The sequence below is a fragment of the Bos indicus x Bos taurus genome, chromosome 7 (genome assembly GCF_003369695.1).
Source record: "Bos indicus x Bos taurus breed Angus x Brahman F1 hybrid chromosome 7, Bos_hybrid_MaternalHap_v2.0, whole genome shotgun sequence".
Taxonomy (NCBI): Eukaryota; Metazoa; Chordata; class Mammalia; order Artiodactyla; family Bovidae; genus Bos; species Bos indicus x Bos taurus.
The window spans coordinates 6159725-6231813 of record NC_040082.1 but is presented as its reverse complement, the minus strand read 5'-3'; positions in this window follow the sequence as shown (position 1 = coordinate 6231813).

Here is a 72089-nt window from a genome sequence, read left to right as displayed (position 1 = left end):
CTGAACTGAATTGATGTTTTTGCACAAAGAAGTAATTTTTATACTGTTTATATCAACGTTTCAATAGCATATTTAATCATGAGATCATATTTTGATTGGGCACCTTACAAATAGAGTTCATGTGATAATAAATTGGTTAGATCTGCCTCAGAGATATGCTTTTTAGGGATACATTTGCTTGTATTTAGGATATTTTGCAGTAATATAAAGTATTCATTTTCTCTTAAAAAATGAAATTGGAGATACTGAGTCCACAGTCAGCATTGAAACAATTAGATGGGGCCGAATACTAGCCACTAACAGAAAGATATAAAAAAAATAAAAATAAACTTTCATGTTCATTAGAGTTCTTAACACTCTTAATTATACAGTATTTGTCCAGACTCATTCGCTTATGGTACTGTTTGGTAACTGTTTTTATGACCCCTATATTTCAATGGCATCAGATTTTAAAGTTTTTTCACACCACTAGATTTGTGAAACAATGCAATAGGTAATCGCTGACTTCTTAAAGCACTAAAGACATGGTAACTAAATAAAGCTTGAGTTTTCTTTAATTAGAAATTATGAGACACTCTCTAAGTCTCATATATACTTATTTTGCCTGGACTGTAAAACCAGGTTGATCTTCTCTTTGCAAATACAGGGAAATAATTTTTCATCAGAGAAACCAAAAAGGATGGAATTCTGTAGGGAGGCCAAGATAGAAATATGCTATACAATGACTGAGGATCCCAGAGGAGCTGCCCAAGACAATTGCTCAGACTTCTCTTGTCAAGGAGGTTTGGTATCAGGTAAGTATCAGAGAAGTACTTTGCTTTTGGCTTCAGAGGATAGAGGCAAATTACTAAGATGATCTTGGGCACATATTCCTCTGTGTTACTTAAGGTTAAGATCAGAGGTCTCAAGCACGGAGGTTGGATACTTAGTTATCAGCTTTATGTTTGGTTATGATCCAATCATGTGGGACTTTGAGACTCAGCACTGTTGATTAAAATCCATGTCATATCCAACAGCATAAGGGAATGTGAAGGAAATGAATGTAAGCATGCAAGAGAACCGAATAGTCACTGTGCTATGTAAATCAAAATATATTGTACAGAGTGAAGTAAGCCAGAAGGAAAAACATAAATACAGTATACTAACGCATATATATGGAATTTAGAAAGATGGTAACAATAACCTGGTGTACGAGACAGCTAAAGAGACACTGATGTATAGAACAGTCTTATGGACTCTGTGGGAGAGGGAGAGGGTGGGAAGATTTGGGAGAATGGCAATGAAACATATAAAATATCATGTAGGAAACGAGTTGCCAGTCCAGGTTCGATGCATGATGCTGGATGCTTGGGGCTGGTGCACTGGGACGGCCCAGAGGGATGGTATGGGGAGGGAGGAGGGAGGAGGGTTCGGGATGGGGAGCGCATGTATACCTGTGGCGGATTCATTTTGATATTTGGCAAAACTAATACAATTATGTAAAGTTTAAAAATAAAATAAAATTGGAAGAAAAAAAAAAAAATATATTGTGAGGTAAGTGGAATTGATTTGGTTATTATCCTTTTCTCTTACCTCCAGATAAATTTTGTTAAAAATCAGATAAGTGTTGCAGGATTAATTTGTTTCCTGTGAGAAAATGTGCTATTCTAATTATGGAAATATTTTTCATAGTTCAGCAGCTGAGGTACGAGAGAAGACAGACTACAGGATGAGAAAAGAACAGTCAGGTATTTGGGGGATAAATTAAATAGACTGGCCTTACATTTTTCATCCTTCCTGCTTATTTCCTTTTTGTCCTCTTCCTCCTTCCTTTCTTTCCTGTTCCCTCCTTTTTTGTCTCCTTTTCATCACTATTTCTTTGCTTCTTTTGTGGCCTGTATTTTGTTACACATATAAGACTAGATGTTTTCTGTATGCCAGAACTGACCAGGGGACTGTCAGTGAGACTGTGCTTTGCAAGCATTTAAGGAAGTATTAGAAATGGCATATTCAAGGCAGACCAACTGCTGTATACCTCATCTGTGACTTAGCACATGCAGAAATGCCTCTGGTTAGAATCTAGGGACTGTTTCTTTCCATTTTATCTTTGGCTGTTGTGAGTGACCCAGAATTGTTTTTGAAGACTGAAATTTCCCCTGGGAATGCCCTGTGCCCATCAAAAATGCAGGAAACTAATGTTTTCTGTAATATTAATCTCTGTTAATTATATACCTTCTCATAACTTTGACTTACTAATTTGAGTAAAGAAAGGAGTAAAAACGTGCACACTTTCAATATTTCCAGGAATGTAACAATAAGTTAATTTAAGCTGTGCTGTCGGTCAATTCAATGACTTAGTTGGAATTGTCACTTCTAGAAATAGTTCATTACTTTCAACACAATTGAACTGTAAAGTTAGAAAAGAAATATATACATATATGTATTCATTAAAGCAGAAGGGATATTAGCCCTATATGACCTTTGAGTTACATAAATAAGTACTCAAGAACAACAGATTTTTACCAGACGTAGTTATATGTGATAAAAGTTTATGGGTTATAGGGCGAGGTAAAGGAAACATTCTTGAATGATAGAGATGGTTACATACCTGCCATAATCTCAGTTAAATCTGTCACTCCTTCCTTAATGATAGCTAAATTTGAATACATAATTATTGCTATTTAAAATTGAACTCATTTTTTAATACTGACCTTTAAACTTGACCCAAAATTAAGAGATAATCATCTACCTGGATTGTATGAGATTTTATAACTGGCCCTATTTTGACATAAACAATTGATAGATAATTAAGCGTAAGCAATTAATGAAAGGTAATAAGGGAGGCTTGCCACATAAATAATTATGACATCAGATCAGATCAGATCAGATCAGTCGCTCAGTCGTGTCCGACTCTTTGCGACCCCGTGAATCACAGCACGCCAGGCCTCCCTGTCCATCACCAACTCCCAGAGTTCACTCAGACTCACGTCCATCGAGTCAGTGATGCCATCCAGCCATCTCATCCTCTGTCGTCTCCTTCTCTTCCTGCCCCCAATCCCTCCCAGCATCAGAGTCTTTTCCAATGAGTCAACACTTTGCATGAGGTGGCCAAAGTACTGGAGTTTCAGCTTTAGCATCATTCCTTCCAAAGAAATCCCAGGGCTGATCTCCTTCAGAATGGACTGGTTGGATCTCCTTGCAGTCCAAGGGACTCTCAAGAGTCTTCTCCAACACCACAGTTCAAAAGTATCAATTCTTTGGCATTCAGCTTTCTTCACAGTCCAACTCTCACATCCATACATGACCACAGGAAAAACCATAGCCTTCACTAGACAAACCTTTGTTGGCAAAGTAATGTCTCTGCTTTTGAATATGCTATCTAGGTTGGTCATAACTTTCCTTCCAAGGAGTAAGTGTCTTTTAATTTCATGGCTGCAGTCACCATCTGTAGTGATTTCGGAGCCCAGAAAAATAAAGTCTGACACTGTTTCCACTGTTTCCCCATCTATTTCCCATGAAGTGGTGGGACCGGATTATTTTCAAATAGTAGTTTCTGATACTGAAGAACATATTAAATTTAACATTCACTGATCAGTATTTCAATTTGAGGTTAGACTATCTTCAATCTCTTAAATGAAATCCCATATGATATATTAAATTTAATATATGCTATTATTAAATATTTAAAAACATAAAGTTTATTATATCTACTTTAATAAAGCTGAAAACATACAAGCAAGTCTTTGATGCATTTGAACATCAATTACCTATGAATACAGCTATATATATTGCATGGAAGAAGTTATGATTTAAATAAATATACTTTTAAAATTTTTTATTGAGGCAAAATTCGCATAACAATATTAACCATTTTAAAGTAAATAAAGTGATATTTAGTGTATTCAGTATGTTGTGAAACCACCATTCTATCTAGTTCTACTATAGACTGAATAGTTTCACCAAAATCACATGTTGGAACCATAACCCTCGATGTGACTGGCCTTTTAAGAAGTAGTAAAGGTTAAATGAGGTCATAGGGTGTGACTCTAATCCAATAGGACTGGTGTTCTTATGAGAAAAGGTAAGTATGCCAGGAGTGTGTCTGCACAGCAAAAAGGGCCATATGAAGAAAGAGGGAGAAGGTGGCCAACTGCAAGTCAAGGAGAAAAGTCTCACGAGAAACTAGCACTGCCTGCACCCTGATCTAGGCCCTCCAGCTTCTAGAACGGTGAGCAATGCCTTTTCATTGTTAAGCTACCCAGTCTTTGGTATTTTGTTATGGCAGCTTCAGTGGACAAATACAAGTTTGAAAATATATGCATCACTCTGAAATGAAACCCTGTACCCACTAAACTGTTATCCCCTATTCCCTAGCCCCCAGTTGGTGGCAAGCACCTATATGCTTTCTATCTCTGTGGAGATACCTATTTTGGATATTTAATATGATATGAATATTGTATGTAAACGTTTTTGTTTGGCTTCCTTCATTAACATAACTTTATAAAATTCATCATTGTCGTCACATGCTTCAGTAGTTTTTATGGGTTTAACTGTGTCCCTAAATGAGGTATCTTGAGGTCCTAATCTCAAATACAAAAGAATGTGGACTTATTTAAAGACAGAGCCATTGAGCATGTAATTCGTTAATGTAATTCGCCAAGAGCAGAGTAGACCCTTAAACCACTTATAAGACTGCTGTTCTTATAAGACAATATGAAGATATGGGGAAAGAATACCATGTAATAACAGCGTTGCTTCCCTGGTGTCTCAGCTGGTAAAGAATCCTCCTGCAATATGGGAGACCTGGGTTCGATCCCTGGGTTGGGAAGATTCCCTGGAGACAGGAATGGCTACCCACTACAGTATTCTGACCTGGAGAATTCCATGGAATGGGGTAGCAAAGAGTTGGACACGACCAAGCGACTTTTATTTTCACTTTCAAAAAGAGTCAGAGACTGAAGTTATGCACAAAAAGTCAAGGAATGTGAAGGATTTCTTGCATTATCAGAAGCTAAACAACCGGCAAAGAAATGTTTGTCTTCTACAGATTTTGGGAGTGTGGCCTTGCCAACTTCTTGATCATTTCTAGCCTCTAAAATAGTCTGAAAATAAATTACTTTTTGTATTAGGTCACCTAGTTTATGGTACTTTGTTATGGCAGCCTTAAGAAATTAATACAGGCTTTGGCACTGGGAAGCAATTTGCAGCTGTAACAAATACCTGAAAACGTGAAAGTGGTTTTGGATTTGAGTAACAGTGATGAATTCTTTTACTTCATTGACTACACTAAAGCATTTGACTACATGGATCAAATAAACTGTGGGAAATTCTTCAGGAGATGGGAATACCAGACCATTTTATCTACCTCCTGTGAAACATGTATGCAGATCAAGAAGCAACAGTTAGAACCGGACATGGAACAACAGACTGGTACCAAATTGGGAAAAGAGTCTGTCAAAGCTGTATATTGTCACCCTGCTTATTTAACTTATATGCAGAGTACACCATGTGAAATGCTAGGCTGGATGAAGCACAAACTGGAATCAAGATTGCCAGGAGAATATCAATTACCTCAGATATGCAAATTACACCACGCTTATGGCAGAAAGTGAAGAGAAACATGATGAAGGTGAAAGGGCCTCTTGAGGAAGATGAAAGATGAGAGTGAAAAAGTTGGCTTAAAACTAAACATTCAAAAAACGAAGATCATGGCATCTGGTCCCATCACTTCATGGCCAATAGATGGGGAAACAATGGAACAGTGACAGGCTTTATTTTTTTTGGCTCCAAAATCACTGCAGAGGGTGACTGCAGCTGTGAAATTAAAAGACACTTGCTCCTTGGAATAAAAACTGTGAGAAACCTAGACAGGATATTGAAAACCAGAGACATTACTTTGCCTACAAAGTCCATCTAGTCAAAGCTATGTTTTTGTCAGTAGTCATGTGTGGATTTTAGAGTTGGACCACAAAGAAAGCTAAGTGACAAAGAATTGGTGCTTTTGAACTGTGGTGTTGGAGAAGTCTCTTGAGAGTCCCTTGGACAACAAGGAGATCCCACCAGTCAATCCTAAAGAAATCAATCATGAATATTCACTGGAAGGACTGGTGCTAAAACAGAAGCTCCAGTGCTTTGGCCATCTGATACTAAGAGTCAACTCACTAGAAAAAACCCTGATGTTGGGAAAAATTGTAGGCAGCAAGAGAAGGGGATGACCGAGGATGTGACAGTTGGATACAATCACAGATTCAATGGACATGAGTTTGAGCAAGCTTCGGGATTTGGTGAAGAACAGGGAAGCCTGGCGTGCTGCAGTCCATGGGGTTGCACAGAGTCAAACAGAACTGAGTGACTGAACAATAACAATGGTGACAAAAGGAAGAGTTTTGAGGTGCATTACAAGAAAATAGATTTATTTGAAAGCACTGTTCATAGAAATGTGGATGTTTATTTTACTAGGAAAGTCTAAGGAGAAAAAAAAAGAATGCTGTAAAGGAAGCTTCTATTATCTTAGAAAATATATACATTACAGTGATTAGAAATATATATTAGAAATATAATGTTCTTAGAAATATAATGTTCTTAGAAATATAATGTTCTTAGAAATATGAATCTTAAAAGTACTTCTGATGAGGCATCAGATTGAAATGAAGAATATGAGATTTGAGATTGGAGGGAAGATTATCCTTGTTATAAGTGACAGAAAACTAGGATGGATCATGTTCAACAGTTCTGTAAAAAGTAGAATTTCAGCTTGATGAAATTGGATATTTTCCTGAGGGGATTTTCAAGCAAAGTGCAAAAAGCGTGATCTGGTTTCTCCTTGCTGCTTGTAGAAGAATGTGAGAGGGAAAAACATAAATTGAAGACGTATTGCTAAGCAAAAAAGAATCTTCACGTGATGACTTCTAACACTATCAACCTGTTTAGAATACCTTGATCTGGAGGTAGGGGTAAGTCTGTGACTGGACAAACATTAGAAAAAGAGATTGTGTGTGACGTATGGATTCAGCTGGCCATCTCAGCAGAAGGCAGGAATAGATATACATTTACCCAGGAAGAATCTGCGGAGAGTCCTTGTAGCTAATGGTGTGGATTCCCACAATATCCACAGAATATAAACAAGGGGTGACCAAAATTTCTGAGGATTTTGTATCAGCAGAAACACTGCCAACTCATGGAAAGGAACAGAAGTGGATGAAATAAAGGAAGAATAATACAGAGGGCATGGATTCCCAGAGCTGGGTGGACCTTCTGGAATCCAAAGAGTGGAGCCACCACTCAGGACGAGGTCATTTGGCTGCATCTTCATACTGCTTGCTCCTGTGTGTGTGTGTGTGTGTGTGTGTATGTGTGTGTGTGTGTATGTGTTTGTGTGTGTATGTGTGTGTTCTCCCTTTGCATCTTTCTTGCAATAATGACATTTACTCTCACCCAGATAATCCAAATTTTTCTTCTTAATTCAAGATCTTTAATCATATTTGCACAGAACAGACTTTTCCCCCCAAGTGAGGTGATATTCATAGTCTCCAGGAGTTAGGAAATAGACAAGTCTTTGGGAGCCTTTATCAGCCTACTGCAGCTGAATTTCATCATTAAATACATTTTCAAGAAGGACAAATAAATATATACTACATGGGTCCTAATTTGAGTATAAATAGCTCCTAATGTTCAAACTGCTTTTATCACTATTAAGTAATTTGTTTTACATTTATTGGATTGAATAACAGCTTCATTGGCTGTGACTCTGAAGACCCATGAAAGTTAAACCCTGGCATGTACTCTGACACTGACTGTGGCAATAAAGAAATTAAGAAGACCTCAAATTTTGTCCTTTCAAGTTTTTTGACTCATATGTATAAATATTATATAAAATACACATTATGTTTATGATAAACTATTATTCAATGCTTTTCTCTCTTGCTGGAATCTTTTATAATATGTATCTACATATCTAACAGCTATCTCTACATAGAAATAGACTACATTTACTTTTATTAAACAAAAGTTCTTGCATTCTCTAGATTTAGGTATTCACTTATAAAAGTTTTTATCTATTCTCTTTAAATACTTCATTATATCTTTTATTGCCTTTTAGAAAAATTATTATTTGCTTCACCTATTTTATTTTCTTCTCAGTGATGCCAATTATTTCTTTATAGTTTACATTCTTAATGACCATTGCTCCTTTACACTTCATTTGTTTTTTTTTCCCCCCTTATGCTACCTTTCCTGACACTAATTTCATTTCAATGAGATCTATTTTACATTCCACTTATTTACAAAAGTATTTATTATAATGCTCATTGTAACCACTAGGCTTTTTACTTCATTATTTTTCAGTTGTTGATTTCTTGTAAGTTTTTAGTCAATTTGTAGAGTCCATATTGTGTTTTATGTGTCTAGAATATAGAAATATTTTGAAATCTCTTTGTTTATGGGTGTGTCTTGCATATACCCTTCAACTGTCCTCTTCACACTCTGTTCCTTTTAGTTTGTGGAAGGGAATGTATGATCTCTGGGCATTCTATCTGGATCATTTTATTAGTTATTTTTAAATGTAGATCATTCCATTTGGATCTTTTACCTTCATCTTTTGAGTTAATATAAAAAGGGTATTCTAAGAGCATACTAAGTGGCAGGCATGGCAGCTGGGATATGCAACCTTAGGACACTTACTCATAGATTCTATCCCCCTTTTTTTTTTTTCCCTCAGCTTTCTTCAGATAGCAGCTTTTTTTTCACCTCAGTTAAGACTGTGTCTTGGATAGAAAGACACTTAAATAACTTTCCCACTCTCATCATTATATCAGTAAGAACTGTTGATACAGGAAAGAGACTTCTGAGTACTTCAGCCTCATATAAATCATGTGTAACGATTTACTTTTTAAGTAGCATAAATACAGACTTACTTTTTAAAATAGGTGCCTAATGAAACAAGTCTTACTACTTCCAATTCTTGTCACACATTTGGAATAATATATGAAATAAAATCCAACAGTGAAAGAAATCTGTCTAGGAAGAATGTTTTTTTTTTAATATAAATTTATTTATTTTAATTGGAGGTTAATTACTTTACAACATTGTATTGGTTTTGCCATACATCAACATGAATCCACCATGAGTGTACACATGTTCCCCATCCTGAACCACCCCCCCGCCTCCCTCCCCATACCATCCCTCTGGGTCATCTCAGTGCACCAGCCCCAAGCATCCAGTATCGTGCATTGAACCTGGACTGCCGATTTGTTTCATATATGATATTATTCATGTTTCAATGCCATTCTCTCAAATCATCCCATCCTCTCCCTCTCCCACAGAGTCCAAAAGACTGTTCTATACATCTGTGTCTCTTTTGCTGTCTCGCATACAGGGTTATCATTACCATCTTTCTAAATTCCATGTATATGTGTCAGTATACTGTATTGGTGTTTTTGTTTATGGCTTACTTCACTCTGTATAATAGGCTCCAGTTTCATCCACCTCATTAGAACTGATACAAATGTATTATTTTTAATGGCTGAATAATACTCCATTGTGTATATGTACCACAGCTTTCTTATCCATTCGTCTGCTGATGGACATCTAGGTTGCTTCCATGTCCTGGCTATTATAAACAGTGCTGCGATGAACATTGGGGTACACGTGTCTCTTTCCCTTCTGGTTTCCTCGGTGTGTATGCCCAGCAGTAGGATTGCTGGGTCATAAGGCGGTTCTATTTCCAGTTTTTTAGGGAATCTCCACACTGTTCTCCATAGTGGCTGTACTAGTTTGCATTCCCACCAACAGTGTAAGAGGGTTCCCTTTTCTCCACACCCTCTCTAGCATTTATTGCTTGTAGACTTTTGGATAGCAGCCATTCTGACTGGCATGAAATGGTACCTCACTGTGGTCTTGATTTGCATTTCTCTGGTAATGAGTGATGTTGAGCACCTTTTCATGTGTTTGTTAGCCATCTGTATGTCTTCTTTGGAGAAATGTCTCTTTAGTTCTTTGGCCCATTTTTGATTGGGTTGTGGAAGTATGTTTTTAAAATTGTGAAAATACTTAGCATGACTTTTATAGTCCCTTATGTGTGTTGGTTAAGCAGCCCCCAAATAGCCTTTCCCTTACCTGGAACTAAAACAAAGATTCGCTGTATCTCCAGTAACTGAAAAATCTTATGTCAGCCAAGGTCTGAGAGAAAAACTGATAATGCATGCAAAAGGAGGATCAAGGAGAACTTAAAAGGAGAGGCTATTTAAAGTTGCAGGCAAGGTTAAGAGGAACCAAAAAGGTGTGAAGCTAGCATTAGCAGGGCTTGGCCCAGTCTGAGGTCTGAGGGGCTTGGGGAGGAAGCAGTTGTCTGAACAGAGAGAGAGCTAGAGTGGGGAAAAGGACACAAAAGACATTCTCTCCAACATCCATTATCCTGAAAAACTCAGTGGCCAACACACACATACACAGAGTTAATGCATATGATAGTCTCCTGGGAGAAGAACATTGCCAAGAATGTGGATTGAAGATTTGAAGAGACAAACAGAGAATATATTACATAATCCATAGTACTAAAATGCCTGATGTATTTAGTGAGCCAATGCTAGGGAGAAGTGTGAAGGCTCCCAAACCTGAAGTCACGATGGTTGAGGTCAAACAGATAATCTTGGTGTTTGTTTTCTGGCAGGACTAGACTTGGGCCTCCCAGGGAGCGCTAGTGGAATCCATATGTCAGTGCAGGAGACATGAGAGATGTGGGTTCGACCCGTGGGTCAGGAAGGTCCCCTGGAGAAGGGAATAGCTACCCACTCCAGTACTCTTGCCTGGAGAATCCCACAGACAGACGGAACCTGGCAGGCTACAGTCCATAGAGTCACAATGAGTCGGACACGACTGAAGTGACTTAGCACTCTTTCAGACTTGAATGAAGTTCTGGATTCAAACATGTTAGCTTCTCTATTTGGACAGTTTCTACATTTAAGTTCTTAGAAAATGTGACCAGCGTGTTCGATGATCTGGCCTACGTGTGCATATCACATAAAAAGGAAAATACCATTTAAGCAAACATTTATTTTCTGATCAAAAATATGAACAGGATGATAGGACTTAGTGGAAAGAAGAGCTAGGAACTCAAAGTCCTGGTTTAAAGTCAGAGCTCTGTGATTAACTACTCTGGATCCATGCATACATATTTCATCTTGTTGAGTCTCAATTTCTCTCATTTGCTAAAAGAGAAATTTAACATACCTATTACGTACTTAAGGAAGATTACTCCTGTACAGAATTATTACAATATTAACTAATGTTTTGTACTCAAACTAATGTAAAATAAGCTAGATGACAGATACATGAGAAATAATCAAATAAGTAATTGTAAAATAATATTCTACAGGAATTTGATGTAATTTACTAGAGATATTTTTAAATGTCCCAGATAAAGCAAACATACTTCTCCTGCAGGATACATTTCTATAATAAGAGATTATCAAGTAATTTAAATGACATTATATATTTCCAATATATGTGGTTTTAAAATCTTTTTTTTTTCCTGACTTTCATTTTTTGTTAGCTGGAATAATGACAAAAATGACCTTTAAAAAGTGTACTGTACACCCGTGGCAGATTCATGTTTATGTATGGCAAAACCAATACAATATTGTAAAGTAATTAGCCTCCAATTAAAATAAATAAATTTAAATTTAAAAAAAAGTGTACTGTGTATTCCTTATGAAGTTATTTCAATTCTGTGAAATTATCATGTATTAAAAAAGACTACTCAGTGCTAGAGTTGCTCGTATTTTTATACTAGACTTCAGAAAAACTATTGGAGCACCACAGAAAAAGTGTAATTTAAAAGAACATAAAATATAATACAGTTTTGTAATGTTTTAACTAGGTAATTTCCTTCACAAATCAGTTTATTACAACATTATTTTCAAAAGTAAAGTACTAAAAACATTCTGAAAGTCCATAAATAGAGAAATGCTTGTCTAAATTATGGTTCCTTAACTCTGTGAAATAAAGTGAGGTTTATATGTACTGAGTTGAAAAGTCATCCACAATGGAGTACTGAAAAAAGCAAAGCAGAATAATATATATCATGCAACTCAATTTTTATTAAAAATTAAATAAATAAAACTAAACTAACTGGTTGTACATTTATATAAACATTGAAAAATAAATGAAAAATCATACTCTTTATAGCATTGCTTGACTTTTATTGCTGGGAAAATTAATGGAGAAGGGGAATAATTTTCCTCATACACATTGCATTGTTTGGAATTATTGCAAACAGCATATATTGTTGTATAATTTTTGAACTCACAAAAATTACCATATAAATTAAACTATAATGGTAATTCAAGAAAGCACCTGAATATTTTGTAATGTCTGATTAGTATGTGTGTTAAATTACAAATAGACTACAATGTTTGTTAGAGCATCTACAGGTAATAATGAATTTTTAATTTACATTGAGATACTCTATATTTTTTATGCATGTGCACATAAAGTTATGACCAACCTAGATAGCATATTGAAAAGCAGAGACATTACTTTGCCAACAAAGGTTTGTCTAGTCAAGGCTATCGTTTTTCCTGTGGTCATGTATGGATGTGAGAGTTGGACTGTGAAGAAAGCTGAGCACCGAAGAATTGATGCTTTTGAACTGTGGTGTTGGAGAAGACTCTTGAGAGTCCCTTGGACTGCAAGGAGATCCAACCAGTCCATTCTGAAGGAGATCAACCCGGGGATTTCTTTGGAAGGAATGATGCTAAAGCTGAAACTCCAGTTCTTTGGCCACCTCATGCAAAGAGTTGACTCATTGGAAAAGACTCTGAGGATAGGAGAGATTGGGGGCAGAGGAGAAGGGGATGACAGAGGATGAGATGACTGGATAGCATCACCGACTCGATGGACGTGAGTTTGAGTGGACTCCGGGAATTGGTGATGAATAGGGAGGCCTGGCATGCTGCGATTCATGGGGTCGCAAAGAGTCAGACATGACTGAGCGATCGAACTGCACTGAACTGAACATGTATAGTTAAATTAATAAAACACATTAATATTTAGGCTCAAAAATACAGAATAAGAAGTGATATCCAAGGACAGTCATTCACACCATATCATCACCGTGACCAGGAATATAATAAGATAAATAAGCAATACTAATAGTTTACTTTCTCCTTTCTTTGCTTATGTTCAAAATCCATATGAACTTTCTACAACCAGAAATATTTAGAGGGGTTCAGAAGAAGTAAGATAATATTCCTTGCCTTATACAATGTAAAAAGCCTCTGAATATCCTAGCAACCCTTATCCTTTTCATAAAACAAAGTTAACATTAAAATATTTAATGTTACTTTATTTTTGTTAGAGCAGCACTCCAAAATAATGTCAGCAGATCACCCTATCACGGAGGTACAGGTCTCATGGTGCCAGCTCAGCTTCATGCTTCCTTCTGAAATAGCGTCATCTGAACACCTCCGGATGTTGGTTAATCATTCCAATGAATATAAAAGTGTGCACAGCAAACTCAGCAAAGATATATGTCAGAGGAAAATTTCCTTTTTGTTTAATTAACATCTGAAAATATGATTTAGCAAGGAAAAAAAAAAAAACATCTTGAGGATCTCTGTTACATAGCAAATGGGGATCTCTTTATTGTCTTCGTGTAGGGGCATAGCTCCTTAAACATCAAGTATGCCGATAAAATACAGTGAGAGTCTGGAGGAGAGCCTTTCAGATCTCAATACCTAGCTTTTCCAAAACTTATAATAGGAATTCTCAACTATATAGTCAAGGGTGGAGACACTGTAAGAAAATTTAGGGGCATTTCCCTGGTGGATGAGTGGTAAGGAATTTGCCTGCTGATGCAGGAGATGTGAGTTCGGTCCCTGGTCAGTTCCTCATGCCTCAGAGCAATTAAGCCAGTGCACCACAGCTCTCGGGCCCGTGGTCAAGAGCCTGGGAGACACTCCTACTGAACCCAGTAGTAGCAGCGGTTCAGTGCTGCAACTATTGTAGTCCGTGGGCTCTAGAGCCCGTGTTCCGCCAGAGAAGGCGCCACAGTGAGAAACCTGTGCACTGCATCTAGAGAGTAGCCCCTGCTTGCCAGAACTAGAGAAAGCCCACACACAACAATAAAGTCTTGGCACAGCCAAAGAATAACTAACCACATAGATAAATAAGCAGATACATTTAGGCACACGGTTACAAGCTCCACAATAATTCCACAAAGAATTCTGGAGTAAGCTAGAAACTAGGACATTTGATGAACATTTCTGAGTTCATATTTAAAATTCTCATGCTCTAATCACTCCAGGAACACCAACCAGCCTACTCTTGTTTTGATGAGGTCACCATTTAGTCTTAGGGTCTAAGAAACCTTGAGTAAAGACATAATTTGGACCAGAAACTGGTCCATATTTTAGTTACATGATTGCTGGTCTTTATGTGTGTTGACTTCTGTATGCTGCATCAGTCCTTGCCAGTTACAAGCATGGTGTTGCTCACAATCTCATCTATTCAATAAGTACACATTATTGACAGTAATGATAACTCTTCTAAGATAATCATTGACAGCAAATATAGAATTAAATTATTAAAGTCTGTTTCATGATGCATAGAATAGTCAAAACAATTTATATTCTTACTCATTTGTATACTTTTAAACAACTGTTTATGAATGTTCACTTTATCCCAGTCCTGAGTCTAGGAAAAGAAGAACAAAGAAACAGAATTTAAACTTAAGCCATGCTACCAAGAAGCGTTCATTCTAGAGTCAGTGATTGCAGTCAAATTAAGTAGTCGAACAAAGAATCCAAACAAAGAACAGTGTAAGAGCAAAGGCCCTAAAGCATTTGCAAAATGGATAAAAAGGATGGTGGTATTGATGAAATAGAATGATCAAGAAAGAGTTTGGTACAACATGAGGTGATAAGGGTCAGGCAAGAGCCAGCCCATGAAAGGTGTTTATTATAGGCTGTGTAAAAATATCTGATGCTTTAAAAAAAACAGTTGGAAGCTATTGAAAATTCTTAAGCAGGAAAAGTATTCATATTGTATTGTATTTTTGAAAGTAGTTGGGTAAAGTACTGTGACTATGATGGAGGGTGAAATTTGGAAGCAAAGTCTTAAGAGGATATTGTGATTGTGAAGAGAAGAATTGAGAGCTGCTACAAAAAGGTTTCTCTAGTGGCTCAGATGGTAAAGAACCCACCTGCAATGCTGGAGACCTGGGTTTGATCCCTGGGTTTGGAGGATCCCCTGGAAGAGGTCATGGCAACCCACTCCAGTATTCTTACGTGGAGAATCCCCATGGATAGAGGAGCCTGGCAGGCTACAGTCCATGGGGTCACAAAGAATCGGACACGACTGAGCACACACAAAGGAGAGTAGTCATAGGAATGCAAAGTGGACATTTTGGAAATAACTTTAGAGGTAGAACTCTCAAGAGAATCAAGAATGCTGCCTTATACTTCATCAAAATTTAAAATGCCTGCTCTTCAAAAGACTTCACTGAGACCACTTGCAAATCACATACTTGGTGAGAGAATTATATTGAAATATGTAAGCACAATCAAAGTGAAACAGTAAGAAAACAAGAAGCAATAAATAAAATTGGGTATAATTTATTTATTAGTGAAGTCATAACTTTAACAAAGAATATGTACAAATCACAAATATGTATATGAAAATGCTAAGCATCTTTAGTCATCAGGAGAATACAAAAGAAAACTGTGATGAGATGCCACTTTGCTGCTGTTTAGCTGCTAAGTCATGTCTGAATCTTTGTGACCCTGTGGACTGTAGCCCAAAAGGCTCCTCTCTCCATGGGATTTCCAAGGCAAGAATACTGGAGTAGGTTCTCTCTTCCTTCTCCAGGGTATCATCCCAACCCAGGGATCGAACCTGTGTCTCATGCTTCTTGGCAGGTGGATTCTTTACCCCTGAACCCCCTGGGAAGCCCACTACATGCCTTTAAAACTGGTTTATATTAAAAAGCCTATCATATCAAGTGCTGACAAGATGTGGAGATACATGACCTTGTAGGATTAATGGTAGGAATGTAAAATGTTAGAAACACTCTTTTGAAGACAGTTTGACAGTTTCTTGAAAATACAACTTCCATATGATCCGACTATTTCACTGCAAATTATTAGCTCCCTAAAACAAAAGAATGAAATTTGTCCATACAAAGATGTATACACAAGCATTCACAGCAGCTTTATTCTGGTAACATTTCTAAAGTTTAAACGACTTAAATACTCATCAAAAGGTGAATGTAAAAAGTGTGCTATACCACATAAAATATTACTACTCATCCAAACAAAATATTCTATTTGAGGCATGCAACACAATGCATACATTTTAAAATAATAATGTTGTATGAATGTCCAACATAAAAGTTCATAAAATTCTAGAAAATGCCAATCCATTTAAGCGGTAGAATATTTCAGCAGTTGCTTGGAGGCAGGGATGAGAAAAGGGGGAGAGGGGATGAGAAAAGGGGGAGAGAGGTTGAGAAAGGTTAGGACAGAAATTATGAAGGGCATGAGGAGGCTTTTGGGGTGACATGTGTGTCTATTATCTTGGTTGTGTGATGGTTTTGAAGCCATATATATATATGTCAAAACTTGTCAAATTGTACACTTTCTACATAGCCAGTTTATTGTACATCAAGTTTGCTCTTAAGAAAAACAAAAACTAGTTTTTGCCTTCAGCCAAGGGGTAGATTAAGTTTGCAGTTTCTGAAATGAGATAATACACTAAAAACAAATCAGTTGATACAAGAAAGAAATGGAAAATATTCTTCCAACCAAAATTGAAGATTGTAGCCTGGGAAGAGTACCTTAGGAAACTCTGAGAACACATCAGAAGTCAAGGCAAGTAACATAATCTTTTGAGACAAAGGGCTGTATATCAAATGATGTCATACTGACAATTTACACAATCCAGATCTAAGAGTCAGTTTGTTGTGATCCACATAGTCAAAGGTGTTCGTGTAGTCAATGAAGCAGATTTTTTTTTTCCTCTGCTTTTTCTAAAGCCAGCTTGCACGTCTGGAAGTTTTCAGTTTGCTTACTGTTGAAGTGTACCTTGAAGGATTTTGAGCATTATCTTGCTAGCATGTGAAATGAGCAAAACTGTATGGTAGTTTGAGCATTCTTTGACATTGACCTTCTTTGGGATTGGAATGAAAACTGACCTCTTCCAATCCTGTGGCCACTGCTGAGTTTTCCAAATTTGCTGGCATATTGAGTGCAGCACTTTAACAGCATTGTCTTTTAGAATTTGAAAAGCTCAGCTGGAATTCCATCATCTCCACTAGCTTTGTTCATCGTAAGTCTTCCTAAGGCCTGCTTGACTTCACTCTCCAGGATGTCTGGCTCTAGGTGAGTAACCACACCATCCTGGTTATCTGGGTCATGAAGATCTTTTTTGTATCGTTCTTCTGTGTATTCTTGCCACCTCTTCTTAATCTCTTCTACTTCTGTTAGGTCCATACCATTTCTGTCCTTAATTGTGCCCATCTTTGCATGAAATGTTCCCTTGGTATATTCAATTTCCTTGAGATCTCATCTTTCCCATTTATTGTTTCCCTATATGTTTACAGTGTTCCCTTAAGAATGCTTCTGACTGAGAGTTAGGGAGGGACTCTTCCACCTTGTCTGATACTTAGCCTCAGGGCTGATTAAGGCTGAGACAGGGCTCCTAGCAAAGACTGTGGGAAGGGAAGTGTTTGGGCTATGCATTTACTCAGCTATTCACAAAAGGAAACTGACTAGCCTCTAATCTCAACCTAAAAACTGTCAAGACAGGCATTTTCAAAAACAAAAACTTCTATTGCGTTGCTTTCTCCTACAGCTTGCTCTGTCGCTCATCTTTCCCAAATGCTCATGATTTCCACTTCTTAATTTCAGGTTTTACCAGATTCTAGCCCTCATATTCAGTTCTTTAATGACTATCCTTTTTTTTTTTCCCCCAAATTAAACCCATTCATTGTATATCCTTAGATTCTCTAACATGGAATAGGAAATCGGGAGGCCAGATTAAAATGCTTCATACATCACAAATGAACAAAACTCAAAGTAAGCTAATTATAGTTTTTAACTTAGAAATATTACCCTATAAATATGCAACCCTGAAAAACTAAAGTGGACTACAACATAAGGCTTGCCACTTTCCACATTATTGTGGCAACAAATAATGATTCTGCTTTATAATCTGGTATTTGTATCAAGTCAGTTGATGGGCATCTGAACATATGCACTAACCCTTGCATTTCCTTGTAGCTCTCATGTATATGTGCATTTTCTCCTTCCACTGTCAAGTAGCCCCAGACAACTGCAGCCACAGGAGGAAGCATACCCGGCCTTGTATTTCCTCAGTCTGAATTACACCCCAGAGCTCTGCCATCTCTTCTCTCGTCTAATCTTGAAAGCATGACAATCTCATGCTGATAGCTGACTCCTCCATTAGTGAATTGGCTCATTACCACTAGAAACTGGGGATTCAGAGCATATCCCATGACTACAGTGTCAAGTCTCTGTTATGTGACAGATGCTGTGTAAGGTAATCTATCCATGTATTTCTAATACTGACATCAACTCATAAAACAAGGATGACTGTATCCCCTTTAAAGATCAAAACACTGAGATGAAGGTGATATCCCCTAGGTCACAAAACAGTAAAGGTAGAGTTTTAATCCAGCATCTATATTTTTTCCACTAAGCCAAACTGATCATTTTATCCTTTTCACTTAAATAGACAAGATCCACTATCTGAAATTTCAACCAATAGTTTTACAATCCTGACTATTTATTAGTCAGTCACAGTTTTAGGGAAAATGTTCCTATCTTTTGCAAATAAAATAAGTATTTAAAACAAGGCATTACGAAGCACACAGTCCTTTTGGGTCTGAGTTCGTTTTGAAAGGATTTTGACAAAATTTCCAATTTATGTTTATAGAAACTCCTCTATTTATGCATAAATTTGGCATATGTTATTTCCCTCTTTTCCTTTATTGTGGAATATGACTTAATTATTTTAGTAGAAACTAAAATTTAAAGTAGAAAATTTATTGTAATTAAATTTACTTTGGCACATTTATTGTCAAAACCACTGAATACTGACCGATCTGTAGGCACTAAGTACTAGCACTCAGTACAATTCTGGAAAGATGTCTAATCAAACTGAGTTATGGTAAGTCATTCTAAGAAGATTTTCATTCAAATAGGAATGGCAAATCTCAGCTTCCCAGCCCTGTCTCCACTGTACCTCCACACCCTCAATACCCACAGTACAACTGACTGATTTATTAGAATTAGGATCATAAAAAAAAATAAAAATCAATTCATTTGAAAGCCAGGCATTGAAAACCAGAAATACTAAAATGCAGTCAGATTTGAGTCATCCACCATCCTTTGCCCAGTGCCTGAAGATGCTCTTTAAGGTAAACAATGAATATTGGCTGGCTTAGGTTCAAGTAAGACATTTGATACCCAGAGAAAAATAAGCAGGAGAGTGAATAAAGCAGTAGTCACATTTCTGAAGAATGAAATCAGTAGATTGCAAGTGACAGGTTCAATTACTGGTCCATGGACCACTGACACATCCGCCTTAAACTCTGAGGAATGGGCAGTGGGAAAAGGATGAATAACTCTTAAGATTTAGAGAAAATATGTAACCACTCAGGCAGAAAATTAGCAATTACATTTCGTGCCATCAGTAATAACTATTTCAACAAAGATCTTAGGTTAACGTCAGACTGTGTGACAGTGTATCAACCATTACACCTGTGTTCAATCAGCGTCCACATCCCTCAACGCGATCCTGAGCTGTTTAGTTCAGATGTGGCTCCTTCAGGGATAGGCAAGATGGCCGACGTCTGCTACAGAAGCGTTCAAAAGCAATTGACTTCACAGTGTTGATGCTGACTGTTGAAAAGAGAAAAATTCTGTAAAATTTGGACAGTTGTGGTTTGTCTTTTCAGGTTTTCCTTTGATTATTTTTTTTCTGGTTATGAATAAAATTACAATTTTCACTGGAGAAAAAGCTGCAAATTACATCAGTAAGAACTCTTTGTAGTGAGATTTTCAGATTTACAGTTACATGAAATATTATCTTTAATAAAAATTATGCATTCATGAAGCTTCTCATTTCTGAGTAAAGGACTAAAATAATAGATGACACATTTTTAAAAAGAGATAGACAATGCACACATAATTAATGCATCACTTCTCTCTTAATTTAAATCTGGTTTGACACTATAGAGCTAACTGGTAAGCTTTTTAAAAATTTGCATATGTATTGACAGGGATGATAAACGATTTCTCGCCAACAGATAAATATACTTCATTTACTCATGAACTCTATTGCCTTATAGTTTTACTCCAAGAATAAGCTAAATAAAAATAATACAAAGAATCAAAGACAAAATGTAAAGAGGATTAAAGATGACTAACAACCCAACAAATGGCTAATCAGAAAATTATAACAAAAATCTATACATATATTGCTTAGTTGAGATAATAAATGACCACAGTTATAACAAAAATTCTATTTGAAGATAGCTTTAATAAAATATGATAAAGGAGAAATACGATGTTACTTACTCATGAATTTTCAAGTACACAACAACATATATATTGCCATACACTAGTTATAACTTTTTAAAGTACTTGTAGGTGAAAGTAAATTGAATTGCCACAAATTAAATCAGCAGCTGAAATTTATTATGAACTTTATTATTATAATATAAGATTCATGTTATTGAAGCCTTATACTTAGAGATTTCTTAACAATAGTTTAAGTTATTCTCATATAATGCACTCATTTTAATTCTCATATAATGCACTCAGTAATATATGTGTTCACACATAGTATAAATTATATATAATCACATATAATATCCACAGTGCATAATATGATATCAAGAATGGCATATTTATCAAGAATTGTCCTTGAAGCCGGAGAACCACCTGTTCACTCATGTGTGACTTTCCTGTGTAACTCTGGAGAAACATACACACATAAATAATGATGATGATGACAATGATATATTGATGAACTATATTAAGTGCTATAGAAAGCATGGTATCTTATGCAACTACACAAGGAAAATTATAAATTAAGAAGGATTGGAAGGTATGTTGCCTTACTAAATAGATGTTTTTCTAAAAATTTATGTTTAGACCAAATATCTGTAATTCTCAGACATTGTACATGATCTAAAAACCATTCTACTTAAATCATTTACAGGGAACATTAAAAAAGTGAATACTGTGTTTATTGTCTCTTGTGTTACCCTGATAAGTTCAGAATACATGTGTTTATATTTGTGCTCTCAAAGCAGGTACATCTAAACCGCCTTCCTAAATACAGATCCATGCCCGTTACGAGGGTGATAAATATCTCAGCAGCCTTCAACATGAATGGTGGTCCTCTAGGTAAGGAAGAGAACAGAGAATAATACGTTTTTCCTCAAATGTAAGAATGCCGCTGAACGGTTTTACAATAGCAGTCTTTCGTGAGCTCAGCATACTCCCTCCAATACCTGTTTGTCACCTGTGATTCAGTGTCTTAGTAACATTGTAAATTGCATCATTTAGTCTCAGCATTGTCTCATTTCCTTCTTATTTTTTTCCCTCCTTACTCTTGGTTCCTAACATGATTCTGTCTCATCTAATATCCTACCAGTGCTCAATCTCAGATAACTGTAATGTTGGAAAGGGTTTGAGTGGCAATTTCTCATTAAGGTATAAATGATTGATCGATTCTTGTGCTGTCTTTTCCGGGGCATTTGCATTTTAATAGAGGATAATTCCTTCATTCATGGAGAATGAGTTCTATAATAGTGTCATTTCAAACCAGAGTAATAGGACTGGGCAAGGGAAATTTGGGTTTGGGAAATCTTCCTTATTCTTTGTCAAGATCATATTCAACTTCTCATTAATTCAAAACTTCACCCTACATCTGGAGTTCTAGCATCTCCAGAGTTGGCTTCAGTCTTTCCAAGGCTGGAGTTATTTTCTGGAGGTAATTTAAACATGGACACAATCACATTAATTCTTTCCCTTCACTGAGGTAACCTTAAGTGCTTAGGAGTCATACTTCAGAAAGTCTCTGAAGGAGACAGAATCAAGAAACAAAATAAAGTAAGCAAAAAATAACAACAAACAAATATATAGAGGCAGAGAAAGTGCAGCGAGACAGCCTAATCAGCCGTCCTAGTGGTGATATTTACAGACCTCCCAGTACTGCAGTAAATATTGTTTTATGCACATACACTATTCCTTCAGTCTCAAGGAGGGACGAGATTTCTAGGCACTTTCTTGCTATACAACCCTAGTAAATAAAGTGTACAGTGCTCCTAAAACCATCCCAGAGAGACATGGAGATCACATTATAGGCATTCTTATTTTCCCTTAAAACAATTTTTATGAATTATAAATCACATATAATTCTGGGGATGTGAAATACACATGAAACTTACTGACAGCTTGGTTTTCTGTATACAAAAAGGACTAAATTTTAAATTACATTATCTCATGTATCACCATATTGTCATTTCATGTATAGAAAAACCACAACTGTCCAAGGGTAATTTTCTTTTAATTAAACTATTATATGTAGGCTGAGTCTATGTATATTGTCAGATTGAACTAAGATAGAAAAGTCTAGTCAGCAAAATAGACACCCTAATATCTACTGTAACATTCCAAAAATGAATGCACTTTCACCAGGTTTATGAAGTTTTAGTTAAAAGCTAACACTAACCAGAGTTGTTCTTCATCCAGGTCATTGAAAAAGTCATGTCATCAAATTACATATAAGTCAGATAAACTTATAAACATTTTGCAAGTAAGTATATTCTATCTAGATTATAATCTCAGATAAGTAGAGGTATTTCAGTTGTATGGCACCATTTGGAAAAATATAGATACTCTAGGTACCACAATTTTGTGTTTTACATAAACTTTTGGTAAACATTTTTTACTAATATTTAGTGTTCTAAACATGTTTTAAATGTCTATGGGTTGACTAGAGTTTAGGATCATAAGCAGCAATTTGTAATCCCTTCAAGCTCATTTAATGATCTGAAGTTATTTACCTAGAATGCCAAAGTCTGGAAAATGGCTGCTTCATTTTACATAGATTTTCTGGTGAACCTGAAGGTAAATTTGCTTCTCAGAGAAATTTTCTTTGTATTTCTGATATCACTTTAAAATAGAAGGTCAAATATGAAACTTAAGTGCAAAACTATATTTTAAAACATTTTGATTGCTAAAAATCCACCCATTGAATAATGGGGATATCAATTCAATAAATAAATAAGTAGATTTTTATATTTCACTTGCAATACTCACTTGTATTATGACTTTATAATAAATTATTCACTTTTGGAAAAAACGTGTTGTACTGTTCTAAGTCCCTTCAGTCTCTCAGTCTTTGTGACCCTGTGGATTGCAGCCTGCCCGATCCTCGGCCCATGGGATTTCCTAGGCAAAAATACTGGAGCGGGTTGCCATTTCCTCCTACAGGGGATCTTCCTGATCCAGGGATCGAAGCCAGATCTCCTGCATTGCAGGCAGATTCTTCATCATCCGAATTACCGGGGAAGCCCTTAGGAAAAATACAGAAACCTTAAATCCTGATGGTTAAATTTTCTTTCCTTTCTCTCTATCCTATGGAAATAATAAAAATCAGCAATAACTGACTTAATAATAAGTACATTGTTTGCAATTTCCTTTAAAGAAATGTCACAAGAAACTCTGCAGCATGACTGCAGAGTCATGTGAGGGTGACTGAGGAAGAGAGGAGATTTTGAAAAATTTCTCCCTTTGGTTGAAAGAAATATTACTTAGAGAGCAGCAGAAAAAGATTCTTTCTTCTCTACTAATACACATTATATTTTCAACAGTGCATTCAATTCAATTTCATTTGAATTAAAATGTCATTAATGAAAAAATAGTTGACTGGTCACTAAAAGAAACTGCTACACAGAGGTTAATCAAGGTATATCTACCTCAATTCAGCTTAACAATTGGTCAAAATAAGTATTCTCTTCTAAGCATTCAATTCAATTATGTTTTTCAAAAAACTTAAGAATGTGCTCATTGCACAAATCTTCATGTAAAAAATGGGTTATACTTAATATGTATCAAAAGTTGCATTATCTACTCAAGATATTATTGTGCTGACAGGGTTTAAAATATAATCATTTTTTGGTTTGTTTTAAAAGTCAACTTTTTAAAAAACAATCTTCTAAATTTATTTTTATTTAAAACAGTTTGCTCTCAAACATTTATTACTCTTACCTGTGATATTGATATTGTATAACGAAAATATTCATGAGTATAGATCAAACATTTTTGATGACATTTACTTAATGAAATTTTGCTTTAAGAACCATTAAATGTATTTCCAGGTATTTCTCACACTAAGATGATTGCCAGAGCAACAGAGATGGACAAGAACTACACAAGTTGGTTAAGACTTGATGATCCTGCACAGCAATGGTAAAGCTCAGCAGTTTTGATTTGGGTGATCAAAGTTTATTTTTTTCAATCTAAACAGAGAACTTATTTTGTTTTCCTTTTTCCTAGGGCTTCCCCGGGAGCTCTGCTGGTAAATAATGTGTCTGCAATTGCAAGAGACCCTGGTTCAATTCCTGGGTTGGAACGTTCCCCTGGAGAAAGGATAGGCTACCCACTCTAGTAGTAGTCTTGGGCTTTCCTGGTGGGTCAGATGGTAAAGACTCTGCCTCCAAAGCGGGAGAGCTGGGTTCAGTCCCTGGATTGGGAAGATCCACTGGAGGAGGGCAGGTAACCCACTCCAGTATTTTGGCCTGGTGAATCACCATGGATAGAGGAGCCTGGTGGGTAAGAGTCCGTGAGGTCCCAAAGCTGGACACAAGTGAGTAAGAACAGCATAGCACATATAAAATTACAGTATAACCATATAATGCTATATATATAGTTGCAGGTATATGGCTTGGCAATTCCAAATCCCTTTGTACTCAGTTCAGTTCAGTCACTCAGTCACGTCTGACTCTTTGCGACGCCATGGACTGCTGCACGCCAGGCATCCCTGACCATCACCAACTCCCGGAGTCTACTCAAACTCATGTCCATTGAGTTGGTGATGCCATCCAACCATCTCATCCTCTGTCGTTCCCTTCTTCTCCCGCCTTCCATTTTTCCCAGCATCAGGGTCTGTTCAAATGACACAGTTCTTCACATCAGGTGGCCAAAATATTGGAGTTTCAGCTTCAGAATCAGTTCTTCCAATGAATATTCAGGACTTACTTCCTTTTGGATGGACTGGTTGGATTTCCTTGCAGTCTACGGGACTCTCAAGAGTCTTTTCCAATACCACAGTTCAAAAGCATCAATTCTTCTGTGCTCAGCTTTCTTCACAGTCCAACTCTCACATCCATACATGATTACTGGATAAACCACAGCTTTGATTAGATGGCCCTTTGTTGGCAAAGTAATGTCTCTGCTTTTTAATATGCTGTCTAGGTTGGTCATAACTCTTCTTCCAAAGAACAAGCATCTTTTAATTTCATGGCTGCAATCACTATCTGCAGTGATTTTGGAGCCCAAAAAAATAAAGTCTGACACTGTTTCCCCATCTATTTCCCATGAAGTGATGGGACCGGATGCCATGATCTTCGTTTTCTGAATGTTGAGCTTTAAGCCAACATTTTCACTCTCCTCTTTCACTTTCATCAAGAGGCTCTTTAGTTCTTCTGTACTTTCTGCCATAAGTGTGGTGTCATCTGCATATCTGAGGTTATTGATATTTCTCCCAGCAAGCTTGATTCCAGCTTGTACTTCTTCCAGCCCAGTGCTTCACTCTGCATATGGGTTAAATAGCAAGGTGACAATATACAGCCTTGACGCACTCCTTTTCCTATTTGGAACCAGTCTGTTGTTCCGTGTCCAGTGCTAACTGTTGCTTCCTGAACTACATACAGGTTTCTCAAGAGGCAGGTCAGGTGGTCTGGTATTCCTATCTCTTTCAGAATTTTCCAGTTTGTGGTGATCTACACAGTCAAAGGCTTTGGCACAGTCAATACAGCAATAATTGTATCTAGATGTCTTTTAGATTGGAAGATCTAGATAATGGAGAGAATTGGATGAACTCTCACTATAGCAATAGTTGGACACATTTTGGTTCCACGAACAGTTAATGATCAGACCCCAGAACTGAGCATTTCAGAATCCTCAATTAAAGAGTTTGTCTGTGTGTGTGTGTGTGTATGTGTGTGTGTGTGTGTGTGTGTGTGTGTGTGTGTTAGTCGCTCAGTCATTTCCAACTCATTGTGACCCCATGGACTGCAGCCTGTCGGACTCCTCTATCTATGGAATTCTCCAGGCAAGAATACTGGTGTGCATTGCATGCCCTTCTCGATGAGAATCTCCTTGACCCAGGGATCGAACCCAGGTCTACATTAGCAGGCAGCTTCTTTACTGTCTGAGCCACTGGGGAAACTTAAGCAACAAGGTTCTACTGTATGGCACAGGGAACTATATTGAATATCCTGTGAAAAACCATAATGGAAAATAATATAAAAAATAATGTACACGTGTGTAAAACTGACTCACTTTGCAGTGTAGCAGAGATTGACTCAATGCTGTAAATCAAGTATATTTCAATAAAAAATTGATTAAAATAATTTATATGTGTTCAAAGTATACACTGAAAAAACAGAAAGACTAAGGCACAGAAAATTGTTTACAATTGGATAAAGTAATAATATAAACATTATTTCCATGACCAATTTTTCGTTCTTGTTTGGTATTTTTGCAATGAAGATATCTGATAAAGCCAAAATACTTTGCCAATTGCTAAAAGCCAAAATAATGGTGAAAAATTCTCAGTCAATATTTGAGTGCAAACAAATAAAAATAAAAACGTGTTTGAATGTACATATGTCTGGGCCATTTCAAAGACAGGTTAAAGCTGCTTAGGAAGAGATTGTTTTGTATTATGAATACAACATCAATCAATGCTTCACTTACCAAGAACACTGTCATTTAAAGTTTAGTTTGTGGTTTTCTCTTTGCATTAAACTGGTAAAATATTGTCATATTTGAAAAGATCAATTTTTTAGTCTTCTTCCAATACAATGTGCATCAAATTCCTTAGAATGCTTATAGTCTTTGACCAAATATTTCCTTCTCTAGGGTGACTGCAGCCATGAAATTAAAAGACACTCTTTGGAAGGAAAGTTATGACCAACCTAGATAGCATATTCAAAAGCAGAGACATTACTTTGCCAACAAAGGTCCGTCTAGTTAAGGCTATGGTTTTGCCAGTGGTCATGTATGGATGTGAGAGTTGGACTGTGAAGAAAGCTGAGCACCAAAGAATTGATGCCTTTGAACTGGTGGTGTTGGAGCAGACTCTTGAGAGTCCCTTGGACTGCAAGGAGATCCAACCAGTCCATTCTTAAGGAGATCAGCCCTGGGATTTCTTTGGAAGGAATGAGGCTAAAGCTGAAACTCCAGTACTTTGGCCACCTCATGTGAAGAGTTGACTCATTGGAAAAGACTCTGATGCTGGGAGGGATTGGGGGCAGGAGGAGAAGGGGACGACAGAGGATGAGATGGCTGGATGGCATCACTGACTCAACGGACATGAATCTGAGTGAACTCCAGGAGTTGGTGATGGACAGGGAGGCCTGGAGTGCTGTGATTCATGGGGTCACAAAGAGTCAGACACGACTGAGCAACTGAACTGAACTGAGGGAACCTATCTTAAGATGAGGTAAAAAAGTATATATGGGGTATTATTATTATAGGAAGTTTTCAAATGTTAAACATTCAGAAATAATATACTAGGGAACGAATAATTTAGAATACATCTATAAGATGAAATAGCATTAAGGCTAATTAACTTATGTTTAACAGTATATTGTATGATGGGATGTCATGGTACCACAGGCTGGGTGACTCTAAGAGAAGAAATTTGTTTCTCACAGTTCTCAAGTCTGGGAAGTACAAAATCAAGCATGGCATGACAAGTTTGATTCTGAAGCATTTTTCCTTGACCTGGAGAGGCAGGCATCAGCTTGCTGCGTGCCCACCTGGCCTCTTAAAGCATTCTCAGAGAGAGTGAGGAGGCAGGAAGCTCTCTCTTAGTAAAAGAACACAATTCCTATAAGAGTGCTGTGCTCGTGGCATCATTTAACCTAAGCTACTTCCTAAGAGGCTGCATTTCCAAATATATCTCTTTAGCGTTAAGGCTTCACTATTAGTATTAGTGGGGCAAGGACCACACAACGTTCAATCCATAATACAAGGAAAACGTGTGTGTGTAACATTATGGGGACAATCACTAAAGAGTTTAAATACTCTGTTATCTTGCTTTTATAAGTACTAAATTATGTTTACGTAGGGAGAAGAGCTAGTCAAAAATCCACCCATCATAAAAGGTAGCTGTCCATGGATGGTGTTATTTATTGGGGCTTTTGTTTTGCATTTTCTAGTTATAGTAGTCAATATTTGAAAATAATCATTTTGTGTTGGTGTTTGGTAAAAATATTTCACTACCTGTGAGATAGTAAATGAGAGTCAAATGGAATAAAATGAAATAAAGTATATGAAAGCAGCTATGACAGTGTTTGAAGTACTCAAATGATTCCTTATAATTTTAATATATTTGCTGTGGTAGAAAACCCTCCTGCCAACGCAGGAGATATAATGAGACGTGGGTTCAGTCTCTGGGTCGGGAAGATCCTTGGAGAAGGGCATGGCAACTCACTCCAGTAGTCTTGCCTGGAGAATCCCACAGACCAAAAAGCCAGGCAGGCTACAGCTCATAGGGTCACAAAGAGCTGGACATGACTGAAGTGAATGAGTGATATATAGTGTACCACAGGGTAATTCTATTTTCATTATTTGAGCCAGAAACTAATAAATATCATACTGAGAAATGATGATGAGATTTAAAAAACTATTACATGCTTAGGCTACATGGATGGGTACCCTAAAAGTAGAAACCTAATGCAAGGAGATCCAACCAGTCCATTCTGATGGAGATCAGCCCTGGGATTTCTTTGGAAGGAATGATGCTAAAGCTGAAACTCCAGTACTTTGGCCACCTCATGCGAAGAGTTGACCCATTGGAAAAGACTCTGATGCTGGGAGGGATTGGGGGCAGGAGGAGAAGGGGACGACAGAGGATGAGATGGCTGGATGGCATCACTGACTCGATGGATGTGAGTCTGAGTGAACTCCGGGAGCTGGTGATCGACAGGGAGGCCTGGCGTGCTGCGATTCATGGCGTGGCAAAGAGTCCGACATGACTGAGTGACTGAACTGAATGTAAACTGGTTATTTTAGAAACATTTTAAAACATTCTCAACTCTTAGATAACTTGTCATAGGAGATAATCCATTGTTTTCAATAGTGCTTTAACAATTAGTGTAATTATATCACATGACCTATTTTTCAACTACTTATTGAGTAATTTCTATTTTTCAGAAAATACACTCAGATCTTTGAATACAAAAATCTACTGTCATCTGAATAATCACTACTAAGTGAAATAAATCATTTTTTCAGGATGATAAATTCAGGCAAAGAGAAAGGATTTAGGATAAATAGCATAAATGGCAGATAATTTAGCAATGTTTAATAAAGAAAGAGATATGTAAACCAGGTTTTAAAGAGTAATTGCAACAGCAGTGACAAAAACAAAGGTCAGGAAACACAAAAGGGGAAGAAGCCAACTAGACTAAGAATGCCTCACATTTACAGGTAGGGGACCCTGGAACTTTCATGACGGTGTCTTCTGCAATACAGAAAATATTGCAAGACAATGTCAAATGTGAGCTCAAAGATGATCCTATCAAAATGACAATTTGGATACAAATAACTTTTGTTGCTGTCTTACAAATTATTGGTAATTCATCCCTCTGATTGTCCTAATGCCCTTTTCTCACTTTTCAAAATTTTAATTTTAAAATTGTTTGTATGTGCATTATTAGAACATGGATACTTTTTTTAAATTTAATTTAATTTAATTTTTTAACTTTACAATATTGTATTGGTTTTGCCATATATCAAAATGAATCCGCCACAGGTATACATGTGTTCCCCATCCTGAACCCTCCTCCCTCTCCTTCCCCATACCATCCCTTTTTTTTAATGCTGTGCTATTAACATATTTTTGATTATCAATGAGTGTACATGAATTAAATAATAATCAAGTTTTAAAAAATAAACAAAATCTTCAATATTAAAAGTGTGTGCATCACACATTATGAAAAAACTAAAAAGAAATCAATGCTAACTTTAAATATCAAGCAACTTTTTTACTTTTAGTGATACAAGAAAGTTAACAAAGCAAAATCTTGCAGAGTAATCAGTGTTGTTCATGTGTAAAAGCTACAAATTTGTTGTCATCAGTATGGCTAGAAAACATAAGGGAAATGTCAGCATGAATTTTTCCAAAAATAATTTTAAAATAATAATGTAATAAAGTAAACTAGATTAAAAATCAAAAATTTTAAACAAAGTATGAAAATTCAAGTGAGGAGATTAGGGTCTACATGCATGGGAGGATTATGTTGATGAAGTTTCTTCACAGATTTGCACCATTAGGATAATGCAGAGTGCATTATTTATTTTAAAAAATGCTACTATAATTAAATACAAGATTATCCATCACGTGTCTAAGTCACTGGAGCACAGCACAAGACAATAATTCCCCTGTAGAAATCAATGAAGAACAAGGGGAATGAGAAACGTACAAAGTTTTCAACAAAACCTCTTAAAAGTTGAAACACAAAAGCTTAACAGATGTAGAACAGCTTTCAAAAGTATGGAGACCAGGCAGGAATGCTTTAGAGAAGAGAATATCACTAAATCTCAGGAAGAGTCAACCAGGCTGATTTCTCCAGAATAAAGAACACATTCTACGAAGTAAAACTTGAACTGTTTATTTACAGCAGTGGAAATAGGATGTACCAACTGGCAGCAGGAGTTTCTAGGGCTCAAACTAGAAATGAGGAACAGAGAACCTGTACTTGAAGACAATCACACGGGTGAGGATTTCCAGGAAGCAGTCTTGCAGTCTTTTTCTCTCTCTCACTCTCTCTTTATGTCTACAAGTGAGAAGAGATATATACTAATTTTCTCACAGCTCACACCTACCTATCCATTTACTGGTTAAAATGTATAAGCTAAATGAATTCACAAACAAAACCCTAGATCAGTTGAAAGCCTACAACAGGGCTTTGGCACTTCCTTTATGCTAATTGGATGACAAGAGAACTATTAAGAGAACATAACTCCTTCAATAACAAATCATCAAAGGAATCATACAGAATATATGCAAAGATATTATAACAGCATATACAAAATAGGCATAGGAAAATCAAACGTCAAGTAAAAATACTCTCTAGAAAACCCACAGAAGAATAGATGAAAACTGTGTTAGGATTTCAATTTTTTTTAATCTTACTCAAGAAATTGTTTCTACCAATAAAGTCAGAGTATAATTGGAGCTATAAGAGCTTAGGAAAGAGATAGTAAGAAAACATAAGAAGAGAAAATGTGAGCTGTCTGAATTTAATTTAAAAAATTGAATAAAAAATGCAAAATAATCACATAACATGATAGGAAATTCAATGAAATATAATAGAAAGAAAAAACATAAAAACAAACATGGAGACATAAAAGACAAAAGTAAATAACATAAAACGGAAGCAAAGAACTTTAAATTATCATAGGTAAAATAATAAATCTGTGGAAATAACACATAAATCAAAGCATGATATACTGTTGAAACCATTATTGTAAAAACTGACAAGTGCTTAGGTCATATTTATTTCTCAGAGTAATAAGTTAATTGTATAAAGTAAATTGTAATAAAATTTTTATAGCCATTACATTCCATTTCTGGATTTGCTGAGACACGAAAGTCACCCATAAAGGGATGAATGAAGAAGATGTGGTACATATATAAAATAGAATACTACTCAGTCATATAAAATAACACAATATTGCCATTTGTATAAACATGAATGAGCCTACAGATTATCATACTAAGTTAACTAAGTCACAGAGGACAAAAAAATACTATATAATATCACTTACCTGTGGAATCTGAAAAAAAACAAATGAACTTATTTACAAAAAATAAATAAACTCACTGACGTGGAAAACAAACTTACGGCCACAAAAGGGAAAGAGAAAGAGGCATAAATAAGGAGCGTGGGATTAACAGATACCACCACTGTATATAAAATAAACAATAACAATTTACTGTGTGTGTGTGTGTGTGTGCTTGTTTAACTTATATGTAGAGTGCATCATGAGAAATGCTGGGCTGGAAGAAGCACAAGCTGGAGTCAAGATTGCCGGGCGAAATATCAATAACCTCAGATATGCAGATGACACCACCCTTAGGGCAGAAAGTGAAGAGGAACTAAAAAGCCTTTTGATGAAAGTGAAAGAGGAGAGTGAAAAACTTGGCTTAAAGCTCAACATTCAGAAAATTAAGATCATGGCATCTGGTCCTATCACATCATGGCAAATAGATGGGGAAACAGTGGAAACAGTGTCAGACTTTATTTTTTTCCACTCCAAAATCACTGCAGATGGTGATTGCAGCCATGAAATTAAAAGATGCTTACTCCTTGGAAGGAAAGTTATGACCAACCTAGACAGCTATTCAAAAGCAGAGATATTACTTTGCCAACAAAGGTCTGTCTAGTCAAGGCTATGGCTTTTCCAGTAGTCATGTATGGATGTGAGAGTTGAACTGTAAAGAAAGCTGAGCGCTGAAGAAGTGATGCTTTTGAACTGTGATGCTGGAGAAGACTCTCGAGAGTCCCTGGACTGCAAGGAGATTCAAACAGTCCATCCTAAAGGAGACCAGTCCTGGATGTTCATTGGAAGGACTGATGCTAAAGCTGAAACTCCAATACTTTGGCCACCTCATGCAAAGAGTTGACTCATTGGAAAAGACCTTGATGCTGGGAGGGATTGGGGGCAGGAGGAGAAGGGGACGACTCGATGCACGTGAGTTTGGGTAAACTCCGGCAGTTGGTGATGAACAGGGAGGCCTGGTGTGCTGCTATTCATTGGGTCACAAAGAGTTGGACACGACTGAGTGACTGAACTGACTGATATATATATTTATAGTTGTTCATATCATTTTCTATTACAGGTCACTACAAGATACTGACTATAATTTCCTGTGCTATACATATTGCTCTACACTTGAAACTAACACAGTATTGTAAAACAACTATTGATGTTTTTCAGTCACTAAATTGTGTCCAAATGTTTGTGACCCCAGGGGCTGCAGCACACCAGGCCCCCTTGTCCTTCACTATCTCCCAGAGTTTGTTCAAATTCACGTCCCTTGAGTTGGCTATGCTAGCTAAACATCTCAACCTCTGCCACCTTTTGCCCTCAATCTTTTCCAGCATCAGGGTCTTTTCTAATGAGTCAGCTTTTCGCATCAGGTGGCCAAAATATTGATTTAAAAAACTGCAATTCTGAGCATTATTATTGTGCTGATAAAATATATTATGAAAGTAATCTTTGGGAGTCAAAAAAATCTGAGAAAACTCTGAATCCACCATATATTAATATGGGTGTTTGAATATATATATACACATGTTCTTAATCAGCTTTAGATCATACAAGGATAATTTTTACCCTCTTTAAAGTGAGGACAATATATATCATAAAATTGTGATAAAGAATAAATGAAACGATTAATGACAAATTTTAATTTAAATAAGTTTAATTTCTTTTTTAATATAAATTTGTTTAGTTTAATTGGAAGCTAATTACCTCACAATATTGTATTGGTTTTGCCATACATCAACATGAATCTGCCACGGGTGTACACGTGTCCCCATCCTGAATCCCCTCCCTCCTCCCTCCCTGTACCATCCCCCTGGGTCTTCCCAGTGCACCAGCCCCAAGCTTCCTGTATCCTGCATCGAAATGACTGGAGATTCATTTCATATATGATATTATACAGGTTTCAATGCCATTCTCCCAAATCATCCCACCCTCTCCCTCTCCCACAGAGTACAAATAGACATACAGATGGCTAACAAACAGATGAAAAGATGCTCAACATCAGTCATTATCAGAGAAATGCAAATCAAAACCACAATGAGGTATCATTTCATGCCAGTCAGAATGGCTGTGATCCAAAAGTCTACAAGGAATAAATGCTGTAGAGAGTGTGGAGGAAAGGGAACCCTCTTACACTGTTGGTGGGAATGCAAACTAATACAGCCACTATGGAGAAGAGATTTCTTAAAAAACTGGAAATAGAACTGCCTTATGACCTGGCAATCCCACTGCTGGGCATTCACACCGAGGAAACCAGAATTGAAACAGACACGTGTACCCCAATGTTCATCGCAGCACTGTTTATAATAGCCAGGACATGGAAGCAACCTAGATGTTCATCAGTAGATGAATAGATAAGAAAACTGTGGTACATATACACAATGGAGTATTACTCAGCCATTAAAAAGAATACATTTGAATCCATTCTAATGAGGTGGATGAAACTGGAGCCTATTATACAGAGTGAAGTAAGCCAGAAAGAAAAACACCAACACAGTATACTAACACATATATGTGGAATTTAGAAAGATGGTAACAATAACCCTGTATGTGAGATAGCAGAAGAGACACAGGTGTATAGAACAGTCTTTAAGTTTAACTTCTATTATCAACATTTCCAATGCTGTATCACAATATTGATTTTAAATAAAAGATTGGATTATACATAAAATGCATTCTTTTTGATTTTTGAAACAAAAATAAATGTAGATAAAGATTTTAAAAGTTTTTTCCAGAGAGAATATAAATTTTTCCAGTGAGTGGATTAAATTTAGAACAACCCTAACTGAGGGATGAGAACATTTTCTGTCCTTGATGATTTTATATTTAGTGTCTCCTTTATCAATCGGTAAAGACCATAATAGCAGCACTTATATCATCTCAGCTGTATGTAAAGGCAGAAAGATATGTCATATGCCTTAAAATATGCTGACATGTTTTTCAAATGGATATGACACATCAATACAGTATTTGAAAGAGATACATATGAAGATATAGTCTTTGCATGAGAAATTGTTAATTTAAAAACACTTAGTGTATAACTTAGGACATAAGAAAAATAAACAACTATTTTAAGATAGTGGTATTTCAATATTTCTTTGCTTTCACAAAAATATCAGAATTTACTAAGCTGTAATAATACAAGGATAGTTATTTAGAATTAGTTCTTAGTATGGATTCCTTTGAAAGCAGACCATGAAATAAGGATTTGTATGCTATTGTATATTTGGCAGAATATTCATGCATTCAGAAGCAAAAACAAAAAAAGGAAGAGGAAATTGAGAACAAGACAGAGAACACATATCAATAAAATCATGATAATAAGTTTGTTATAATGATGGGCAACTGGAGACCCTCAGAATCCCTGTATCAGAGAAAGAGGAGGCGGCAGCGCTGACCCATCAATTCCCATTCTGTACTGATCAACTCCTCTGAACTTCCGGGTTGTCCTTGTACACAGCTGGTTGGCCTTGACCCTCTGAGAAAGCACAACAGAGAGACTCTACTATAATCATTTAGTGTGTGATATTGAAAATAGTGGGGCTTCCATGATGATTCAGCAAGAAAGAATCCACCTATGATGCAGGAGATGTGGGTTCTATCCCTGGGTTAAGAAGATCCCCTGGAAGAGGAAATGGCAACCCAGTCCAGTATTCTTACCTGAAAAATCCATGGATGGAGGAGACTGGCAGGCTACAGTCCTTGGGCTGACAGACAGTACAACATAGCCAAGCCACTGAGCACTTAGAAGTAATATCCAGGGTTTTTCATCACAGACGTCCTAAATCAAATAGGCTAAAGGGATATAGCTGGTGCTATCACAAGTGTCTAATACATATATTTTCTCTATAATGCTGCACTATTTGGTCAACACATGATTGCCATCCTGAGAGGCCTCACTATATTAATAAGAATCCAGTCAAAGTAGAACTCTTTAAATAAAAGTAATCTGGATATGAAAGATCATTTCAACCAATTTAGTTTCAGAAAGTGGCAATGTTATGTATGTGTTGTGCTCAGTCCCTCAGTCCTGTCAGACTATTTGCAACCTTATGGAGCCCACCAGGCTCCTCTGTCCAGGGAACTTTTCAGGCAAGAATAATGGAGGGTTGCCACTCCCTACTCCAGGGGATCTTCCAGACTCAAGCATCGAACTGGCATCTTCTGCATTGACAGAAAAATGCTTTCCCACTGAGCCACCTGGGAAGCTCAATGTTATGTATAGATATAATTATATTTGGGGGAAATATGATCAAAAGCTTCAAATACTGTATTTGAAAGTTTTCATGATGAAGACAGAATGCTTTTTTTCACCTATATAGCTAAAAGCATAAAGTTGAGGCAAATGTGTGGACATTAAATGGAGACAGATTAAGCTTGAAATAGGAATGTCTACTCTGTGAAATTTGTATAATAATGAACTCACTTAAAGTGAAGGTTTGTGTCTGACTCTTTGCAACCCCATAGATCATACAGTCTGTGGAATTCTCCAGGCCAGAATACTGGAGTGAGTAGCCTTTCCCTTCTCCAGGGGATCTTCCCAACCCAGGGATCAAGCCCAGGTCATCCACATTACAGACGGATTCTTTACCAGCTGAGCCACCAGGGAAGCCCGAGAACACTGGACTGGGTAGCCTATCTCTTCTCCAGCGGCTCTTCCCAACCCAGGAATTGAACTGGAGTCTCCTGTATTGCAGGCAGATTCTTTACCAACTGACCTATCAGGGAGGCCATAATAGTGAACGGGGAGCAGCCAGGGTAAATACATGTCCAATCACAGAAGGTTTTCAAATGGAGACTCATTGACCTTATAACTGTCAAAGATGTTTACAGCAGAATCAACTGTCATATAGGTGGACAGATCAACCCCTTATACATGCCATTTTCAACACATTATTATATAATTCTATAAATGTCAGAAGGAATTCATGCTCAATTATTACATTTTTCACTGAAAAATATTTATGGAGAACTGTACCAGACATCAGGTGTCTGATAATGGGACAGACATGTATTGAATGATTCTTAAAACGATATTCAACACACAATAAATACATGGCTTATTATTTCTGTGAAGGAAAATGACAGCAGAATGAAACTAGATCATGTAGCTTGAATATTTGAGGAAGTCCTTAAACAAGAAGAGAGCATTTAATTCAGCTGCAAGGAAACCAAAAAACAGACAGCCACAGTAAGAGTTGTCAAATTCTATAGGACGAAATGTTCTATAATTCAGGGTTTAGCATTCTATGAGTCTCTACAGTCATATATCTTTATGTTGGCATGTCTAGCGCCTAATCACATGACTCAAATGCAATGTATTTCAGGCATACACTTTCCATTACAGTGTAAAATTATACTGACAATTTACTTTTAATAACAGTACAAAATTATTCTGCATAAAATTGAGGTTTCCTTAAAGCTTAGTGAGCCAGATACCTATGATGGTGTGATCACTAACCTAAGCCACACATCCTGGAGTGTCAAGTGTGCCTTAGAACCATTACTACAAACAAACTTAGTAGAGGCGATAGAACTCCAGCTGAGCTATTTAAAATCCTAAAAGATGATGTTGTTAAAGTGCTGCACTCAATCAGTTCAGTTCAGTCGCTCAGTTGTGTCTGACTCTTTGCAACCCCATGAACCACAGCACGCCAGGCCTCCCTGCCTGTCACCAACTCCCAGAGTTTACCAAAACTCATGTATATTGAGTCAGTGATGCCACCCAACCATCTCATCCTCTGTCATCCCCTTCTCCTCCTACCCTCAATCTTTCCCAGAATCAGGGTCTTTTCCAATGAGTCAGCTCCTCACATCAGGTGGCCAAAGTATTGGAGTTTCAGCTTCAGCATCAGTCCTTCCAATGAACACCCAGGACTGAGCTCCTTTAGGATGGGCTGGTTGGATCTCCTTGCAGTCCAAGGGACTCTCAAGAGTCTTCTCCAACACCACAGTTCAAAAGCATCAATTCTTTGGTGCTCAGCTTTCTTCACAGTCCAACCCTCACATCCATACATGACCACTGCCTTGACTAGACGGATCTTTGTTGACAATGTAATGTCTCTGCTTTTTAATATGTTGTCTAGGTTGGTCATAACTTTCCTTCCAAAGAGTAAGTGTCTTTTAATTTCATGGCTGCAATCACCATCTGAAGTGATTTTGGAGCCCCCCAAAATTTCCACTGTTTCCCCATCTACTTGCCATGAAGTAATGGGACCAGTTGCCACGATCTTAGTTTTCTGAAAGTTGAGCTGTAAGCCAACCTTTTCAATCTTCTCTTTCACTTTCATCAAGAGGCTCTTTAGTTCTTCTTCACTTTCTCCCATAAGGGTGGTGTCGTCTGCATATCTGAAGTTATTGATATTTCTCCCAGCAAACTTGATACCAGCTTGTGCTTCATCCAGCCCAGCGTTTCTCACGATGTACTCTGCGTATAAGTTAAACAAGCACGGTGACAATATATAGCCTTGACGCACTCCTTTTCCTATTTGGAACCAGCCTGTTGTTCCATGCTCAGTTCTAACTGTTGCTTCCTGACCTGCATATAAGTTTCTCAAGAGGCAGGTCAGGTGGTCTAGTATTCCCATCTCTTACAGAATTTTGTGCACTAGATATGTCAGCAAATTTGGAAAACTCAGCAATGGCCTCAAAACTGGAAAAGGTCTGTTTTTGTTCCAATCCCAAATAAGGGCAATGCCAAAGAATGTTCAAACTACCATAAAATTGTGCTCATTTCCCAAGCTAGCAAGGAAATGCTAAACATTGTTTAAGTCAGAATTCAGCAGTACATGAACCAAGAATTTCCAGGTGTACAAGCTGGAATTAGAAACATCAGAGAAACCAGAGATCAAATTGTCAACATCTATTGGATCATGGAAAAAGTAAAGGAATTCCAGAAAAACACCTACTTCTACTTCATTGACTGCCCTAGAACTTTGACTGTGTGGATCACAACAAGTTATGGAAAATTATTATTTTTTTAAATTTTATTTTATTTTTAAACTTTACATAATTGTATTAGTTTTGCCAACTATCAAAATGAATCCGCCACAGGTATACATGTGTTCCCCATCCTGAACCCTCCTCCCTCCTCCCTCCCCATACCATCCCTCTGGGTCGTCCCAGTGCACTAGCCCCAAGCATCCAGTATCGTGCATCAAACCTGGACTGGCATCTCGTTTCATACATGATATTTTACATGTTTAAATGCCATTCTACCAAATCTTCCCACCCTCTCCCTCTCCCACAGAGTCCATAAGACTGTTCTATACATCAGTGTCTCTTTTGCTGTCTCGTACACAGGGTTATTGTTACCATCTTTCTAAATTCCATATATATGCATTAGTATACTGTATTGGTGTTTTTCTTTCTGGCTTACTTCACTCTGTATAATAGGCTCCAGTTTCATCCACCTCATCAGAACTGATTCAAATGTATTCTTTTTAATGGCTGAGTAATTCTCCATTGTGTATATGTACCACAGCTTTCTTATCCATTCATCTGCTGATGGACATCTAGGTTGCTTCCATGTCCTGGCTATTATAAACAGTGCTGCGATGAGCATTGGGGTACACGTGTCTCTTTCCCTTCTGGTTTCCTCAGTGTATATGTCCAGCAGTGGGATTGCTGGATCATAAGGCAGTTCTATTTCCAGTTTTTTAAGGAATCTCCACACTGTTCTCCATAGTGGCTGTACTAGTTTGCACTCCCACCAACAGTGTAAGAGGGTTCCCTTTTCTCCACACCCTCTACAGCATTTATTGCTTGTAGACTTTTGGATCGCAGCCGTTCTGACTGGCGTGAAATGGTACCTCATTGTGGTTTTGATTTGCATTTCTCTGATAATGAGTGATGTTGAGCATCTTTTCATGTGTTTGTTAGCCATCTGTATGTCTTCTTTGGAGAAATGTCTATTTAGTTTTTTGGCCCATTTTTTGATTGGGTCATTTATTTTTCTGGAGTTGAGCTGTAGGAGTTGCTTGTATATTTTTGAGATTAGTTGTTTGTCAGTTGCTTCATTTGCTATTATTTTCTCCCATTCTGAAGGCTGTCTTTTCACCTTGCTAATAGTTTCCTTTGATGTGCAGAAGCTTTTAAGGTTAACTAGGTCCCATTTGTTTATTTTTGCTTTTATTTCCAATATTCTGGAAGGTGGGTCATAGATGATCCTTCTGTGATGTATGTCAGAGAGTGTTTTGCCTATGTTTTCCTCTAGGAGTTTTATAGTTTCTGGTCTTATGTTTAGATCTTTAATCCATTTTGAGTTTATTTTTGTGTATGGTGTTAGAAAGTGTTCTAGTTTCATTCTTTTACAAGTGGTTGACCAGATTTCCCAGCACCACTTGTTAAAGAGATTGTCTTTATTTTATTTTATTTTTTTTCTTTTTTTTTTATTCTTAAATTTAATAATTTTAAAACATGTGTTCCCCATCCTGAACCCTCCTCCCTCCTCCCTCCCCATACCATTTTTTTAAAATTTTATTTTATTTTTAAACTTTACATAATTGTATTAGTTTTGCCAAATATCAAAATGAATCCACCACAGGTATACATGTGTTCCCCATCCTGAACCCTCCTCCCTCCTCCCTCCCATTGTATATTCTTGCCTCCTTTGTCAAAGATAAGGTGTCCATATGTGTGTGGATTTATCTCTGGGCTTTCTATTTTGTTCCATTGATCTATATTTCTGTCTTTGTGCCAGTACCATACTGTCTTGATAACTGTGGCTTTGTAGTAGAGCCTGAAGTCAGGTAGGTTGATTCCTCCAGTTCCATTCTTCTTTCTCAAGATCGCTTTGGCTATTCGAGGTTTTTTGTATTTCCATACAAATTGTGAAATTATTTGTTCTAGCTCTGTGAAGAATACTGTTGGTAGCTTGATAGGGATTGCGTTGAATCTATAAATTGCTTTGGGTAGTATACTCATTTTCACTATATTGATTCTTCCAATCCATGAACATGGTATATTTCTCCATCTATTAATGTCCTCTTTGATTTCTTTCACCAGTGTTTTATAGTTTTCTATATATAGGTCTTTAGTTTCTTTAGGTAGATATATTCCCAAGTATTTTATTCTTTCCATTGCAATGGTGAATGGAATTGTTTCCTTAATTTCTCTTTCTGTTTTCTCATTATTAGTGTATAGGAATGCAATGGATTTCTGTGTGTTGATTTTATATCCTGCAACTTTACTATAGTCATTGATTAGTTCTAGTAATTTTCTGGTGGAGTCTTTAGGGTTTTCTATGTAGAGGATCGTGTCATCTCCAAATAGTGAGAGTTTTACTTCTTCTTTTCCAATTTGGATTCCTTTTATTTCTTTTTCTGCTCTGATTGCTGTGGCCAAAACTTCCAAAACTATGTTGAATAGTAATGGTGAAAGTGGGCACCCTTGTCTTGTTCCTGACTTTAGAGGAAATGCTTTCAAAATTTCACCATTGAGGATAATGTTTGCTGTGGGTTTGTCATATATAGCTTTTATTATGTTGAGGTATGTTCCTTCTATTCCTGCTTTCTGGAGAGTTTTTATCATAAATGGGTGTTGAATTTTGTCAAAGGCTTTCTCTGCATCTATTGAGATAATCATATGGTTTTTATTTTTCAATTTGTTAATGTGGTGTATTACATTGATTGATTTGCGGATATTGAAGAATCCTTGCATCCCTGGGATAAAGCCCACTTGGTCATAGTGTATGATCGTTTTAATGTGTTGTTGGATTCTGATTGCTAGAATTTTGTTAAGGATTTTTGCATCTATGTTCATCAGTGATATTGGCCTGTAGTTTTCTTTTTTTGTGGGATCTTTGTCAGGTTTTGGTATTAGGGTGATGGTGGCCTCATAGAATGAGTTTGGAAGTTTACCTTCCTCTGCAATTTTCTGGAAGAGTTTGAGCAGGATAGGTGTTAGCTCTTCTCTAAATTTTTGGTAGAATTCATCTGTGAAGCCGTCTGGACCAGGGCTTTTGTTTGCTGGAAGATTTTTGATTACAGTTTCAATTTCCATGCTTGTGATGGAAAATTATTTAAGAGATGGAAATATCAGACCACCTTACCTGCCTCCTGTGAAACCTGTATACAGATCAATACAGTATACTAATGCATATATATGGAATTTAGAAAGATGGTAACAATAACCCTGTGTACGAGACTGCAAAAGAGACACCGATGTACAGATCAGTCTTATGGACTCTGTGGGAGGGGGAGAGGGTGGGGAGATTTTGGAGAATAGCATTGAAACATGTATAATATCATGTATGAAACGAGTCGCCAGTCCAGGTTCGATGCACGGTACTGGATGCTTGGGGCTGGTGCACTGGGACGACCCAGAGGGAGGGTAGGGGAGGGAGGAGGGAGGAGGGCGGAGGGTTCAGTATGGGGAACGCTGGTATACCTGTGGTGGATTCATTTCGATATTTGGCAAAACTAATACAATATTGTAAAGTTTAAAAATAAAATAAAATTAAAAATACAGATCAAGAAGCAATAGTTAGAGCAGAACATGGAACAAGAGACTGGTTCAAAATTGGGAAAGAAGTACATCAACATTGTATACTCTCAGCCCAGAATATTCACTGGAAGGACTGATGCTAAAGCTGAATCTCCAATACTTCGGCCACCTATGTGAATAATTGACTCACTGGAAAAGACCCTGATGTTGAGAAAGACTGAAGGCAGAAGAAGGGCATGACAGAGTATGAGAAGTTTAGATGGCATCACTGACTCAATGGACTTGAGTTTGAGCAGACTCTGGAAGATAGTGAAGGACAGGGAAGTCTGGAATGCTGCAGTTCATGGGGTAGAAAAAAGTCAGACATGATTTAGAAAGTGAACAAAAGCTATCTGTTAAAGGAGTAAATAAAAGTCCTGTGGAAAAGTTTATAAATTATCAAGGAAAATTATTTATTTTGTATTGTTATTTAAAACACATTTTTTAAAAACATCATTAAATCCACCTTTACAAATAGGTTCATTTCACATGCTGGGAAATCAATGCTGAAAATTCTCCAAATTAGGCTTCAACAGTACGTGAACCGAGAACTTCCAGATGTTCAAGCTGGATTTAGAGAAAACAGAGATCAAATTGACAATATCTGTTGAATCATAGAAAAAGAAAGTGAATTCTAGAAAAAAAAAAATCTACTTCTGCTTCATTAAATACACTAAAGACTTTGTGTGAATCACAGCAAACTGTGGAAAATTCTTCAAGAGATAGGAATCCCAGACCATCTTACCTGCCTCCTGAAAAATTTGTGCAGATATCAAGAAGCAGCAGTTAGAACCAGACATAGAACAACAGACTGGTTCCAAACTGGGAAAGGAGTACGTCAAGGCTGCATATTGCCAACCTGATTATTTAGCTTATATGTAGGGTACATCATGTGAAATGCCAGGCTAAATGAAGCACAAGCCGGAGTCAAGATTGACAGGGAAATATCAATAACCTCAGATACGCAGATGACATCATCCTTATGTCAGAAAGTGAAGAAGAACTAAAGAACCTCTTGATGAAAGTGAAAGAGGAGTGTGAAAAAGCTGGCTTAAAGCTTAACATTCAGAAAACGAAGATCATGGCATCTGGTCCCATCACTTCATGGGAAATAGATGGGGAAACAATGGAAACCTTTAGAGGGTCTTTATATTTGGGAGCTCCAAAATCACTGCAGATGGTGACTGCAGTCATGAAGTTAAAAGATGCTTGCTTGTTGGAAGAAAAACTCTGGCAAAGCTAGACAGTGTATTAAAAAGCAGAGACATCACTTTGTCAACAAAGATCTGTCTAGTCAAAGATATGGTTTTTCCAATAGTCATATATGGATGTGAGAGTTGGACAATAAAGAAAGCTGAGCACCGAAGAATTGATGCTTTTGAACTATGGTGTTGGAGAAGACTCTTGAGAGTCCCTTGGACTGCAAGGAGATCCAACCAGTCCATCCTAAAGGAGATCAGTCCTGGGTGTTCATTGGAAGGACTGATGTTGAAGCTGAAACTCCAATACTTTGGCCACCTGATGGGAATAAGTGACTCACTGGAAAAGACCCTGATGCTGGGAAAGATTATAGGTGAGAGGAGAAGGGGAAGACAGAGGATGAGATGGTTGGATGGCATCACTGACTCGATGGACATGAGTTTGAACAAGCTCTGGGAGACGGTAATGGACAGGGAGACCTGGCGTGTTGCAGTCCCTGAGGTTGCAAACAGTTGGACACAACTGAGTGACGGAACTGAACTCAACTTTAGAATTAAGCAGTTGAAAAACAAACAAACAAACAACTCAGTTTGAAGTTATCTTCATCACTAGAACAATCTACTTATTTATTTATTTTAGTTTCTTTGCTATTTTTCAGTATACACTAATAAAAATATTTAATCTCTTAATAACTTGTGTGCTGTTATGAGTTTAACCTTTGGTCCTGGCAATTAGAATTTTGTCATGTACTGAGCAAAGAGTGTTGCATTTTGCTTTAAAAAATTAGTGTGAAAAAACGAATTTTGGACACAGTATTTTCAGGCGACACATATGATTCACTAGAATGTAATATATATCATTCTTAGGAAATAATCTTTCAGTATGACAAAATGGGCAATTTTCTGATAATATAAAATCTAAGGAGGTATAAATTGTCTTAGGAAACAATCAAGCTCATTACCAGCAAGCACTTTCAATGTGTCATCTATTAATATACCTGAAGTGAGTGAAGTGAAGTCACTCAGTTGTGTCTGACTCCTTGGGACACCATGGACTGTAGCCTACCAGGCTCCTCTGTCCATGGGATTTTCCAGGCAATAGTACTGGAGTGGATTGCTATTTCCTTCTCCAGAAGATCTTCCTGACCCAGGGATTGAACACGGGTCTCCCGCATTGTGGACAGACACTTTACCATCTGAGACACCAGGGAAGTCCATTAATATACCTACCATAGAATAAAAATCCTCTTTTAGTCTTCATACTTGAAAATGAGGTGTGAACATCCTATGGAAAAGTAGTTACTGATGAGTACTGCTTATGAAACTATATTAAGATTTTTAAAGTCTTATTAAGAATTGGTATAGCAAAATATAGTTTTTCTCATTCTTAGAAATTAAGAAGGCTGAATGGCTCAATCATTAGGCAAAATGACTGCATTTTCAAGGGCATAAAAAAAAAACATAAATTAGTATTTAAGATTCAGAAAACTTTGATTTTCTTTGCACAGAAATGTTTGTTCCATACTATGAATCACTTTTCTGTACCTTCTTTTCCCCTCCTGGTAATTACTAAAATGAAATAGTTCCATATCATTTCATTCTAAGCAGTTTTCTTTGTAATATGTTACATTACAGAAAAAAACTGTTACTTTTATTATTGCTTTATTATTTTAAAATTGTATTACTATTTAAAATTGTTATTATTAAGTATTGTGAGAAAGTTCTACGTTATTAACTAACAAGTTAGACACAAAATTTATTTAGCTGAAATTTTAAGAAGTAATTATCTATATAGCATAAATTTGTTCTTAAAAAATACTTTTAGAAAAGATTATCTGTATAACAATTTTATAGTATTCTATTTCTTTTAGTCCTTTGAAGTATTTTCTCTATATTTCCTTTTTGACAGAAAGTGCATGCTACTTACAATATTTCTTTAGTCTGATTTCTAAAACTCTATGCTTATTGTAGAGTTACTCCTACAGTGCTTCTATTACTGATATGTCATTCATATTAGACACTAAATATATTTAAACCATGTTTCAAATTCCTCTTCCCATCTTATAAGAGCTTAACAACTCACAATTGCTAATATTTACTCATGTCTTCTGTGTCCTTTGCTTTCTTTACAAAGGAATATGATTTTAAACTTCCAGAAGGGAAATTTTTAACTAGTACACCATCAGCTGTTTACTGTATGACCTTACACAAATCACTGAGAAATGTTTCTGTTTTCCCATGTGTAAAATGGGAAATCTTAGAGATTATATTTGAATATAGTGAAACATATGTTTAAAACACTCAGCTCATGTTATGCTTACTTTTCTATTATAACAGTAAAGAATACTTGTCTTGATAAAATATAATTACATAATTTATTTCAATTATATTTTAAAACCAAAATCAAATGGAAAAATTTATTCCAAACTAAGAGAAGGTACTGCAACTTCCAACCAGGCATATGAACTGTGCTAAAGCAACATTCTTCCACAGGTAGCACATAAGGATGGAAATTAAATCCTGCTTGAAGGTATATAGAAGGGGTTAATTTTAAGTGTAGAGCCTAAGGTTGTATTTAGAACAAATCAAGGCAAATAGATTCATGTAATTTACATATTGTGTTCTTTGTTAGCATTTGTGGGGTCACCATCTATAGGCTCCTTTAGGTGTTTCTTTCGTGTTTTTATTTTACTTTTACTTACCTTATAGATATACTAAAGTCAATTTTCCTTATGACTCTGAAAACAAACTATTACTCATTTGACAAAATGTGTATTTGCAAAGCTGAATCATTAGCTTTTTAATCTAAGTAAGTTATATCATTGGCAAAATATGATTCCATTTTGACCTAATTTTGTAGACTTATCTAAAATTAAACCAAATTAGAAGACTCTGTCATTAGCCTCATGTTCAAAAATTGCAAAGATCTATTTAATCATTTCATAAAATTTTTATTTATATACATTTTCATTCTGATTATCATATTTATCAGAAGTTAGATTTGTCCCTGGGTCATTGTTTTAAAATTGTTAAAACTTCCAGCTGCTATCCTGCCTCCACATTCTATTTCCCAATTAACTCAAGAAGAATAAATTAAATTTTTATGTTAACATCATTCATGAATTAGAAACATATAAAGACATGAGCACAGTTCTTCCAGGACAACTTATTTCTTTTTTAATGAGTCATTGAATATCAGGCTTATAAGTCGGCTTAATACATGAAGTTGACTACCATTTGCTGAAACTCACTCCTGGTTTCTGTCTATATAGGATGCTGATAATTTCACTGATTTTTTTTCCCCCTAACATAACATAACATAACATGTCTAGTTCTACAAAAGGTGGGTATATTTTTATGGACTTAAGTAAACAAGTATCACTTGCTTTTTGAAAAAGTTCACTTTATGCCACTTAGCTTTTATGAAAGATCCTCAGTAGTACCTATTTTTATTAATTAAAAAAAAAAGAGGAGTTTCACTTTTACAAAAATGGCAGAAAGCATTAAATGTTTGTTTTGTAGTGCGCTATTAAAGACAAAGCACACATCCTGAGCACTGAGAATACAAGACCAAGCTTTTCCTGGGAATTACATTAAGCGTCTCAGCTTTGAGTTGTGGTAGCTTTGAAGTGTGTCTCTGAGGATCTGTGCTTTACCTGGATTTTGTGCATCCATTAGCAAGAATGTGTCCTCAGGTAACTGCTTCTTCACGTTATGCCATTTCAGTTTATGAAAGGTTGGACGAAGAATGCCCTACTTGTGGATAGCAGAGAAAATCTTTAATGTGGTGCACTTATTCAGCCTTTTCCACATACAAATGCAATATTGCAACTGGAACTCAATCATGCTAATGGATATAAAGACAAAAAAGAAGAAGTAAAACTGTCACTATTTGCGTATGACAGGCTACTATACATAGAAAATTGTAAAGATGCTACCAGAAAACTACTAGAGTTAATCAATGAAGTTAGTATACCTGAAGGATACAAAATTAATGAGCAGAAGTCTTTTGCATTTGTATACACTAACAGCACAGGATCAGAAAGAAAAATTAAGGAAATATTTCCATTTACCATTGCAACATAAATAATAAAGTACCTAGGAATAAACCTACATGCTGCTGCTGCTGCTGCTGCTAAGTCGCTTCAGTCGTGTCTGACTCTGTGCAACCCCATAGACGGAAGCCCACCAGGCTCTCCTGTCCCTGGGATTCTCCAGGCAAGAACACTGGAGTGGGTTACCATTTCCTTCTCCAATGCATGAAAGCAAAAAGTGAAAGTGAAGTCACTTAGTCATGTCCGACTCTTAGTGACCCCATGGACTACAGCCTACCAGGCTCCTCCATCCATGGGATTTTCCAGGCAAGAGTACTGGAGTGGGATGCCATTGCCTACTCCGAAACCTACCTAAGGAGGTATTATATTTCTGTGTTCAGAAAACTATAAGATACTGATGAAAGAAATAAAAGACAGCACAAACAGATGGAGAGATATGCCATATTCTTGGATTGGAAGAATCAATATTGTCAAAATGACTATATTATCCAAAGCAATCTACAGGTTCAATGCAATTCCTATCAAATTACTAATGGCATCTTTCACAGAATTTAAACAAAATAAATTTACAATTTGTATGGAAACACAAAAGGCTCCAAATAGTCAAAGCAATCTTGAGAAAGAAAAAATGGAGCTGGAGGAATAAGGCTCCCTGATTTCAGGCTATACTATAAAGCTACAATAATCAAGATAGAATCGTACTGGTGAAAAAAAAAAAGGGGGGGGGCGGATATAGATAAATGGAACAATATAGTAAACCCAAAGAAAATCCACACACCTATGATCACATAATCTATAACAAAGAAGATAAGAATCCTTTCAATTCAGTTGCTCAGTCATGTCCGACTCTTTGCGACTCCATGAACTGAGGCACGCCAGGCCTCCCTGTCTGTCACCAACTCCTGGAGTTTACCCAAACTCATGTCCATTGAGTTGGGGATGCCATCCAACCACCTCATTCTTCCACCTTCAATCTTTCCAGCATCAGTGCTTTTTCAAATGAGTCAGTTCTTCGCATCAGGTGGACAAAGTGTTGGAGTTTCACCTTCAGCATCAGTCCTTACAATGAATATTCAGGACTGATTTTCTTTAGGATGGACTGGTTGGATCTCCTTGTAGTCCAAGCGACTCTCAAGAGTCTTCCCCAACAACCACAGTTCAAAAGCATCAATTCTTTGGCACTCAGCTTTCTTTATAGTCCAACTCTCACATCCATGCATGACTACTGAAAAACTATAGCCTTGACTAGACATACCCTTGTTGACAAAGTAATGTCTCTGCTTTATAATACACTGTCTAAGTTGGTCATAACTTTTCTTCCAAGGAGTAAGCATCTTTTAATTTCATGGCTGCAATCACCATCTGCAGTGATTTTGGAGCCCCCAAAAATAAAGTCTGACACTGTTTCCACTGTTTCCCCATCTATTTCCCATGAAGTGATGGAAGTGGATGCCATGATTTTAGTTTCCTGAAAGTTGAGCTTTAAGCCAGCTTTTTCACTGTCCTCTTTCATTTTCATCAAGATGTTCTTTAGTTCTTCTTCACTTTCTGCCATAAGGGTGGTGTCATCTGCATATCTGAGGTTATTGATATTTCTTCCGGCAACCTTGATTCCAACTTGGGCTTCATCCAGCAAGATCAGATATATATGAGAAAAGACAGTCTTTTCAATAAGTGGTGCCAGGAAAACTGCAGCTGCATGTAAAAGAATGATATTATAACACTCTCTGACACCACACACAAAAATATATGTCCATTGACAGAATGAATAGACAAAGAAGATGCTATACATATGCACAATGGAATGTTTCTCAGCCATTAAGAAGGGTGAAACTGGGTCATATGTAGAAATGTGAATGGACCTAGAGATTGTGATAAAGAGTGAAGAAAGCCAGAAATAGAATTACAAATATGTATTCAAATGTATTTGTGGAATCCAAAGTAGTGGAACATACAACTTATATACAGAGCAGAAATAAAATCACAAATATGGAGAACAAATATATGGACACCACGAGCAGAAAGGGGGATTGGGTGAACTGGGAAATTGGGATTGACATGTCTACACAGCTATGCATGGAATGGATAATGAGTGAGAGCCTGCTGATTGGTGTGGAGAACTTTACTCAGTGCTGTGTGGTGACCTAAATGGGAGGGAAATCCGGAAGGGAGGAGATGTGTGTGTACATACGGCGGATTCCTCTGGTGTACAGCAGAAACTAGCACAGTGTTGCAAAGCAAGTATAAGTTCAGTTCAGTTCAGTCACTCAGTTGTGTCCTACTCTTTGCGACCCCATGAACTGCAGCACGCCAGGCCTCCCTGTCCATCACCAACTCCTGAGTTCACTCAGACTCACGTCCTTTGAGTCAGTGATGCCATCCAGCCATCTCATCCTCTGTTGTCCTCTTCTCCTCCTGCCCCCAATCCCTCCCAGCATCAGAGTCTTTTCCAATGAGTCAACTCTTTGCATGAGGTGGCCAAAGTATTGGAGTTTCAGCTTTAGCCTCATTCCTTCCAAAGAAATCCCAGGGCTGATTTCCTTCAGAACAGACTGGTTGGATCTCCTTGCAGTCCAAGGGGCTCTCAAGAGTCTTCTCCAACACCACAGTTCAAAAGCATCAACTCTTCAGTGCTCAGCTTTCTTCATAGTCCAACTCTCACATCCATACATGACCACAGGAAAAACCATAGCCTTGACTAGCCGGACCTTTGTTGGCAAAGTAATATCTGTGCTTTTCAACATGCTATCTAGGTTGGTCATAACTTTTCTTCCAAGGAGTCTTTTAATTTCATGGCTGCAGTCACCATCTGCAGTGATTTTGGAGCCCAGAAAAATAAAGTCTGACACTGTTTCCACTGTTTCCCCATCTATTTCCAATGAAGTAATAGGACCAGATGCCATGATCTTCGTTTTCTGAATGTTGAGCTTTAAGCCAACTTTTTCACTCTCCACTTTCACTTTCATCAAGAGGCTTTTGAGTTCCTCTTCACTTTCTCCCATAAGGGTGGTGTCATCTGCGTATCTGAAGTTATTGATATTTCTCCCGGCAATCTTTATGCCAGCTTGTGCTTCTTCCAGCCCAGTGTTTCTCATGATGTACTCTGCATAGAAGTTAAATAAGCAGGGTGACAATATACAGCCTTGATGTACTCCTTTTCCTATTTGGAACCAGTCTGCTGTTTCATGCCCAGTTCTAACTGTTACTTCCTGACCTGCACATAGGTTTCTCAAGAGGCAGTTCAGGTGGTCTGGTATTCCCATCTCTTTCAGAATTTCCCACAGTTTATTGTGATCCACACAGTCAAAGGCTTTGGCATAGTCAATAAAGCAGAAATAGATGTTTTTCTGGAACTCTCTTGCTTTTTCTATGATCCAGCAGATGTTGGCAATTTGATCCCTGGTTCCTCTGCCTTTTCTAAAACCAGCTTGAACGTCAGGAAGTTCACAGTTCACATATTGCTGAAGCCTGGCTTGGAGAATTTTGAACATTACTTTACTAGCGTGTGAGATGAGTGCAATTGTGTGGTGGTTTGAGCATTCTTTGGCATTGCCTTTCTTTGGGATTGGAATGAAATCTGACCTTTTCCAGTCCTGTGGCCACTGCTGAGTTTTCCACATTTGCTGGCATATTGAGTGCAGCACTTTCACAGCATCATCTTTCAGGATTTGGAATAGTTCAACTGGAATTCCATCACCTCCACTAGCTTTGTTCGTAGTGATGCTTTCTAAGGCCCACTTGACTTCACATTCCAGGATGTCTGGCTCTAGGTGAGTGATCACACCATCCTGATTATCTGGGTCATGAAGATCTTTTTTGTACAGTTCTTCTGTGTATTCTTGCCATCTCTTCTTAATATCTTCTGCTTCTGTTAGGTCCATACCATTTCTGTCCTTTATCAAGCCCATCTTTGCATGAAATATTCCCTTGGTATCTCTAATTTTCTTGAGGAAATTTCTAGTCTTTCCCATTCTGTTGTTTTCCTCTATTTCTTTGCACTGACCGCTGAGGAAGGCTTTCTTATCTCCTCTTGCTATTCTTTGAAAGCAAGTATACCCCCAATTAAAAAAATAAAAACAAAATTGTCTACAAAGGTAACTTTACCAATAGCTATTCAAAATTTCAGGCATTTTACTAAAAATTCAGTAATACCTTACAGCAACAAGGAAAGAAACTGGTGATTTGTAAAAGAGTAGGGTTAAGTTTCAGAGTTATAACCACACATGCAAACATACACATTTCTCCCATGCACTGAATAGGAATACACTGAAGTTTTGTTTTATTTCCATTAATTATCATTTTATTTAAATTATTAATAATTTCTTTTGAGTTAATTTGTTTCTAAAAAACTACCTTAAGTATCTTGCTTCCTTTAGCAAACTTTTATCGTGTAACCTTCTCGCACTACGTACTTCTGTTCTTCCATTTAAAACCCAATTCATGTCAGTAGATATTTTTGTATTTTCAGATTTCAACTTTATGTATCTGTACTTTTGCATTTAATGTTTATCTCGGTGGCATATTCAAATTTAATTTTAGTGAAAATTTGTTGTATAGCAGAGATTGGCACAACTTTGTGAATCAGTTATACTTCAGTTATAAAAAGGAACATGGATTTTAAATATATTTATGCTAATTTTGCTTTACTTTTGTTATTTAAGAATACAGAAAATGTCAAGAATTAAATAACAATGAAAAATAATTCAAATTCTAGAAACCGATTAACGTATTTATTTCAGCTTTCAACAAGTATATAATTTAAAAAAACATGCAAATAATGCTGATCGTCCTTTTTACTCTTTTAAAATTTATTTTTAATTAAAGAGTAATTGCTTTACAATATTGTGTTGGCTTCTGCCATACAATGTGAATCAGCCACATGGATATATATGTCCCCTCCCTCTTGAACCTCCTCCTTACCATTTACCCCATCCAAGCCATCTAGATATCAAAGAGTAGTGAACTGAGCTCCCTGTGTTATATAACTATATAATAAATTCTCCTTTAGTCATTCTGACTTTCCTGGTGGCTCAGATGGTAAAGCATCTGTCTACAATATGGGAGACCTGGGTTCGATCCCTCAGTTGGGAAGGTCCCCTGGAGAAGGAAATGACAATCCACTCCAGTACTATTGCTCGGAAAATCCCATCGACAGAGCAGCCTGGTAGGCTACAGTCCATGGGGTCGCAAAGAGTCAGACACGACTGAGTAACTTCACTTTCCTTTCCTTTAGTCATTCTATCTCAAGCTTTAGAAATAAAATTATCTTCTGTTTTATATATTCTGAGTAATTTTTTTCTTTTGTACAAATCTGTTTTTCGAAGGCAATATTGTTTTTTTATGGTGACTTTTCAAATTTAATTGTCATCACAAGAAAAAACAATTAATATTTTACTCAAATCCATTTTGTTTTCTTCTTGAATTCTACAAATAATGTATGTGTATCTAATTTACCCCTAATTATTATTTCAATATTTGATATTTTTGTTAATTATTTTAAAATGAGAAAAAGTATCGCTTTATTTCTTTTTAAGTTACGAAATCTTGCCTGCTGTATGTGTCGCTTTCTCATATTAAATCAACACTATGGTGCTATTTATCTTAAGAGTATGTTCCGCAATGACTTGCTTTCACATCACAATTGATATACATCTTTATAAGGAAAATGTACAGTATTTCTCCCCTTTTTTAAATTAATATGGGGTTTAAAACAAGAGCATAGAACACTAATGGTTATATTGATTAAATAGGAAAAGTACTGATGAAAATGAACACTTATTCAATTGAGTAAATATTTATGCTACTCGGGACTTTTCTGCTCCTTGAGCAAAGGAGAGGCAGAGAGATACACAGTTTCCCTAAATTATAGATTTGCAAAGACTTATCAATAAGGTAAAAGTGAGGCTATCAATAATTTGGTATATACTGAAAGAAAAGTGAAGGCCTAAGGTTAATTTTGTAGCTCCAAAAATGTGTTTAAAACGGCAAAGTTTAAGGAATCTGACAGCAGAAATTTGGAGGCCTTCAAAATTAATCATAGAAAGTATGAAAATACCTTCAAACAAATTCCATATACAGATTAGACTGAATTAGACAAAGAAACACACACTCTATAAGTACTATTCTGTTTTACGACAACTTTTGTACAACAAAGAATAATTAACTAACCAACCCAAAAGTGTGAGAACTGCAAACCAATTGACCATACTGTTAATGCTAGTTCCTCACAGTATCTATTAATAACTTTATATGTCGCATAAAAGCAAACTAAAACCCTGCTGTAGTAGAATTAAGGAAAGGTTCTTTGAAGAGTCAAAACCCACTTGAGAATGAGGTCTGAGAGAAAAGATTATAAAGCTCTAATAAAAGCAACTCTCAGAGCTAGGAAACACCAACTGTAGATCCGAGGAAACCCTGAACTGTAATACCGAGCAACACATTTAAGTGTAGTTACTGAGGTTACTGCTAAAACAGAAACCAAAGACACAGCAAAATGTTCAACAAAGACCTACGTATAGCACAGGGAACTCTGCTCAGTATTATGTAACAACCTACATGGGAAATAATTTGAAGGGGAATATGTATTTTTAAAACTGAACCACTTTGCTGTACACGTGAAACTAATACAATATTGTTAATCAACTATATTACTTCAATATACAATAAAATGTTTAAAAATGGCATTGTGTTAAAAAAAATACCCACACCTTAAGTAGGTGACCCACAAATGAGAGGATAATTGCAATTCAGAGTTTCTCCTGAGGGAGTGAGGGAGTGCAAATCTCACACTGGGCTCCCTAGCCCAGGGATCTGGCATCAGGAAGAAGAACCCCAACACTGCTTGACTTCTGAGAGCCACAGTGATGTAGGAAACAGAGATGCCTCTTTTAAGGAGCACACACAAAATCTCACACACTCCAAGACTAAGGCAGGTTTTCAAAGAAGAAATGCAGATAGATGACCACCAGGCATATGAAAAGAAGGTCAACATTGCTAGTTATCAGGGAAATGCAAATCAAAACCAATGACATGTCACCTCACAACTGTCAGAATGGCTATCATCAAAAAGAACACAAATAAAAACATTGGTGAGGATGTGGAGAAAAGGGAACCCTTATACATATTGGTGGGAATGTAAATTGGTGCAGCCATTGTGAAAAATTGTATGGAGGCTTCTCAAAAAACTGAATATATCAGTAGAACTATCAGATAACCCAGCAACTACCATTCCTGGGTGTATATCCAAAAAAAAAAAAAGGAGAACAAAAGTAGTGACTCAAAAAAACATACCCCAATGTTTAAAAGCAGCATTATTTACAATTGCCAAAATACGGAAGCAACCTAAGAATTCATCAGTAGATGAAAGGATAAAGGGGAGGTGGCAATGGAATACAATGGATTACTATTCAGCCATAGAAAGAATGAAATCTTGTCATTTGCAACAACACAAATGGCCTTGGAAGGCCTTGTGCTAACTGAAGTAAGCCAGACAAAGATAAATATTGTATGATATCACATACATGTGGAATCTAAAATATATAACAAACTGGTGAACATAACATCAACAAAAAAGGGAAACTCATAGACAAGGAGAACAAACTAACAGTTACCAGCTGGTGGGGAATTCTAGAGTTGGGAGAATGGCAGGTAAAAACAATTGGCTGTAACTTAGGCTCAAGGGCATATGTACAATGTGGGGAACACAGCTAACATTTTGTAATAACCAATAAATGGAAAATAACCTTTAAAATTATACCAATAATGATTATGAAGTGAAAAAGCAAACAAAATCTTTTTTTGTGTTTCAGATATTACATTTTTCCTGATAAGTGGAATTAAAAAATAAAACTACATTGCAGAATGATTTCATTCTTTACTGTTATACTACACTAGAGTACAGGGCATACTAAGATGCTGAAAAGAGGTAACCTCCTAAACAATCTGGGGAAGAACTACACCCTCACCATTGCTCACACCCCACCCTCTTCCTACTCAGCAGAGGGACGATGGAGTTAGGAAAGTAAAGGAGTGATTAGCACCAAGGTTGTCAACATCAAACTAGTTGAAAGGGACTTTTTTTTTTTAATCCAAAATAGAGAAGAATTCAGATTCTCATTTGGAGTAATGAGCGTAAGAAATTCAAGTCCAGACGGGGTACTCTTGGTGGAAATCAATTTTATATAGAGAACATCTGGGAACTTTTGGTAATATAGCCAGAGAGTTGTCAAACTTTCATAGGATATCAAAGATCAAAGTTAGCTAAATTGGGGAAAATAAAGCCTGTGTGAACCTTCATGTGAGAATGCATATAAAATGGGGCTAAGAGGCTTTATTTCAACTTTTATTCTCCAATATAGTCTCCATACAGTTACGAAAAACTACATATAGAGTAGTTTTTCAGATATTCCTGCCCTACATTTGCAGAAAATGGTAGTTTGAGGCAGGAACCTGAAGAGGGAAAACTAGACCTTCTGATCACAGACAGACATGAGTGCCGGCAACAGGGATATTGCTGAAGATTTCAAAATCCAGGGGTATTAGGACAGATTCTCCTTGCTTTTTTAAACCCCTCTATCACCATATACCCAGCAGAGAGTTACAGCAGATATAGGATTCAAACTGCTTCAATTGTAAATGAATTAGCAACATCTTTGCTACATAATCAATAAATGGTACAATATTGTAGATGATGCTATAGTAAATACGTTAATTTTATTAGAGGCATCAAATAATAATCTGTGTCGTTGTAAGTAATCTAGATCATTGATAAACATGTACTTTTTTACAGAGTGCGATTTAGAGTATGGCTGTTACTTTAATCAAAAGACTCAGATAGTAAGCTACCAACAGAATGACGGTTTGTCTGGGGCAAGAACTCAGGCAATCCATGTCTGTGAGATGCAAAGATCTCAACTCTAGTGTGCTCTTACAATTTAAGGCATTCACAATTATTATTACTCAATAAATAAAAAATATTTCTAGGATAGCATTAAAGAATATGCAAATGGCTACAATTCAAAGAAGAGTAAACAGAGAAAATTTAGAAAACTGACATTTGAAAAAAGGTACTAAAGATTCTCTGATCTACTGGAATTTAAGCACCCTAGATCTTTTGGGAAAATTCACACGTATCTATAATTCTTTAATTAAACTCTGTTTCCAGTGTGATGACAAAGAAGTTCTAAAATAATGAACTGAGATGCTAGTTTATGTATGGAGTGTATAATTTTGGAAAACGGCAAAATTTTCCAAACGCACGGAAGATCTTGCCAATCTGACGTGATTCCAATCTTGATAATCTTGTCCTACCCATTTTAAAACTCCTCATTGGAGATTTTCTTTAGAACTCGCTAAAATTTTGGCTTGTTTTACATGGCGAAACATTTTTAGCTTTCAGATATGAATTCTTTAAATAGACGTATCTTATTTAGAAAAATGTTTAGTGAATAAATATATTGACTTATGTAATACTTTTAGAGGTAAAAAGCCAACTGGACCGAGTTCTGAGAGCAGTTCCCTCATTACGTTCATAAATCGATTCTGAAAATAATTCTGCGAAATGTGTAGAAAACATTTTTGAAAAAATAGTAACATCAATAGGAAAGGTAAATGTCTTCCCACTTAGCATTTATTATGTTTTTCTTTATATCCTTCTAATGTTTTTTCTTCAGAGACTAGTGAATGAAAGTTCCTCACAAATAAACATTCTGATTTTTTGCTTATCATTTTCCTCCTCTCCTTTTATAGTTAATATCCATTAGACTTTTAAAGTTACTTCCATTTTTTGGCTATATCTATATCACACTCTATTCTATTTATTCCTTTTTTACATATTTTCATTTTTTATTGAGGGTAGTAGATTAGCAGTGTTGCGTTACTTTCATGTATACAGCAAACAGATTCAATTATACATGTACATTTATTTCTTCCTTTTCAAATTATTTTCCCATTCAGGTTATTATAGAATATTGAGCAGAGTGTCCTGTGCTAGACAGTAGGTCCTTGTTGGTTATTTATTTTAAATACAGCAGCATGTACATGTCAATCCCAAACTCTGGGTACCTCCTTCCCTATGACAGTTCCCCCATTCACTCCAGGGTCTCATCACATCTTTTTTGGTCATCTCTGTAGTTTCGCTAAGTGTACCATTTAAAGGACATCACATAGTTTTATAATGTGTTTACTTAGTTCCTGTCCTTATGGATAGACTTATTCTAGAGGAATAACTTATAATTTATTTAACTTTGTATTTTAAGACCTTACTTTCTGGTGGTATTCTTATTTCAGAGGGCTTGGCTTTACTTGTGTGTTTACTGTATAACGCAACAAAGAGAAAAGAGGAAAGAAACGGCACATTGTAAAAAGAAAAGCGAAGGTGATTTTCTTCACAGATATATAGAGTTAATAGATTAAAACCTCAAGATTTCTATAGCTTAAAATTCAGAAGTGATCATGGAGAAAATATGAATATTAATCTACAAAATGATTAAAAATATCCTCTTGATAAATGAAGAAATCAGGAAATCTAAAAAAAGAAAGAAAAAAAAATAAAACTCTGGAGACCAACGTTAGGGATTTAAATAAAACAAAACAAACAAACTAATAAAACTTTAAAGTCACTCTGGCTTTTGTAAACAGGAACAAGAATAGCACAGTTTGCAAGGAGAGAACGAATTATGTAGAAATATGTTCTACAATGAAAAATATCAGTGAGTTGAAACTGGGAATTTTATTTCAAAGAAGTGAGTCATATAGCAGGTATGCTTTAGATAATAGGCTCAATTGTTGTCTTGCCAAATAGGCTGAAAGCGTTGCCATTATTTGCAAAAGTTAAAGTGTTTTTTCTAAACTTAATATCAATTGTGTGCCTGACAATCATGGTTGAATGACTTGGAGTCTCTTGACTGGGAAAAAGAAGGAGGGGACAGAGGGAGAGGAGCTTATGTTTTCTCAGGGGATTTTTAGGTGATAAAAACATAAAATATGCAGTATTACAGAAACATGCTTATTCCAAAGGATTTCTGAATCCTTGCTGGCAAGAGCAAGGATGGCAGGGGAGGTGGTGGGATTTGGGTGGGTTCTGTTCAGAGCTCTGCTTCCTCCCTTCAACGCTATGTTGAGGAGAAGACTGACCCATCACACTCAGGACACACAATAGCTCATTGACAATGACACATATCAAGAGAATCTCTATAGTATTTATAGGACATACTGAAGTTCAGTAAATGAGTGGGATTTAACAGGATCTTTATATTTCATAAAAATGTAAAAAGTGTTCTTAATGACATGAAGAAAAACTTCTTGGGAAGAGAATAAGAGATTAAAACCAACACAAAAAGGACATAATAAAAACAAATGAAAGGATATATAAGCTAAAGCATATGTAAAATATAAATATGTAAATATACAGAGGGCTCCAGGAAAATGACAGACTTGATGCATCCCTGTTCGTTTTTGCTTCCGAGTCCTGGGATGTAGTTCCTTAGTTGCCAATTAGCATCCGGGTCCAACAGGCAAGGGAGAACTCAGACTCTGCTGGAAAGCTGGGGGGGTATTACCTTCCTCTGTTAGATGTGAGCACGTGATCCCAGTGCTGACAGTCCTGTGTTGAGAACCAGAACTAAGTGGATCCGAGGTCAGATCTGGCCCACTGAGATTTGTAGACTCCCTTAGAGAAGAGTGAAATAATTGTGCACGGAGGTTTCTGAACACTTTCAGCTGGTGTGGAATCAAAGAGTCTGTCTGAATCCTTTCCACATCTGCAGCTAGAGAAATGTGAAGAGACTGAAGAGCAGAAGACTTTTGATCTGACAGGAAACTTCCATCCCACGGAATACAAGCATAGTCACCTCTTTTGAGATGTCTGCGTTACCAACACTCAATCCCACAGAGGATGATGACATCTTGTGGGAAAACTTAAACAATTCATGACTCTGATTTGAAGGCATTAAAAGCAGGTGACTTAGAAAATGAAGAATTTTCAGTAATTATAAATACTTATATATATAAATTAAATTATAAATTATAAATCATGCTTATAACTTTTTTGATATATTGAGTGATATATTAGAAATATTCTTAATTAAATAGCTTTATAAATGTTATTTTGGCTTTTACAAAATTAAAACAAATCTAGGGAATGGGAGCACTCTGCTATAATTTTATGAGAAGGATTTCATTCCTTTTTAGAGAAAAAAATAATGTAGTTAAAACAATGTTGTGTCTTAAAATTGATAATACCATGCAATGGTATATACTTTTAGATAATGAGATGGCATGAGAATGTATTGCATAAATGCTTCATAACAATTCTTGAAATAGAAGAGTAATGAAATAGAAGAGTACTGATATAAGGAAATGTTTAAAAATATTTTTGAAGTAAAATACTTATTTAATTAGAGAAAATGAGAAATTGTACATACGGAGGGAGAGAAAAGGAATAGAACTCCCAGAGTTTCATTTCAAGTAGGGGAAAAGAATACCACTGGGACATTAAGTATTCAAATATCTCATATTTAAAAGAGTTAAAAAGAAAATTCAGACATAGACGAGAGCAACTTGATTGAGAAAAAACATTTTCTATCATATAATTTTGAAAAGGTTGTCTCATGAGTCCTGAAGAAAGGGAGACAATAATTAGTAAAACCATAAATAAAATGTTACCCAAGTAAGCTTAAAATTAAGATATCAAAATGATATTTTATTCAAACTAGGGGAAAAAAGCAGAAATTATAAAATAACAAATATAAACACATAATAAGTAGTAGGAAACATCAAAGGAATAAAGTCAATTATATTATTTGCTGCATTAAGTATAGTAGTTCAGTTCAGTTCATTTCAGCTATTCAGTTGTGCCTGACTCTGCGACACCATGAACTACAGCATGCCATACCACCCTGTTCATCACCAACTCCCGGAGCTTGCTCAAACTCACATCCATTGAGTCTCTGATGACATCCAAACATCTCAACCTCTGTCATCTCCTTCTCTGGTGCTCAATTTTTCCAGTATCAGGGTCTTTTCCAGTGAGTCAGTTCTTTGCATCAGGTGGCCAGAGTGTTGGGGTTTCGGCTTCAACATCAGTCCTTCCAATGGATATTCAGGACTGATTTCCTTTAGGATGGACGGGTTGGATCTCCTTGCAGTCCAAGGGACTCAAGACCCTTCTCCAACACCACAGTTCAAAAGCATCAATTCTTCTGTGCTCAGTTTTCTTTATAGTCCAACTCTCACATCCATACATGACTACTGGAAAAACCATAGCTTTGCCATCTCCTGTTCGACCACTTCCAATTTGCCTTGATTCATGGACCTAACATTCCAGGTTCCTATGCAGTATTGTTCGTTACAGCATTGGATTTCACTTCCATCACCAGTCACATCCACAGCTGGGTATTGTTCTTGCTTCAGCTCTCTCTCTTCATTCTTTCTGGAGTCATTTCTCCACTGATCTCCAGTAGCATACTGGGCACACGCTGACCTGGGGAGTTCATCTTTCAGCGTCCTATCTTGACTTTTCATACTGTTCATGTGGTTTTCAAGGCAAGAATACTGAAGTGGTTTGCCATTCTCTAGTAAGCATTCTTTAAAGATGAGAGCAGTCAGATTAGATTAAAAACATGCATTCCCACAAGTATGTAGAAGCTCCAATACCTGAGCTCCCATTTGCCTAGCAATACCAATGGCATTGACTTTATATTTGACCTTTCAGAAACCATTTCTGCATATATGAGTATATGCAGAGATATATTTGAAGATGAGTCATTTTTGTACCAATAGGATATCATTCTAAACTCTTACTTGAAATCTGTTTCTCTCACTAAAAATATATTGATTTAACCCATAATACATACAGATTTATGTATGTAATACATGCAGATTTACCCAATTAAAAAATTACATGGGTTACAGGTCAATCATTTAATCAATACACTTTTTTGAAAGTGAAGTCGCTCAGTTGTGTCCGACTCTTTGCGACCACTTGGACTGTAGCCCATCAGGCTCCTCCGTCATGTTTTCTATGAAGATGTATTTCAGATTTCCTACAAGTAAGTGTAACTGACCGCAGATCCCCCTGCTGCACCCTGAAACTTGTTGCTATATGTCCACCACGACAGTGCTTCCTACGGACTGCACCCAGCTAGTGACGGTGTGTGGCAGGCCCACTCCTCGGGGGCACGTGGAGCCACGGCTGTGTGTCTGTGGTTTGAGTTCTTCCTCACAGTTTTGCTGTGCATTCCTCAGATTTGAGCCAGTCTACAATACTTCCCCATAACCTTCCTTTCTCTCTTCTCTCTCCTTCACTGTAGCTCATGCTTGCATCTGATAGCTCTCCTCTGGTGGCTACTTCCATTTCCCCTTAGAAGCATTTCTAATAAATTTCTTGAGCATTTATTCTCATCTCAGTGTGTACTCTCAGAGGGCCTGGATAAACAACAGACATTTAATTCTTCTCAACTTTTTGGTGATTATATATACATACATATATGATATATAATATGTGTGTGATATATATTTATACATACATATATGATATATATGTGTGTGTGTTTAATTTCTTTTAAAATATGCTATTTTGTCATCTTAAGAAATTTTAATCTGAAGGTTTACCACTTGTTTTCATCTACTATGCTCAGATCTTTTACACCTAGGTAGGGTTGGGTTACATAAGATAGAAAGATTTGATTGCCCTTTTTAGTACATTTCATTAAAACTATGTTTGTTTTTAAGAGTTGTATGTTTTACATCTCCCAAAGCTATGCCACTTAACATGATTTATTGATATAGAGAGCAAGACTATTTGTTATTAATTATATCCTAAACAATAACACTCCACCAGGAGTTTATTTAGTGTTAGTACCAGTCTAATGGGAGAAAATACTAAATCAAACTAATTGTCCTGTCTTCGATCTTTTTCTCTCTTCTTAATAGCAAATTACAATACTTTGTGATATTTTGCTTTGAATCTCCAACATTTTAACATTTGTCTTGTGTGAATTTATAAAATAATTAAAATGTTATTGGACTAGTAAAATATCATTTAGGCAGTTTAGTACAGAATTTCATTGTATTATGGTTAAAAGAACGAAATGAAAGTATCATACAAAAAAGGGTTATTTCAGTAAATGAGACCTATTCAATGATTTACAGCTCATACTAAAAGGTCTGTGGGATGTCGTTACAAGTCAGACTAGTGATTGCCACAGGTATTAACAGAAAATCTTGAACACTCTAAGTCTAAACTGTCACATTTCAGAATCTGAAATTGCTATGGAAAGAATTAGCAGAATGAAAAATTGTTGCCAATTACACTTCATTTATTTGAACATTAGTCTTCATTTAACCCAAGAATCTCTCTGTTGACTATTAACTCTGACAAAGACAAGGTACCAGTGTTCTTTAAGCAATTATAATTCATTTAACTATTTGGTGAACAAAATATTTTAAAGGCCATTATATCATGTAGCATTAAGTAAGCCAGTTTTTAGCAGTACATTTTTAGTCAAAGTTAGCCAAATTTCCTAATAGTCAGGTGATGAACCTAAATGAATAAATGTGTAAATTTAGGTTTAGTCTAGACTGAAGAAGAAAATTTGAATAAGCTGATGTCATGCTGCTCGGTGATGGAAAAATCAAATCCAATTTATAAATCAAAATATGCCAAATAAATACTAAAGTAGCAAACTAAATAAACAGACATGGTGATATTGTAAGATCAATATGCAAATTTGTAGAAGCAAATACCCAATATTGATTAAAATAGTCTCACCTTCCTACTATTCAACAATTTACTTGATTAGCTAATGATCTATATTTTACAATGGTCTAGATTTCTTCAAGCTCATATTCTAGACACATATATCTTCAAATTAGCTGCTATATTTATAACACAATTACTCCCCTGGAATTAGTTTTTGTTCTTACACTGGTAGCAAGAATAAGACTAGTACTTCTATAACAACTCCAATAATTCAAAATTCTTATGACTCAGTTAAATAGATGAAGTTGGACCATATGAAAATTTAAAATTTCAGTGCTTCAAGGACACAGTCAACAGAGTGAAAAGACAATCTAGGGAAAGGGAGAAAATACTTCCAAATTGCATATCTGAAAAAGACTATATAAACAATCCCTACAATTCAGCAATGACAACAAAACAAGCTAACTAAAAATGGGCAATACATTTGAATAGACACGTTATTGAAGAAGATATAAAAGTAGCTAACAAGTACATGGAAAGATGTTCAACATCATGAATCATTGACTGCACATGAAAACCACGGTGAGATGCCATCCTTCCCCCATTAGGACAGTTACTATGCAAAAACCAAAAATATTAACAACAAACTCCAGAAAACAGCAAGGGTCAGTATGGATCTGGGGAAATTAGAACTTGCATGTGCTGTTGGGAGGATATTGGAAGATGTTGCCAGTATGGAAAGCAACATGGTAGGTCCTCAAAATATTTAAAAGCGAATTATCTTACGATCCAGCAATTCCACTTTCAGAATTGAAGGCAGGATTTTAAAGAGATATTTGTGTATTCATATTAATAGCAGTATTTTATTTTTTGCATATATCCAAAAGGTAGAAGCCCCCTAAATACCCATCAGTAGATTAATGGATAAATTAAATGTGGTATATCAATATATCAGAAAGTTATTCCACCTCAAAAAGGAAAAATATTTTGATGTAGCCTTTCTGATATGTCCTACAACATGGATGAAGCTTGAGGGCACTGCACTAAGTGAAAAAAAGCCAGTCAGTCACACACAGATACAGTAAGATTCCACTTGATGTCTAAGGATAGATACTCTTGATACTTAAGTTTAGGTACTTAGAATAGTCAAGTACTTATGCACAGAAAGGAGAATGCTTATCAACAGTTACCAGGAGGAAAGGTGAATAAAGAGTTGTTTAATGGGTACAGAATTTTTCATTTTGCAAGATGAAGGTTTTGGAGATTGGTTGTACAACAATATGAATTTACTTAACACTGCTGAACTGTACACTTAGCATGAGTGAAGGCAGTACATATTATGCTATTTGTATTTCACCACAATTGAAATTTTAAAAATTCTCATTGAATATATCCTATTAACAGCAATATATACATACATATGTGTATATATATATTCTTATAACATGATGAATAGGTATTCAGTAGGAACATAAAAATGCTGTTTTTAAAGGCTTTTTATCCTAGTGCACTGGCCCTGAGACCCTGTCTCACATCAAACCTGGACTGGCGATCTATTTCAAATATGATAACATACATGTTTCAATGCTATTCTCTCAAATCATCCCACCCTCGCCTTCTCCCACAGGGTCCAAAATTCTGTACTTCACATCTGTATCTCTTTTGTTATCTCATATATAGGATCATCTTTACCATCTTTCTAAATCCCATATAGATGCGTTAATATACTGTATTAGTATTTTTCTTTCTGACTTACTTCATTCTGTATAATAGGCTCCAGTTTCATCCACCTCATTAGAACTGATTCAAATGCATTCTCTTTAATAGCTGAGTAATATTCCATACATGTACACCCATGACTAATTCATGTCAGTGTATGGCAAAAACCACTACAATATTGTAATTAGCCTGCAATTAAAATAAATAAATTTTAAAAACTCAACATACAAAAAACGAAAAAAAAAGGCATTTTATTTTACAGTAGAACATTTTTATCTAGGATGGCACCTTCTAAAAGAGATTTAAGTCATAAGGGCCTCCTCAAGACTCAGTGCCTCCTACTTTCTGCCCCTCAGCGTCTGAGGTTTCAGTCCTCTTCTTCATCTTGTCTCAAACAGTCTCCTCCCTCCTGAGATCTGATCCCGTCAGTTCCAACTGCACAGAGTACAGGAGTGGGGCAGCCAAGCAGAGGGGCAGTGAACCAAAGTGAAGGACAAGTGAAACTATGACAGAAGTGAGATAAGCTAAATGAAAGACTTAGTAACATTCTCATCGAAAAGATTAGGAATCTGTGACCAAGGTAGTGACGTTTGCCACAAACTACACAGCTAATTGAAAGCTAATCACACAGAAGAGCCAGGAGTTCCGGTTGCCTTCTTTTACATGGAAAAGCTAATCTGCACACATCCTTCTTTAAGCAATTATCCTCCAACTTTATTACACGTTGGAGCTGGAGATGCAAGATAATTTTAGCTTTCACTTTTATGTGATGAACATTTTGATCTTTCCAGTTTGGTTTTAAGGCCATTTTGTCTGTTGTTCATAGTACAAATATTTTGATTAGAATTTTCAGTTTACTTAGAAAACATTTTTCAGATCAAATTAAATCTCTTTAATTTATATATACTTATAAACAACACAATAAGCACATTTACTTTTTTCTAGCTTCCTTTTATATTGCTATTTTAAGTTAATAAGGATTATTTTTATTATAATTTTTGCAATGAAGATTTCTTTCACTGTTTAGATAATTGCTCATTTTAAATTTCAGTAATTAGAATTACTGCCAAGAATCATACCAATATTCTCAATTGAAATGTGCTGTTTTTAAAGTTACCAACAAAATGTGACATTTTTCTGTGCAATTTGGACAATTATTTTTATCTTTTAAGTACGAGTATAAAATCACTGAGTTGGATAAAAACATGAGTGCTTGTGTTTATTTCTTATGTAATCTCTGAAAAAATGTGTGAAAATCCTCTCAGATATTCTAGACTTGCTCTATGGACCAAAATGCTTCCAAATACTCTGCCTTTAAATAATACCAAAAAGAAAATCACCTGCTCGCACAAACAGGGTAAAAATCTCAGGGTTTCATCACAACTCAAGAATTCTCTTTCAGAAGATACAGCACTGACATCTGAGTATCACCTGAGGCAAGATGTGCGGAGGATGTTGCCCTTTATTAGTTAAGATGAGCCTGAGAGGCATGTTTGAAGCACCCTTTATAAAGATTCCGTGATGATCATATGGCAGGCTTTTCCACGTCATTTTAGCGGAATCGCAAGCGCTTGAAGAGCAGGAGGCCTGCAGGAGCAAAGTCTGAGAAAGAATGACTCCAGTGGGTGTACTGTCCTGTTGGCGCTGCCTTCACCTGTAACTTTGAATAAACTGTGAAGGCAGAGAGTGAGAAATAGAAAGGATGTTGGGTCAGTCCTCAATGCAAAAAATGACATTCACTGGGAGGAACAGTGTCATCAGTATTGACAACAGGAAACAATGTATTAAATGCAGCTGTGTAAGTGTAATTCTAAGGTCAGTAAAATGATTCTGAACATTTCTGTGTCCTGGAGGGGAAAACATATTAATTTATTCTCTGTGAACACATCTGAAACAGAAAGGACCTACTCCATCACATCCCAATCATATCAAATTTCTAGGAAGGCAAGACTATAGTCAGCTGACATTTGATGTTAATGATATATAATAATTTTGTGTAAAGAGGATGATGTAGTGAAGTTGTATTTGAAATGCTATATGTAGTTTATTTATGGCTCAATTCTACAATATGCCTCTGCTTCTATCATTTAAGATATAAGAATAAGGTGAGCTTCCCTGGTGGCGCAGTGGTGAAGAATCTGCCTGCCAATGCAGGCGACATGGGTTTGATCCCTGATCCAGGAGGATCTCACATGGCATGGAGCAGCTGAGCCTGTGCACCTCAACTATTGAACCTTTGCTCTAGAGCCCAGGAGATGCAACTTCTTAGTCCACGTGTTGCAACTACTGATACCTGCACACCCTAGAGCCTGTGCTGTGCTTCAAGAGAAGCCACTGCTCTGAGAAGCCTGTGCACTGCGACTAGAGCATAGCCCTACTCACTGCTGCCAGAAGACCAGCACAGTCAAATCAAAGAATAAGATAAAAGCAATTGCTTTAGTCTGAATGTTTGGGTCCCCCTTAAATTCATATGTTAAGATCCTAACTCCCAAAATGATGGTCTTAGGAGGTGGGGCATTTGGAAATGTGCTTAGGTCACGAGGGTGGAGCCCTCATGAGTGAGATCAGGGTCCTTAAAAAAGAGGTTCCACAGAGCTCTCTTAACCCCTTCCACCATGTGAGTAGACACTGAGAAGGAGCCAGCTATGAACCGGGAAAAGACCCTCACCAAAACGCAATGATGCTGGCTCCTCGAACCTAGGTTTCCCAGACTCTAGGAAAATAAGCCACTTAGTCTGTGGCATTTTGTTATAGCCGCTTAAACAGACTAAGACAATAATTAAGAAAGCTGTAAAAGCAGCAATGAATACGGTAACGAAATGTGATTTCAATTTGAAATTTAAGAAGAGAGAAAGAAGATATTTCCAGCCTGGCTACACATTTCATTCTAAGAAAAGCTGCAACAGAAAACAAAATTTAATTGTCAAAATTCTGAAATTAAAACAAATACTTTGGGCTATAAACACAAGAATGCAGAATGGAAGAGCTGGTGGCTCAGGAGGAACTCAAAATATCTTTTGTATTAGACATTCCTATGACATAATGTGAGCATTTTAGCAGAGGCAAGAGAAGTCACTGCTTCATTTCTGCATGGTGAACTGGGCTGAATTTCTAAACAACAAGACTATACGCATTCATCAGAAAATAATACAACCAATACTATTTATTGAAAAGTGCATAGGATATTTGAGACAATTTCAGAAGAGAAAGCAGAAAGCATTTGTATCAGTTTTCTGCTGCTGTTGCTGCTGCTAAGTCACTTCAGTCGTGTCCGACTTTGTGTGACCCCATAGACGGCAGCCCACCAGGCTCCCCAGTCCCTGGGATTCTCCAGGCAAGAACACTGGAGTGGGTTGCCATTTCCTTCAGTTTTCTAGGGCTGATAAATCAAAGTATCACAGACTGTGGACTTAAACAACTGCAATACTTTTCACAGAGTTCTGGTTGCTAGAAGTCTGACATCTAGGTGTTACAGGCTTGGTTTCTTCTAAGGCCTCTCTCCTTGGTTTGTAGATGCTTGTGTCTTTACAAGCTTAGATCTCCCTGTATCTTTACATGGTCTTCCTATCTGTAGGGCTATGGCTTAATCTCTTCCTATAAGGACAGCAGTCATGTTGGATTATGGCCCATGTGAGTATGCCTTCATTTTAACTTAATTTCCTCTTTAAGGACCTTTGTTGTTCAATCGCTTAGTCGTGTCTGATTCTGCAACCCCATGGACTGCAGAACACCAGGCTTCCCTGTCCTTCACCATCTTGTGGCCTTTGCTCAATCTCATGTCCATTGAGTTGGTGATGACATCTGCCATCCCACTGTCTCATCTGCTGTTGTCCCCTTCTCCTCCTGCCTTCAATCTTTCCCAGCATCAGAGTCTTTACCAATGAGTCAGCTCTTTGCATCAGGTGGCCAAAGTATTGGAGCTTCAGCTTCAGCATCAGTTCTTCCAATGAAAATTCAGGGTTGATTTCCTTTAGGATGGACAGGTTGGATCTCCTTGCAGTCCAAGGGACTCTCAAGAGTCTTCCCCAGCACCACAGTTTGAAGGCATCAGTTATTCAGTGCTCAGCCTTTTTTATTGTCCAGCTCTCACATTCCTACATGAATACTGAAAAAAAACATAGCTTTGACTAGACAGACCCTACTTCCAAATATACTCACATTCCGAGTAGTAGGAGTTAGAGATTCAACATGAGAAATCTGGGGCAGAGGAGCATAGCACAGCACATAATAGCACTATCCACTCCTGCAAGAAAGGACTGCATTTAACACCTACTGATTATTTTTCCTCATTTAGTTTTGCTTCTTCACAGTGGTAGAGGATACATAACACACACTCCATCTTTAAACTGCTATTCAGAGAGTAAACAGTTCTCATTTATACTGGGAAGAATATCATGTAGGACACACAAATTAAGTCAGAACAATTTGAAAATCTGAACAAAGGTTACCATGTTAATGTTGAGAAGATTAGGAAGAAAAAACCTGTGGCACAAAGCAAATATGAGCTACTTTTCTAACGGAAAATAGAACCTTTTAAAAGTTAAGCAATTTCTCTTTTAAAAAAGTATAAAACAGACCAAGTTGAAAATATGCAAAGACAGAAAAAAAGAAATGTAAATTTCCACAAATTAAATACAGAAGAGAAACTTAATAAGAAAATTCATTAAAACTAGAGGTCCAAAGTAAGGTGATAAAATAATAGAGTGATATATAAAAGTGAATTTGGGTTAAGAAAAAAAAATTCAAAACAACAAATTAGAGAATTAAGAGATTAGAGAGTTAAGAGTTTTCTCCAGCACCACAGTTCTAAAGCATCAATTCTTTGGCACTCAGCCTTCTTTATGGTCCAGCTCTCACATCCATTTGCAAGGGCTCTACTCTCATGACCTAATTACCTCCCAAAGGTCCCCAACACTAATATCATCATTTGGGGGAGTAAGGATCTCAACACATGAATTTGTGGGGAACACAAACATTCAGTTTACAAGCTGACACTAAAAATGTTTGAAATATTCATTGTGAAGTAAGAAATAAGAGATGACTTGATTTAAATAATGAGAAAGAATGCAATAGAACAAACAAATGATCAGAGTTTATAACTGTGATCCGCAAAATAGAGAAGATAACCTCTTTCAGAATCCCTAAACATGCCATAAAGTTCTCTGAAATTCAGGAGGAACTGCGTCACTAAGAGTGCTAATTACTCCATGATTCAATCTTCCATCTTGCAACGGAGCCATCTGGCCTTTCTCACACAGCGTTCTCCAGCTGGAGGATGCCCTTCCCAGGCTCTGCTGAGCTATGTGTGACCCCTGGCAGAGTTTGTGCCAAGGGATGCCACCCGATGTGAGATACACAACGTTCAGGTCACATTTCTATAAGTGATATTTTAAATCTTTCTTTTTTGAGAACTCATTAGATGATAGTAAAATAATTAAAACTAAAATACGGAGAGAATAGAAATTGATCTACCAACATAAGAGTTTTCAATGAATTTCTGCAATTCAGGAGAAAGATAAAAATAAGCAAAGCAATAAGTAGAGCATGCAATTTAAAAGGTCACTGGTCAGCTTTCATTCTTACAAGGCTCAGAGGATCTGATCTCATATGATATGGGTAAGGTGATATGGTAAAATAGCATGGCTTTCTGTTTGTGCCATGGAGAGTCACATACCAATAAGGTTGCATCTCTGGTCCCACCAGTGAACCCATGGTGATGTAAAATTCTCAGTGGGTACAGTCCAGTAATGGACTGGATTTCTCCTGTCAGCAGATGATATACACATGAGAGTCTTTGGTCTGTGATACAAGCAATGTCAGCAACATAGGCTGGTGCTTTAATATCCCTGAAATATTCATGAAACTTGTGAACTCCACTCTGGCAAAAGAGCAAGACAAGCAGCCATGAGGTTGGTAGGAGAAACCAAGCGAGACTGGAGTAGATGATTTGCCATGCCCAATTTTTAAAGGTAAAGTATAGTTGCAGTCTATGAACATGAGATTGGCTAAGGCTACATAGGAGATTTGCTAAGATTAACAAAGCAAGTTACTGTCCTTATACTGTTCATCTGGTTCTGGGTCAAAATTGATATTTTCTATTTCCTATCTGCACCTCTCATTCTAGATTTTTTCACACTAGCTCTTCGTATAGCTCTCAGCTCTTGAGATAGTCTAGGTTGCTTGCCTGGTAGGTTGTTCCAGAGTTTCTTCTCCAAATATTATAAAATATAAATTGCCTAATCTCAGTTGATGCACAATTTTTTGTAATTTTTCCATTTAGATCTACCATTAGCTGTAATCCAGGTAGATCCTTTGGATTCAAAACCATACTCTTTCTTGATCAACTTTTCTGTGACAACCAACTTTTCAAGATAAACCAAGTTGATTTACCATGGTAATATCAGTATTCTTGTCATTGTCTAATAATTCAATAGGAGGAAAATTCATAAATGGTCAGTTAATGAAAGTTTCCAATTAGTGGAATTCTCTCTGTGTCTTTTGGCAGAAGCATGCTTTCCTATCTGTAAATCAGGACTTCGAACCCAGCAAAGCCTACTTTTCAAGGAAGAGAACAATTAAAAAGGAGTGGTAATAAAAAGGAACAATGCTATTTCTATCTCTGGATTCTTGAAGTAACATATTTCAGCTCTTAAGGACACAACACTGTTCATTTCCTGTTTATTAAGTGTCTATATCACAGCCTATAAGACTATACACCAAATGTACAAAGTGTTGCTTGAAATTAGTACCTTAGTTTTATCACCAACAGGCTATTTTGTGATTTTTTTTTCAAGCCAGCAATTTCTGGGGTTTGGAATAAAATGGGAAAAAAACCAATATATTCCATGATTAT